Source organism: Hyalella azteca, unplaced genomic scaffold, assembly GCF_000764305.2.
Source record: "Hyalella azteca isolate HAZT.00-mixed unplaced genomic scaffold, Hazt_2.0.2 contig15162, whole genome shotgun sequence".
Classification (NCBI taxonomy): Eukaryota; Metazoa; Arthropoda; class Malacostraca; order Amphipoda; family Hyalellidae; genus Hyalella; species Hyalella azteca.
This window is the reverse complement of record NW_025945022.1, coordinates 123,593-195,681: the sequence shown is the minus strand read 5'-3', so window position 1 is coordinate 195,681 and position 72,089 is coordinate 123,593. Positions and strand designations below refer to the sequence as shown.

Sequence of the window (72,089 nt, the reverse complement as noted above, 5' to 3'; positions counted from 1 at the left end):
TCTAAATACCCTTGGATGGCAGAAAACTGAAATGGTATTATCTGTGATGCTATTTTTGTTTAGCTCACATTTGAGGTGGTTTGATTTCCTAATTGGAAAGTGACATCATAAGCGTTATAGTGTCCACATGATTTGATTCTATTTGACTTGATTTTATCAAAATATAATATATATAATACTCCTAAATGGATTTGGGACTGGTTTGCATTGTTCCCTAAATACACTTGCTGTAACCTTTAATTTGCTATAACATTGTTGAAAAGTACAAGTTTTGTTTAGACAAAAGTTATATTATATTGTTGTTAAAGATGAAACTGCAAGGCTACTTTGTATTTAAGTAATGTGTATGTGTTCTCTTTTAGCTGGTCTTTCCACCAGAGATGAAGGTACCTATCAAAAGTACTTCTTATGCTAATTAATTGAAAGCGTAGCTGTTTTTACAATAGTGGCATGCTGGTTATGTTTCTTTTATTTTTCTTGAATAATAATTATTGGAACTTGGTGCTTCAGGAAGTGCAGTTGAAATCTCCATCTTGTTTCTAATGATACAATTATATTAAATAAATTAAGTCTTCAGAAAAAGTTCTCATGACTTTCTTGGAAGAACGGAAGTAATTTTATTTCCTATCCATAAGATATCCTTTTGTAGTCAAAAAGGTAAATCTGAATTATCATGTCAAATGTTAATTTGTAGCAATTTGTGTATAGAACTATTTCCATGTGTCCTATTAAATATTTTAATTTGTCAAGTTTTGCCGATTTGGTCAACTTTTGATTTTATATCTTTATGATTGAATGAGGCATGAATCTACATTTGCGAATTAAATTTGTTCAGTGAATTGTTTGTGTACTAAATAAACTGCTAAAACAAGTGCTAATGGTTTTTAATTAGCTGTTTAATCTCTGCTTTGTTCATTTGCGTTAAATTGTACGCAGTCAGTGTTTGAATTTTTTCTATACTCCCTCTGCCATGCTACTCTATATTCCTGCTCTGCCATGTGTTGTATGCAAGTTGAAACAATGCACAATTTGATGAATGTATGTATAGACTATAGATAGTATCTTGGTCTCAAAAACACTAATTGAAGTGGTGTTGAGCAATTAAGAGAACCCTGCTATCACCAAGTGCTGAGCTAAGAGTTCATGTGATCTGCAGAATATGGGGCGTATGGTGGCTATGGTGGGGGCTACGGATCTGCTCCTCCTGCATCTACGGCAGTGGCTCCAATGCCTTCGTATCCACCTTCTGGTGGTGCTCATCAGCCAGCGTATGGAGGCTACTCAGCTCCACCACCTCACATGAGCTACTCAGCCACCACTGCTCCACCAGCATCCCAATATTCTTCTCCTCCTCCTTATGGCTCTGCAGCTCCAAGCGGACCTCCTCCTGCTCCGCAAGGTAGACTACCTTCCAAGAATCAAGGAACATGCAAGCCTTTTTTTGATGAACAATAATGAAGCTAATGTTGTTGACTTTTGGTTAAATCCAAGATTTCTGTACTGAATATTTTACAAAAAATAACAAATGGTCTCTTCACGTTCTTGGATCTATAAAAGAAAATGTTTTAAATCCACTTGGAGACTTGGATCAGGTTTTTGAAAAAGTTTGCCAAGTGTGAGAAACTGAAGAAAAAAAATACTATGTCCAGGTGGGAGCAGCAGCTATTCAGGCTATTCAAGTGGCAGCTACGACTCGAGCAGTGGTGCTTCTGCCTACAGCAGCGCTCCTCCCTCCTACCAGCAGCCTCCTTCTGCGCCTCCTCAGAGCAATGCCTACAGTGCACCTCCACCTAGTGCTGCCTATGGCAGCTCTCTACCTCCTAGCTATGGCTCAAGTGATGGAGGTGCCTCTGCTGGTGGTCCTCCACCAAGCTATTCCTCATCAGCCCCACCAAGTAGCTATGGTGGCCCACCCCCTGCTGCGCCGCAGGGTGGTGGTTATGGTGGGGCACCACCGCAGGATGGTGGTGGCTTCAACAGTGAGTGATGGATAATGAGTGCTCATCCTTCTTACTCACTTCAGCAGCTGTGGCAAAGAAGAGCCTCAACAGGGGGTACTGGAACTGCAGGTCATCCTCTTGACATGACAGAGAACCTTGACATGACTGTTGATGACTTTTCTGACTGCTCTGACTTTTCTAACTGGTGCACTGTTTGGTTAGCCAAATTGTCATCTTGCAACAATATATCTTGCCCTCTGAGTCTAATGCTTGTTTTCCAATGAAGGTTGGATGCATTGTTGCTTTCTTTTGGAAGTGGCTGCATGACCCCTGCGCTGTACCATGATTGCCGCATCTCGCTCCTGGTCGTCACGAGCAGCAGCCGAGGCTTGTAGCCAGCAGTCACAGTAGAGGTAAGTGCTTTGCACAACCTACTTACTGATGATCTGTTTGGCTTGCCAATTTTCTATTGGATGACTTTTTTGTATTAAAGTTCAATATTTTCTCTGCTATCACAAAGTATGAAGTTCTTACTGCTCACAAATATTGGAAGCTTAATCCCTTCAAGAAATTTCAATATCACCATATCTGTTATTCTAATGAATAAAGAAAGATTTTAATTTCTTGTTACTTGACTGTAAAAAGCTCACTGTTGTGGTACAGATTATAATAGTGCTTCTTGATAATGTCAAAGCATTTGGCTGATGTCTCATTATATCCACTAATTGGCATATAAAGTGTCTGTGTAAAGTGAAGTACTCTGCTCATGGGCTTCTTTTTATTCTTGACACCAAGCACAGACCATAAATACATTTTGAATCCTGAAAATAACCGAATACTTTGCTTATATGGTAATTATTACAAGATATGTTTGATTTCTGTTGATGATTTTAGATGTGTCAATAGCTTACGGCATCTCCATGCTATTGCTAAAATTTAGCATGAAATGATAATGCCATTTACATTATCTGTCATGTTATTTGTACTTGTTGCAAAAGAATATCTTTACAAGGTGCCTAGCTGAAAACACTTGGGAAGACATAGTATTGGATGGAGCATGCCTGAAAACTAGCAAGTTTATGGGTTTTGATGAAAATTATTTAGATTAGGTGCAGCTCCATTGGCATAATTGGTACTCTCTGCTTCCAAAATTTTTGTGCGAACCATCGCGGAGTATAATGATTAAGTTTTGTTAATTTTAAGTATTGACGTAATGGTTTATTTCCAAGTTTAATGGTATAACATATAATAACATGATTGATCCATGGTCATATGAGATTCTGGCCAGCTTTAGCCCATTCAGGAGGTTCATGCTTGTGTACTACAATGGTAAACAAAATTGAGCTGGTTTAATAAAACAAAATTATATTAAAACAATAGTGCAATACTAAATTTTGGTGCAAAATCATTTGGTGAAATTTCTTTGGTAATAATATAATAGATTATGTAAGGTGTTTTGCGGCAAGAGGTCTGGTGTTTAATTAAACTTTTTGCCTCTATGCGGCCATGTTACTGAAGGTTACGACACGCGTAGCATTGCGAATGCTGGGTTTCTGCAACTGCGTTGATTGGTTGCACCGCCACGCCTCTTCCCTGCATCGGCTCTTGACGGTTTTCTGAGTGACTCTGACTTTTGACGCCCGACTACCTGATGATGACTTCATATTACATTGTTTAATTTATGCTAAGCCAGAAGCATGAAAGGTCTGATAACTATGCCTGGCTTTTGTAAAACCATAAATATTCGGGGTTGGTGATAGTAAATTGGTGTTGAAATGTTAGAGAGAAAACTTTGAAACTTTGACATCTTTCATGTGGTAAACAAACTTTACAGCAAAATGCCTGTAGATCGTACTTACTTAATATATATTCAATATATTTTAACAAAAATTGTATAATGTGGTTGATTCACTATGAAGCAGATATATTTGACTTCAATTGCCATTTCTTGAATGTGTTGGGCCGAAAATCCGCCCAGTCATTGGTTTCTACTGTTATAATATGTCAACATACAAGGTATTATTATAAACATCCAAAGTGGATGTTATTATTAAACTAAAGTACAATTTGTTCTTGATTTATTCAATGGTATTATTTGGGTTAGGCTACGAGTTTTTGGTAACTGCGTGGTATTCTATAATTTTAATGGATCTATTCCCTCTGATGTATAGGTATAACAAGTGAAATAATATCCTGGGCTGTGCAATTAAACAATCACTTCTTTCAAACTGATATACTTGAATAATTTACAGTCTCTCACTTTAAAAAAAGCCGTACTTGGGTGAATAAATAGAAAAGCTGTACTTGAGTAAATTAAAGACTATTTGAGAATTTTTTGTGGCAAGTGGATTCTTTCCACTGGCTTGGTTGTTCATTAGGCTGGTCGAAACTGGTTGGTTTTATGGAAGAAGTGCATCTGCTACACATGATTTCATTCCGATTCTAATTACATCCGACTGTGTGCAGTCAAGTTTTTATTCAAGACTCGAGTCTGTGTGTGGTTTTTCAGAGCAAAGTCAATAGTTCCATGAGATTTTGAGATTCGAAGCTAGCTATTCATAATGAAATGAAGTTTCCTGCCTGGGTAATATGAGGTTTTTATTCTTTGCTATGAATTAAAATTCCTTTATGGAAAACCTTTTTTGTTTGTGTAGCAATATTTTTTGCTCAACTGAAATTAACGTAATGATATTTTTGTGAGAATTACAGAATCACTAGATATTTGTGTGAAAATTGTGAAGCATTTTCATCAAGTCAATTGGTAAGGACATGTATGTTTAAGTATCGAGAATCTACGATTCTTGATAAATAGTTGCGTAGAGGACTGGTTATGACTTGCGACGTGTGACAGAGACCGCGTCAGAGGCAATGAAAGGCCTGGGTATTGCTGCAATAGGTAGCACTGCAGCTTCAAGGTAAAAACTTCACCACAGCTCCACTTCCTGATATTTTTCATTTTCAATTTTATATACGCATTTAACTCCAAAGTATATACTTTGGAAATTCTCAAGATTTTATTCTGCTACTTGAGCCATCAATAACTTGCCTCCCAAAGCAGGATCATTTGTGTTGAGTACTCATTGAAAAGTAATATTCATAATTGGTAAACAATGAAAGAAGCGGAGCTGTTGTTGACCCACTCATGGAGTGATCCCTAGTATTATTGTCTTTATTGAAAGCATTTATTTTATTGGTTCTATTATATAGGAAATAAGGTATGGTTTTCTTACCTTATCCACAAAAAAGTCATCTTCCTTCGTGTTTGTGCAACCTAATATTGTCAATAATTTATTTTAGGCACTGTCAGAGCTTCGTTGTGTTTATATATATAACAAATTTTCAGTTTTCATTCATGAATGTGTAAATGTTAGTTGAGCCACTACTCAATGTATTGGTATATATATGTTGCGTATATTTGGTAACTCGATGTGCATACCATGAAGGAAAACCTGAGCTCTATTGGCTGGAGGCGTATCATGCCAAGCTCCACTAGGTTTCCGGTAATTTTGATTGCTGTCGCTGTTTCATTGTATATTAGGAACATTGTTGTTCGCTAATTGCTGAAGTAAGTACTCATTTGGTTAATTGCTGAAGTAAGTACTCAATATAAATATATAATCATTATCAGCTCATTGTGGATTGAAGTCGCCAGTCCACAAAGGCGCCTAAAGTCATCAAAGTTTGTCCTTGTCAAGAGAGTTACACTTCTATGCATAATGAAATTTAAACGCGTGTAATGTTGGTACACCTTACTGGTTTGAATGGCAATTGACCGTGTCTCTTCCGGGCGATGTTATACTTGAGTGTTTATCATTCGGATGCCGTAAAAAACTTCTGTGTGTGCCGCAGATAACGATATAGGGTTGTCGAATTTCGTACAATGATTGATTTATTCAATGACCGTCTTTTTGATAGGAGGAAAACTGGTATTTGAGGAGTCGGCTATATTCTGTCATCGTTTCCAAAATGGTAATCCTTGGAAGTTAAAATTTTACTAACAATAAGGAGGATCGGTGTAGTCGGAAGTATAATATGCGTTTTACATCACTCAGATGAATATTCTTTAACGGACAATAAGAAAAGGCCGGTTATATAAGCTAATCTGTATTGAAATCAAGACCGTGTTAATTTTTATGGTGTTGCGTATTGGTTTGGAAAATTGGAAGCCTCGTTTAAAGTTCTAAAACTCGAGAACAAGCGCACATACAACTGTGTAAGCAGTACTACAGCGCGTGTTGTGTAATTGGGTTCTAATTTTAATGTAACATGGTTCGTGTAAACGCCCTGGAAAGAATGTTTTAATTGCGAATGACTTTTTGCGTTGGTTGTACATTGGATAAACTTGGAAGGTAAAGCCTTCCAGCTGCTGGTGTTATTCGTGAAAGTTCGAAGATTATTTACGTTTAGGTAATAGTCTATGAGACAAGCTCAAATCTCAAAGTACGATTAGTACGTCGTTTGAGCAAATGCTCTGAATTGAATGCATAAATTTTTTAAATTTGAATTGAAAATAAATGAAATGGTACATATAGTGGGTGAGGTGGTAAGTTGGTCGTGGTGCAGCTCATCGTCGCGGTTAATAACTGGTGCAACAAAACTCAAAAATGGTATATCATTCACGTGCAACGGTTATTTACAATGTGATGTTGCACGCGACTGTGATTCCATGAATATGCAAGAAAGAGATGTTTATAGGTGGTAAATTTATGTTATTGTATTGCTCTTTATTTGTGTTGATATATGTTTTGTTTTTCTTCGGCAGCCAGAGGTGGTGGTGACAGCTATGGAGGAAGTGGATATGGAAGCGGTGGCGGTGGCTATGGTGGTGGGAGAGACGGTGGATACGGGGGTGGAGGTCGTGGTGGTAGCAGAGATGGCGGTTATGGCGGCAGAGATGGTGGTGGAGGCCGCGATGGCGGTGGATATGGTGGTGGCCGCGGCGGTGGTGGTCGTGATGGAGGCTATGGTGGACGTGATGGAGGATTCGGTGGAGGTGGAGGAGATAAAGTTCTTCAGGAAGACACAATCTTCGTGTCTGGCATGTCTGAAGATGCTTCAGAAGATGACGTCAAAATGCACTTCGGAGCAATCGGAGTTATTAAGGCAAGTTTACCGTGTTAATCTATTTAATTATTAAATGCATCATTAGTTAGAAGGATATATTTATAGCATTAATTTATCCTTGAATAATATCTTAATTTGTTCGTTTTTATGCTGATCTAATTTTTTTTTTGTTTGAAACTTGGATCGCTTTTACCTTATTGTTTCATAATTGGTACTTTGTATTTCAATGTTCTGAAATTACTGAGAAGCGTATTGTATCTCTCAGCTCACGTGCGGCACCCTGATGTGCTGACCAAGTGACCATACAGAACACAACCTTGAATATTCCTGACATGAAATCTTGTGTAGTTCTCATTTCACGTTTCAATGAGAAGTGTTCATTTTATTCATAAAAGAAGCTGAATTTTTTTTTCTATTCAACAGACAGACCGCAAAACACAGCGCCCTAAGATCTGGATGTACCGTGACAAAGCCTCCGGGCGGTCCAAAGGGGAATGTACCGTCACTTACGATGACACACACACCGCTAAGTCTGCTATTGACTGGTTCCACAACAAAGAGTTTATGGGGCGACCTATCAAAGTGAGTCGTGACTGCTTGACGCTCACCTAGTCTCAAGGTATCAGATGATTAAATGCTTATGAACATAACATTATTCAAAAGATAGTTTGTGATTATTCATTAGTTACGACTGTGTTATGAGGAAGTAAGTTTGAACTCGTGCGGTTTGTTAGCTGGTAAGTGGAACTTGCTTGGGTAACTCTGAAGTTTGAACTCATCGTGTTGGATTGGGAATTTGAGCTCGCGATGAAGAAATATACGTTAGAATAACATGGCTCACATCTCGCAGGGTTAGGTAAAAAGTTAGAATTCTTTGTCTAGTTGCAACCATTGTTTCGTGCATAATTTCGTTTTCACTGAAATTATGGGTAGGTAACGTTACGGACATCGATTATGTTCAGTCTTGTTTTAGTTAAATTGTCCCTCTTTTGAACTTACCTGCCCAAGAACGAGTATATGCGATTCTTCTTAGTGTTGTAAGTTATTCTAAATACTCGCACACGGTTTTCTCATGCACATATTGAGTTTGGCAGTCGAAGACCTAGTTTACAAGCAGCGGGTGTGGAATAGTTCTATGTTATTCGTATTCTCAATCCAATGATTCTCAATGTTTTTTTGTTTTGTTTACAGGTATCGATAGCGGAGCGGCCAAAGAGCGAGTTCGAACGAAGTGGTCGCGGTTTCGGCGACCGCGGACGAGGCCGCGGACGCGACCGCTTCCGTGACGATGACAGGGACGGCGGCGGCTTCGATCGTCGCGGTGGCGGGCGAGGAGGCCGAGACTTCGGTGGTGGTGACTCACGTGGCGGCGGTAAGGATCTTGCGGCTTTGAGATAAATTACTAATTTTTAGGGCCATGGATTATTTCAACTCCTTTGCACTGTTAGAACGACAGTTAATTTTTATTGTATAGCAGGTAGGAGGAGATTTGTCATTTGATACTTGGATGAATTTCGTCCATGGACAAATTTCTACCATTTCTATTTTATTCACTTAGATTAGTTTTAATCAATAGTAATACATGGGAGTGAGTAGTGGGAGACCCAAAGAAACCGGTAATTTAGGTTCACTAAGCTTTATTTGTATCAAACTAGGAAAATTATATCATTTCCTTATGTTAATGTTGGTGGACTACATGAAAATAATGTGCCAGGCGGTGGCGGTGGTGGTTTTGCAGGCCGCGCTGGAGACTGGAAGTGTCCCTCACCGTCATGCGGCAACAACAACTTTGCGTGGCGTAATAATTGTAATCGCTGCAATGCTGCCAAGCCTGAAGGTGGCGGCGGCGGTGGCGACAGTGAGAACGGAGGTCAGAAAATGGTTTAACCAATCTTTAACTGATTATTAATCAACATTATTATCATTGGCCTTTAATATTATTTATCGACTTTTGGCTGATTCCTTGTTGGCTTGATGGCGCATTTTTTGCCGACCTTGAATCGCATCTTTGGAGCTGATACAAGCACAAAGTCTGTAAAATCGGTTTTTGACTGCAAATTCATTTTGTGAGAGCAAAGCTACCATAACCCGAATAAGTCTTGATGTTGGTAATGTCTAAAAGAAGTTAGCCTCTTCCAGTTTTATATAATTAAATAATACAAGCTTTGGATTCGATAATTCACTACCTGATTAGTTGTGCGAGAATCTATTGAAGAAAGAAGCTAGGAAGTGTCTAGAAGTAATGTACGCCCATGGATCTGTTACGCTTGATTAATGCCTATTAAATTTCATTGTTTCAGTTAGTGATATATATCATTGAAATAAATTATTTCTTTAATGTATTAAACAACCAGTCTTCTATATTACCGAAACATAAAATTGATAATGAGCATAGAGCAATATCGGTGTAATTAAGGATTCTTACTATTGCAAATATAATTATGCATTAAACAGACGGTGGATATCGCGGCGGTGGTGGTGGTGGATTCCGAGGTGGACGTGGTGGTGGTGGTGGTGGAGGAGACTTCCGAGGAGGTCGTGGAGGTGGTGGAGGCGGTGGATTCAGAGGCGGCCGTGGTTATGGTGGCGACCGAGACAGGGACGGTGGTGGACCAATGAGAGGGTGAGCATCAGCAACTTATTCAGATTTTCAATCTAGCATTTGTGTTTTGTGTATTTTCAGTTAACACTTATTTTCAAATGAATTATGAATTTATTTTCCTACATATCGTCCTATGCCAATTTTTTCCTTACTCTTGTCATTCGATTATTATAGAAATCATTTAATACTCGTGTCCTTACATTTGTTTAATAACATAGTTGCTATTCAAATCGGTTGTTTATTATTTCTTCACTCGCGTTATTCGATCAATTGTTCTGATAATCAAATAACAATATTTTTTCACAGTCGTTATTTGATGTTAATATTAGAATCCCATCAAATTATTTACTTACATTTTATTAAGGGTAATGTTATATTTGCGGTCAGATTAATGAACTAATTTGTTCTTAGTGACCGCGGGCCCCGAGCTCGGCCCTACTAGAAACAAGGTTGTCATGATCTGCAGTCACCTGCTCTGCCCCTCTACCGCGACGTCTTCAGTGACCGTCTCATCTGTAATATCTTGTTTACTTTAATTTCTTGGCTAATAACCCTGACTTCGGTGACTTTTTCCAATTTCGGTATATGCAGCCTTACTATAAGCGTAAGGAATTTGGTCGATGTTACCAATAAGTTCATTTGATGGATTCGTATTACATTTTATCCTTAATAGCACCCCAATAGAAATAGATATTTTCGATTCTGGGGTTTTTTAATCTAAACTTACTATCGCAATATCGCAAAGGAATCCCTCTCCTTGGGAACCGGAAAGTCTTGTCGAAGTGTTCATTGTGGGCAGACGTATGGGCGGTGCAACACTATTTTTCAACCTCATTCTGATTCTGATGGCTCAAATGCTAGTTCGAAGTCGGATATTATTTCTTAAATTTTTCCTAAATTTTTTATGTCGTGTATAGCTTTGTCGGAGTAAGAATAAGCCATGCTAGACTGCGAATTTGAAACTATTCACGCTACCGGTGGAACTTGCTTATTGAAAATAGCCTTTTTTCGCCTTTTTTGTCTTCAAGAGTTTGGGCAGGATAAATTGAAGTATGTTCAGCTTTTCAAAGTAGCAGAATTTCGAATTATGAAGAGGAAATTTTTCATTTTTTTTATTTAGAATGAGGCGCTATGGTCATTTGAATGTTTCATACGTTATGGGTAGTTGCTACGTGATCGTAATTTTTTAATCAACGAGGAAGAATTTAGTGTATTTCATTGCAATCCTCTTGTGGCATGATTATCAGTACAAAATAGTTTCCGTAGGCTAGGAGTCGGAAATGGGTCCTGCGAAAATATATCGTACTTGGAGCCGGGGGTTTTGTTCGTGTACAAAGATTGATCAACTTGGTTTAAAGTATTATTGCGTCTACATGACATTTATCTCTATTCTTTACTGCACCTCTTTATACAGTTGGATGTGGAGAATTCGATAACATTTGAACTTGATAAAATGGGTTGGTTTCTTTTTATTATCCGTCAAGATTTTTTATGTGCTCTAGAAGCGATAATGATCGTTCCCATGGTATCTAATGTAGGTGTGCCTGTACTTATACGGTTGCCTCAAACATGCTCTTGTTTGTCACTGTGTTGGAATTTTCATCGCCACAGTATCGATGTTACTCGTCTGAAATCTCTACGTATTTTGTACATTTTCGATAGAGGTAAATTCTGACGTGTGTATGCTAAGAGATTATGGCAGTCTTGTATTTGATTTAGCTTAATAGTATAGAGACGATGAGAACAGATAGCTGAACGCGAGTTGCAAGGATGAAAGTACGCGCGGGACTGATCCGAAGTGCTGTAAATTTTCATCTGATACAAGTAAACGTTCAGCGTTTTTTAGTACCTTTACTGTAACAGTGATGGAACGAACTATGATTGTTGACTTATTCTTGTTCGCTGTTCGTCTTTGCTGAAGTAGAAGTTCCTGCTCATGTTGAGAAGACGTCAGCTGAACCCTGGTTTGACAAATACGAATTTGTCATTTTACCCCGATAGTGTGCTGTGGATGAGCCCAGTCCTCATAAGTTCCGACCGCGCGTGAAAGTTCATCTAACGCATCATAACTTCAAATGGAATATTGTGGAATTTCGATTTGTCACGAATTGTCACGACACTGGAGTTGCGTTTCGGTAATACACTTTATTTAATGTACTGGGTCTTTTCATTTTCCCCCTTGCCCATAGACTGGCCCGAAACACGTTAGGTGATCCTTTAGTTATTGTAACATATACTCGAAATAAACACTCACTCATTTCGTTTAGTTGGATTGTGCGGACTAATGGTTTGATAAATCTGTCTTTCACGTCTCGCTCCCAAGTTTTTTTTTTTACTCCTGCACTTCTGAAGCGATTGTAGGAGTATTTTCAGACCTCAATCCTCATTTCGCACCGGGGGTGTCCTCAGAATTCATTTTGTGTCGGAAACCTATCATAAATTGCCGTCATTCGCAGAGCTGGGCAGCGCTACTTTGAAATGTAGCGGCCGCTACCGCTACATGCTCTAAATGTAGCGGGTTCTACCGCTACAGTTGCTTAAATGTAGCGCCGCTACTGAAAATGTAGCGGCCGCTACTGAAAATGTAGCGGCCGCTACATTTAGCGCGCTACTGCCCACCGCTGGTCATTCGGAATGTTTGAAGTGGACCAACTACCGTGATTAATTCTACCTAGGTAGAGTAGATATTGCAGGGTGCGTACCCGGCGTACCGGTCATGGAATTTGATTTTTCATTTATCAGGCCTGGTTAGTCATTGGATTTCATTTCAGAACATGGAAAGCCATGGAATAAAAGGCGTTTTGATTTCCCTCGATAGGGTTGATGTTGGCTACATGGCCAGGACCGCGATAAAAAACAACTCGCAGACAAGAAGACAAGTGCACTGCAAGTTCTCACTCTCAAGACACGAGCGTTGGACTTAATGCAGGCTGTAGTCCAAAAGCTACTGGACAAGAGCCCGTTTAGGCATGGCCTTGGTAGGAGCCTGATATAATAATAGCGGTTTCAGCGTTATTAGGCCGTATAGCCTGTCGCCGATTCTTAACTTCGCAGAACATTCACAGCATTTTGCGGTCTCGAACTCGCAACTCACTGCTACAATTCTGCTTTTTGCTTAACCGCCCGGCCTTCTTGCCGATTCTGACCAGAAACTGGCGCACAGAGCTGCATGGGATCGAACCCGCGCCTCTCTGCGCCAATCTTGGTACTCTGAACTTTAACCACTGGGTCTTAATGAAGAAGGACTGAGAGGAAGACGAAAAGACAGTTGAAGAACTGTCTCAATTTGCTTGTTAATGCCAAGAGATTCCCCAACACAGATGTGGATGGTGTTGTGCGATGAGATGTGCAACTTAAGAGATGAATCACAGCGTTGCAATGAACTGAACGCGCAGTTCCAAGCATTTTCAACTTATGAACATTGGACACATTTTGGTATGCCATTCTGTCAAAGAGCACCTGCAGGAAGCTCTGGAATGTAGTGCAGATGCTCATGCTCGTGTCTCATGGCCAAGTCACGGTTGAAAGGTTTTCGTTCAACAATGAAATCATGACGCACTTCTGGAAGAGCGAACGATGGTTGCCCTGCGTGCTGTGGTTGATCATGTTGATGGCCTGGACAAGATGACCATCACCAGGAAGATGCTGCCTGCTGCTGGCAGTGCCAAAACAGCATACAATATTTATTTGGCAGAAGAGAAAGAGCAGAATGCGAAGGCTCAGAAAACCCAGAAGAGGAAAGCTCTGTTGAATGAGCTAGATGAACTGAAGAAGAAGAAAAGGTGTACGGAGGAGATCAAGGTGCTTGAGCAAGCAGCAGATGAATATGCAGAAGCAATGGAGAGAAAGGGGATATCAAAATTATCGCAAAGTTCAACGCCATGAGGCGATCTCTGGAAACGAAGCTAGACACTCATGAACGGAACATTAAAGAAAAAGTTGCTGAAATAGCTACCAGTTGAATGTTAGGGTAGTGATGTTGAAGAAATTAGAAGAATGTTCTGAACTGTATTGACGTTATTAATGTACAATCTTGTGTGCATTAACATAAAATAACATAGTGATGTCGGCGCTGAAGTGTAGGCCATGTGGCCTGTCGCCGATTCTTTTACTTCAAGTGCCTTGTTCACAGAAGATCTAAAATTGTGTCATTTGACCGGATCTTTTCATGACTGACGATAGTTTGAAATAACTACTAGACTTCCACTGGGTTCGATTGGTGCTAGGCATTTCAAATCTGAACATATATTTTTCCATAGCTTTATCTAGTCTGTTCTTGAACGCTCGGTTAGTCTTTCAGTCAAGCTAAACCTGTGTTATACGAGTCTTGGAAAATTATATTGATGGTCATGAAAAAGTCATGGATTTTTTTCTAAATACCAGTACACACCCTGATATATGAAAATAATTGACATTTGAATTCAGGAAATAGTGTCTACCCATTCGGATCAACTTTAATGTATTCAATACAAGCTCTAGAAGAAAGTTTTTAATGTGAAAGTTACCAATTGGTAACCTTCTCTTTGATGAAAGGTCGTAATTTAATTTCCATGGACTAGTAACATAAGTTTATGGGAGAGTTATGATGGAAATATTACGCATCCAACATGAGGTGATGGTGAAAACATAAATCATAAAAAAGCTTTATTCGCATTTCTATCAAAAACTGCGATTTTATAGCATGACGACGACGACGCACAATATTCATGATGGGGTGTATGACAGTCGAAATTTGACGCATTATGCAGCTGAAGAATGCCGTATTTTTTAACAAGACAGCTATAATTTTTCATTATTTTTCTGTGCAGAAAAAATCGATTTCCGTGTGAAAAAGTATATATCGTAAATTAAATTTATTACATTGTCCATTCGTATGTAGCGAAGATGGGTAGCAACTTAATACCGTGGCATTGAAGGCTCCTTCACTAAACTTGAGGCAAGTGTGTAGGGTGCACTGTTGAGCGTGGACTGTGTGGTCAGTACTCAGTTGCAATGGTGTGCTTACGGAGGAAGGTGTGTTGTGTGATCGTGACGATCGCTCTGGCGATAGACCTCTGTCACTCACAGGGTGCAGGTAATTTTCTATTAATTTACTTACATTTATTACTTCAATTTGAATATTAAGAAACCACAAGCCGTTCTCTCTGTTTTTTTTTTTCGATCTTTTCCTGCAATGATGTTGGAATGCGAAACCCAATTAGAGTGTACCGTTCAATTCACCTGTTGATCTATAGTTGAACTGACATTTTGTGCAAAGGGTTTTGCAAAGACATTTCATACTGACTACCGTTGGGTGTCAGTATAACGATTTAGCGGTTGGCTGTGTGTAACTACTATACGTGCGGTGGTGAGGTTCCTGTTGTGATGAGCGTGTCCTGAATCAAACCAAATGAATTTACATCCTGTTTGAAAAGTCACATTATACAAGAGAAGATGATTTTCTTACCAGCAGCCAGCATTGAACGAAACCAGGTATTGGTTACTTCACTCGTGTGTGACGTACGAAACTCCGGTTGCCAGTATATACATGTCTCAAGATAGTTTTATCTTCAGATCTGGTTACTGTATTTTTTATATTTACAATACAGTATTTGCTTCCGAAACATTGCATGGATGATACAAGATGTGCTGCTTTGAGTTTAGCCAAGGCAAACTCACTTTCTGCGATAGCCAGCCTCATTTCGTGAAAAGGCTTATAAATCGATTGAATCCGCATCTCGACATTGTTTGAACAATTGCTAATGGATTTTGCACACCTGTATTTCTTGATTATGCTCATCACTGAAGACGTAAGTTTGTTGCCGTTATAACGATTACCGCAATGCCATAACTACTTCTTCTTTTACTTCCATCGACTAACCATCTTTCGGAATGCAAACTAAACTTCAAACCACGAGAGTAACCTAGGTTTATTTCAAAAGAGGAACCTGCTATGACCTCGTGATAAACTGGCGGTCGTCATTATTTGCACTGATAACGAATGGCGGTTGAACTCGGCCGTTTGAAATAGAAGTATTATTTACCACATCGCGTCGACTCACGATTTTTAAAAGGAATGTTACGCAGCCGCTAAAGTCGTCACGTAATGAAAAGTATCCAATTTCTCATCTTTCAGCTCGCCGAAACTTCCGTGTCGCCGGTGTAGAACTAATAAAGTTCAAAATGCTTTTCAATGAAGTCGAAAGTAAGGTCCTGGGCCTAGAAAACCTGTGGGTTCAACGTGCCGTCATGATTAATGGTGCTGCCCGAGGGAGCGTTTTTGGCCCATTCACATGTCGGACGTGTCGAGGTGTTGGAAAGCTTTAACTAAAGCGCTTGCTCGAGGCGTCATATTTTTAAGCTCATGCGTGACATGAGCACGGGAGAAAAGCTCCCGTGAATAACCTCAGCTGTAAAAGGTGCTCTTACCAGGGGACAGTGGCTGATAGTACACCTTTCAAATGCTAACCGCCACTAATTATGAAGCTACTAGCCTCGTGTAAAGGGTTACTGGGTCCTTCCGTGGCCACTATAACCCTAAATAGCAGCAATTCGAATTTGAAAGTTTTACTGGTCAGTACTGTCCCCGTGCACCTAAAATTGTTCAGTTTGGATGGGCATAGGCATACTGTGTCTTATCACTGCTGATCGATATCTACACTAACGAAATCATTCGCCAGCTAATGTTGAATGCGATACAAGTTCTTCACGATCTATGAAAGGTTCGTTAACATGCTGTCATTCACTTACATGTGTGTGTTGAGAGTTTCAATGAGTTCGGTGAAGGATCTTAGATGTTCTGTTAATTTTGTGATGATACCTGGGTACTATATGTTCATGCATTACTATATGCTTAATGTTGATGGTTAAAACAAGCTTTTCGAACCAAGTTCTCGGTTGAGTATATTTCGAGTGTTCAATTCAGGCTGGGCAGGGTCGCAGTTGCTAAATCTTTCAAAAATATTGTTTTGTACGGAAATTTCTATTTTTCCATAGACATATTACTCTTTAATGTATTCGTAAAAACGTAAGCAATTTAGAATGAACTGAAAAACTTTTTCATTGTGTAAAGTCGAAAAAATATAGGGTACGTGAAATTGAGACGAGGACGCCAAATTTTTATGCCTTAATAGATTGATCATGTAGGTATACGTATTTGTTGATTTCATGAAAAAAATGCGAAAAGTTTCCCGAAGGAAATTAGTAAGAACTATTACACGGTGGACCGAACTATATATATGCTTCACGTGCACTGCATGAGGCTAACGGAGGTCACCGCGTGCATGTCGTTGCTGGCGTTTTTATGAGTGATAAGCCTCGCCCTGAACAGTGATCAGGTGACTGCATGGAGTCCAAGCGAAAGTAAACGTCTATTATTAGCGGGGCCGCAAAAACTTGCAAAAATAAACTGCTTCGTGAACTTTTTAACAGCGGTTGCTTGAAAAAAAATGTTAACTACGTGGCTTTTGACAACATTACACCGAAATATTTCGTACAGTTTTATTCTGTAATTTATATTTTGTATGTATCATGCTGGTTTTTAAATAATATTTAATACTATTAAGTAAAATCAAAAGGCTTTATCTATAAATGTAGCGGTAGCGCTGTAGCGGCAAAACCCCGTATCGCTACTTAAATATGTAGCGGGCGCTACCGCTACAATTGCTTAATTGTAGCGCCGCTACCGCTACCGCTACTGATAATGTAGCGGCCGCTAGGAGCGGCCGCTACATGTAGCGCGCTACTGCCCACCTCTGGAATCTAGGCATAGTGTGGTTGGATCTTGCGTTAGAGGACTGTGACTATAGATATGTATGCAGTGGCTATGGACCATCTCGATAAAAAATCTTCGTGTTTTTGGCTAGCTAGTCGATCTGACGGATTATAATTATCTGAACCTGAATTCTGTGCCTTTGATGCTGCATGTAGCCTGGCTTTGACGACATTCTTTATTAGTTCTCTAGATTGTAAGCATTCACGACTGAAGTCACTTGTCCCCTCGGAGGGAACTTCTGACGCGTGTCTGTACTCGTCAGAAGTCTTATGGGATTTCGCGCTTGTAGGGGAATTGTTCCTGAGCGCCCCACCGCTGAGCTCGCGGTGTCTGACTGCAGGACTCAGTTGTGGGGTTAAGTTATTATGTATGTAGGATTCCTTACATTTCCCTTCTCTCTCTCTCTCTCGTGCGGGCGGCCGACCTCCCGTGTAAGCGACCTCTTGTTTGAGTGTCTTCGTTTCTGTTGCTTATCACGGTTTCACCTGTCCCTCCTTGTCACTTTGACATGCTAACGCTGCTTCTTTAGAGCCAGCTTCCCCCGCCCCTTTTGAGTGATAAACAATTTTTGATTTGAGAATCTTTTGATAACTGAGATCTTCCACCTCTTTGGTGATGTTCATCTTGACTTTCGGTGCGAGATAGCTAAATAGCTGAAGCGCTAGTTAACGTTTGGCCATTAAACTAAACTGAAGTCACTTGTACGCAAGGAGCGAGTGGATGCTGTGTACCTCGATTTTGCTAAAGCATTTGACCGTGTTCCGCATGAGCGGCTTTTGAGTAAAGATAAAGTTTTGGGAATAGAGGGAAATAGAATAGAATAGAAGTGTCGGCGTTGAAGACATAGGCCCATGGCCTGTTGCCGATTCTTGAACTTTTCGTGACTTGATTCACAAGGGATCCGACCTTTGGAACCCGATCTTTCCATAACTGACGATTGATTGAGATAGCTGCTGGACTTATTGCCTGCTCCGTAATTTGCTAGGTATTTTAAGACTGAACATATGCTTTGTGCCTTTGATGCTGCATGTAGCCTGGCTTTGACGACACTCTTTATTAGTTCTCTAGATTGTAAGCATCCACGACTGAAGTCACTTGTCCCCTCAGAGGGAACATCTGACACGTGTCTGTACTCGTCAGAAGTCTTATGGGATTTCGCGCTCGTACTGGAATTGTTCCTGAGCGCCCCACTGCTGAGTTCGCGGTGTCTGACTGCAGAACTCAGTTGTCAAGTTATTATGTAGGTAGGATTCCTCACATTTACCTTCTCTCTCTCTCTCTCTCTCTCTCTCTCTCTCTCTCTCGTGCGGGCGGCCGACCTCCTGTGTAAGCGACCTCTTGTTCGAGTGTCTTCGTTTCTGTTGCTTATCACGGTTTCACCTGTCCCTCCTTGTCACTTTGTCACTTTGACATGCTAACGCTGCTCTTTTCGAGCCAGCTTCAGCGGGCTGGACAATTGAGACCTCCCGCCCCTTTTGGGTGGTAAACAATTTTTGATTTGAGAATCTTTTGATAGCTGAGACCATCTACCTCTTTGGTGATATTCATCTTGACTTTCGGTGCGAGATAGCTAAATAGCTGAAGCGCTAGTCAACGTTTGGTCATTAAACTAAACTGAAGTCACTTATACGCAAGGAGCGAGTGGATGCAATGTACCTCGATTTTGCTAAAGCCTTTGACCTTGTTCCGCATGAGCGGCTGTTGAGTAAAGTAAAGTTTTGAGAATAGAGGGAAATGCACTCCAATGGATCAGAGATTTTCTAGTAGATAGACGACAACTTATCAGTATCAACGGAACCGTATCAGACTAGGCAACAATGCGCAGCTAGTGGCGTGCCATGCACAAGGAAGCATTCTTGGGCTTGTTTTCTTCGTTCCTTCTATAAACGTTCTGCCTAAAGTAGTGTCAAGCGTATGCTTTATGTATACCGATGACACACACAAGTTTGTTATACAATTTAGAATATTTCAAGTAAAGTGCAATTGCAAGATGATGTTGATGGTTTAGTTCACTGGGCTGATACATAGCAGCTGCGGCAATCGCTGATATCCACGATGCGCAGTGTGCTGCTAGCGCCTGTATTAGTGTATTACTGGTATCCACGATACGCAGTGTGCTGCACGCGCCTGTATTACTGGTATCCACGATACGCAGTGTGCTGTTCGTTCCAGCATTACTGGTATCCACGATACGCAGTGTGCTGCTCGTGCAAGCATTACTGGTATCCATGATACATATTCTGTGTTGCAGATGAGATAGAAGCTCGTCTGTTCCTGGCGGGTCTGGAGCAGCGGTCGCAGCTCGAGTGCAACAAGCTGGTCGAGGCGTCCTGGAACTATGAGGCCGATCTCAGCGCGGTGAACAATCAGCTTCGGGTATGTTAGATATTTCATCAATTTTGTGATGAGTTGACAATTATCCACGAAATGCTTGATTAACTTCTGGATGACTCCATAGGTACAGTTGTGCTCAATAATTATTACCTAGTAAAATTATGCAGTTCGACAAGGGTCAAATTATCTAATCCGCTTGATTATAATTATTTATGCCTGTGACTATGGAATGAAAGTTACTGAATCGCTAAATTTAGTTGAGAGAGTGTAATATATTTTAGCTAATGCTGACAATTTGTCGCTTTTGACAAGGAAGTAAACGACTGTATTTTATTAATAGAGCGTATTGTTTGGTGGGTGCAGGCGCAGGCGCAGCTGGAGAAGGCTCGCTGGGACAAGGAGCAGTGGGAGCTCGTGACAGGCGAGTGGGGCCACCGCTGGCCAACGCTGCGCAACGAGTCCCTCAGGCGCCAGTTCCGGCACCTGTCCATCCTGGGCACCGCTGCCCTCCCTGAGGACAGGCTAGCTAAGGTGAGTCATTGGGGCGGGTTAGTGGTACGGGACAGGCTTGCCAAAGTGGGCAGTGGGGGACATGCTCGCCAAGGTGGGCAATTGGGGTGAGNTCTCTTATACACATCTAGATGTGTATAAGAGACACCTCTTACGTTGTTCCAGTATAACGACCTCTTACGTTGTTCCAGTATAACGACCACTTACGTTGTTCCAGCATAACGACCTCTTACGTTGTTCCAGTATAACGACCTCTTACGTTGTTCCAGAATAACGACCTCTTACGTTGTTCCAGTATAACGATCTCTTACGTTGTTCCAGTATAACGCCCTCTTACGTTGTTCCAGAATAACCTCTTACGTTGTTCCAGTATAACGACCTCTTACGTTGTTCCAGAATAACGACCTCTTACGTTGTTCCAGTATAACGACCTCGTGAGCGACATGAAGACCACGTACAGCACGGCTAAAATTTGTGACTACAACGACTTCACGAACTGCAACTTACGCCTGGAGCCTAGTGAGTAGTAGGGTTAGAATAGCGATGCTTGTAATCTTTGCACTCAAACAAATTAATAACAAAGTCTAAAAAACTATGCACTTCTGCACTTGTGTGGATCATTATGGGTCGGTTGGGCCCGAAAGAAGCACGTATCAGTACTACGGTATTAATGTTTGTAACTATTTGGACAGTATTACTACTCGATTTGTCTGCGTGTTGCTGCCACGTCATTCGTTCGCCATTTATTCGTGGGAAAATTTGCCCCCCAACCTGCCCCCTTAACCTGCCGGGCCGCTATACGCATGCAGGGCGCGACCGCGTAACTGGACTGCTAGTGCTGCTCTCGGAGAAGTGATCGGGAAATTGTCTAAATAGCACTTTTTCCATTGCGTGGGGCATTTTAACCCAGTTTGGCGCGGATCAGTAATACCTTCGATGTACTAAAAAGTGGGGATCTGCTGAAAATGTAAAAATTATATTTTATTATCCGATATGTCTTGTTGACATGATCCAAAATTCTACCCTGAAGAAAGGGTAACTATACGGGGCCCTTCGTCTTGAGAGGGTATGTATGAGGGTACTATGGAAGGCATTTTCCAAGAGAGGGTAACTCTATGGGAGCCTCCTCCTAGAAAGAGTAGCTCTCGCGAGGCCTCCCACCGAGAGGGTAACTCAGGGTAATTATGATAATTCTACGAGTAGGTGAAAGTTGCAGTAATTCATTTCAACATGAAAGTAAGATTCCTAAATGAAAGTAATGTGACGAAGATGCATACAAAGTAAAGTGAATGGGCATAATAAACTTGCCTTTCATCATATGCAAAATGCAAAGACAAACGCCTCCTATTTTCGAACTACTTCTTATGTAGCATATGATTCAGCTGAAAATTAGTTTAATGTCGATCATCTTAATTCTTAATGTCAGAATGAATCATAATTAATAATTGATCAGCGTACGTGTTTTAATTATATTCGTTCTCACTAGCTATTGCATGCAACAAGTTTTCGGTGGCGAAAAATGTCTCCTGCGATCGCTTATCCAGCTTGGCCGCGTGGTCGCACCTGTGCAAGAAAGACTTAATTGCGGCGACGCGTGCCCTTTGTGTTGATGCTGTACACGCCCCTTGTTCCGCTCTTTAATTTTCCTAACGCGGCTCATTTATTCCTTATTATGCGATGTACGCTGAGTGATACTGCCCGAGACTACTAATAGGATGATAATTATGATTTTGTAATCATAGCAATATATTGGTACCTTGATGTCAGCGTTAAATATAAAGCCATTTATTGGCATGTCACCGTTTCAAGCATGCAGAATTTTAACAGCTAGCTGCGGGTCTCGAACCGCAACTGGATGTTTTATTGCTCTAATCATGGTGATCTTAATCACTCCAAGCTCATGGTCATCATCAACTCGTATCTCACTTTTAGAATTTGAAAGATTAATCGTATAGGTGTTCGCTTATTTTCTACGATCGGGTCTAGAAATACTCTATTGAAATACTACGTTCTAAAATTTTAAAATCGTTTATTTAGAGATTATATGCGGCCTGTGCATGACACTAATACCATTGTATTCTCTGGGAATATATAAGCAAGATTTAGGTTATTCTTATCATGTTTGAAGCTTAGTTTCTATCAAATAAATGCACACAATGTGTCATTGTTCTCAGCTTTTCCTTAGATCGTCCTGAATGAATTAGTAACTTCAGCCTTTGTATGCTAGTAGTCACTTGGGTCTTACTAAATGTATGCAGGAATGGAGTCTGACACAAGGTTACGGTCAAATCCATGTAAGGTGTAAGAAATTCCTGTTACCAAATTGTGATAACCGTTGATATTGTAATGTGAAAACTATGGAATTCCGTTGGCATGGCGAACAATACGTTTTTTTTCGATTTTTAATGCCCCATGTAGAGAAGGTGCGGATAGTTTCGGTATATATGTAATGAAGTGTAAATGCAAGATCAGGAGCGATAATTGATTTATTTTTCTCTATGAATGAATTTTCTACTAAAGATCTCAAGTTTTTCTTCCTTGAAATTACTATGAGGACATATGTCACGCTGTCCAAAAAAATTATTTATTTGAAAACGCAGTCTTGAAATTGATGTTCCTCCGACTCTAACGTAATTGATGGCTATGATATATCCATCCAAGTGGACTGACTCATCGTGAATCCTTCTGGGTTGAGTACTTTCATTCGATTGTAAGGCTAAATGTTGACTTTACCCGCTCTCTGTGCATGTCATTGACATGTTACCTTCTTATTCTTTTAGACTTCAACTGGTTAAGGGATATCATTCAACGTGTAAATGAAAACGTGATTCATTTAACGTTTACATGAAAATGTACCCTATTCACGTGTAGAACAAATGTGCTCCATTCAACGTGTAGAACAATAAGGTGCTTTATTCAACGTGTAGATGTAGATAATAGATAATATAAAAAGACGTCCTATTTTAACGTTTAAATGAAAACCTGCCCCTTTCAACGTGTACAGGCTAAAACTTGCTTCATTCTAAGGGTAGATGAAAACATGCCCCATTCAACATTTGAAAAACATGTAAGCACGCATGTTTATGGTTTATCCTCGATTGGCCTCAGCAAGTTGCAGATTTTCCAGATTCCGCCTCCATTGTTCTATTCTGTCACGAACTTATCCGAATTCTGTTCAACACCGAAGCTGAACCGGCGTGCATGCAGAACAAATGCCATTGTTGCGCTCGGTACGTGACAGCGCTCCGAAGAAACTCGTTCATCTCCGGAATGTCGACATCGTAGTTTAACATACCAATTGCCGCGTGCATGTGTATTCAAATAATATGTCTTGAAGTTTTTCAAATGATTTAATGGTATTTGATCGTGTATAATTAGACAGTTGCTTTTTAAATGGTATAAATTGCATGGGAATTAGACACCGATAAGCTGCGATACTGAAGCTTAAAATTCGATTTCATTCTCATATCGATTGACAATTTGCCGAGTCACGAGCGTCGGTGCAACACAATTTTAGTTAACTTTAATAAAAATTTATAGTTAACAATTGTACAATTTTTAATTTTCAGCATCTTAGGTGGTACCGTACTATTAATATAATTAACAATTTGTTTTTAGTGTTATTTTTTTCTTAAACTTGGATTTGATTTGAGTATCTTGCTTATATTCTAATTAGTTAGCCGAGAAGGTACACTGCATGGATAACGTTCTCTTTGTCTGCCTCACTGAATTAATGAGTACCAAATTGTACTGTGTAGAATGTGCGTAGTTACACACTCATCTACATTACACCCTCATCTGCAATATAATAGATCTGCTTCCTTCACCTTACGTGCAGGATGTTGTATAAATGTTAATAGACCGTATTACTTCAGTCACCTTGGCAGCTTGCTTTTATGTGCTACAATAGGAGTTATAAGCTGGTACCGGTATAGCTAAAGACTTGACCGGGCTAATTAATAGCTGTAGGCATATCCTCGAGCCGCCCCCATTTCTGCAGTGTTGGCAAGTCCCAGTAATGACTACAGTGGTACTGGGGACTTGCCATCAAAAAAAGTTACGAGTTCTATCTCCTTTAGCCAATCACTGACTGCTTTTCAATCTATGCCTACAAATAACAGACAAGAAATTTGCCGCTATGTATACTTCGGCCGCTATGTATACTTCGGCCGCTATGCGCATGTGCCGAAAGGCCACTATATACTATATACCAGCACTTGGACGAGTTTTGAAAGCATGTTCAGAGTTCTCTGTTGCTGCCTACGGTGAAGACGCATTATTTGCTGTGTATAGCAAAATTAGGTATGAATTAATTACTAGCTTTTCTATAATTCTTTTCTATATGTAACTTGTCTGACAAACAGTTTCAAGTTCGTCATTTTTGTTATATTATAGTTACACAACTAAAATTGTTAACACAATTTGCAGCTCATTTCTTCCGATTTGCATAAAGTTAACAATCCTTCAACCTTTTTCAGAGCGAGGACAACTTCGTTATCTTATTCATGCACATACTTGTATCCAAATTATTATAAGATGGCAGAAATTTCTTGATTATATGCGTACAATTTATGACCAGAGAGTGCATTTTTGAATACTTGTATCCACGTCGGAATCGAATGGTCCTTATGCAATATGCATGGTTGCGTGTGTATATGTCTTGCCGCAACAAGCTTCACATTCGCGCCGAAATGCCTCCTTCTTTACATTGATCACAATGACGCTAATTGAGAGTCAAGGCCACAATGTGCTGCGTTCAGCTGTTTTCTCGTTAAAGTCGTTGTGCTGCAATCTTTCCTTGAGTTCTAACTTACGTCAACGTGATGATCATCGCATTCGGTCAAATTTTCTGTCGATGAAAAACACTTTCCATGTTTTTAGCGCATTTTCTCATTTATGGAAAAAAATGCCCTAATGTGCTCGTCATATCCGTCCGTCCGTCCGTCCGTCCGTCTGTCTGTCCGTCCGTGACTTCACGTTTTCGTTGACGAGAACATGCGCTATATCTGTCACTCACTGCAGTGAGTGCTGAGTTATATTTTTTCATGTTAACACCAAATGACACCACAATACACAAAGAGATTTGTGCACCAAGAGATTGACATCTCTTTATTTTGTTTGGGAAATTCAGCGAATGCCAATTAAACACTCGTGGCGCATTTGCGGATCCATAATACTGTTTGATGACATGAACGTTTGCCACGCTTGCCATGAGTATTGCTCAATTCAGATTTAAGTACTTAACGCTCACAACTGNTACTGTTCGATGACATGAACGTTTGCCACGCTTGCCATGAGTATTGCTCAATTCAGATTTAAGTACTTAACGCTCACAACTGACACTAGAGTGCTCAAGCGTACACAGTTCTTGCACTTTCTCTTCCTGTTGCTGTCGCTTTCAATTTGGCACCATAAAGTTTCCCTTTTCTCTTGTCCAAGCGGCAACGATGACCTGCGGTGCGGCGATCTTTTATAGAAGTGTTACGTTAATGGCTAAAAATTCATGTTGCAATTAAAGGGTATGTGTCTAAGTTGTTGTAAGAAGCTTATATTGCTAGAGTCATTCAGGAACGCGGGTAAATGAAGGATTTTGAGATTTTAACAATCCGAGTGAGTACTGGCGTATGAGAAAGATGATGGATGAGCATTGGAATTTTATTTGTAGAGTGTAATGTAGAAGCATGCTTCTTGCACTTCAAGTGAAGCGGTAATTTTATAGTTTTACATGATCAAATAATTTTATTGACAATTTCTGATAAACTGTTGTAAGGAAAGAAAATAAACAAATTAATGAACAAAAAGTTTCGAGTTCCGGAGGAAAAATAATAAATGATAATTTCTGAGCGGAGGCGGCGTAGCTAGGATATAACCTGCTATGCCCTGGCAACCGCGTAGCTTGCAGGGTTGACGGGGCATAGCAGGCATTCAACGAAACCGGTTTTGTAGCGTTTCTTTTTTTCGTACCTTCTCGGTTTCTGCATGATGCTCCCAGCTCTCTACATAACATCGCTCGCATCACTGCTCGTGTCCATGAACACCATATAATAATTCTCATGTTAGCCCGACCACGAAATGTTAATTACTTTTGATCTACTAAACCGATTCTTGTTGAAATTACAAGTTAGGAAATCGCGTCAAATGGTGCGCGATTAAAGATCTTCAGGGCAATTTACTTAATAAGATGCACCTAGTTGAGTTGATTGCCATTCTCAATTAATCTTCAGTAGAAAAAAAAGCTACAATGTGCGCTTTGCAGCCTCGCTGTATCCTTACAGGAATTTTCTTCTGCTGCGTCCTAAGAAAAATTTGCATGCATCTTCTGTAACTTAGAACTGTAAGAACTCCTCCTGATAAATATGCTACATTGTGTTATCATGGTTATGCCACACGTGATTGTGTCGAGTTCAATACACACAATTTGTGAAAGTGCGTAGACATCTGGCTTGAATTTTCGAGGTTCGAAGGATTATTCAGTTTGAGACATGAAAACTGGTTAGTTTGTGTGAATTCTTTAAAATTTTGGCCGTAAATGCGACCAGTCCTTCCGTGACGTACTCTTGTCTTTAAATTTTTTTGTAGCCTGATTCTTCCTCTAAATTAATAATTGGAGAGGACTGAATGGCAACGCTTAAAAAATATAAGATTTCGCCACGCTCTGGCTGAACTTGTACAACCAAGACGCTTCTTCCAACGAATATAATGCGGGTTGCATACAGAACGCAAAGCACGCTGAGAATTTTGCAGACAAGATTTGTTTTATAATTTTACTCTACATTAATTTTAGCTAGCTGAATCTTTCAAAGGTAGTGTTTATTCTCTCGTCTGTCATTCAATTTACCGTGGATACCATTTAAATTTTAAAACAACGTTGTTCCTATGCAAAGCTAAACTTTCAGCAACCTTGATTTTACTGTCGCAAGCTCCTGAAATTATGTTCGAGCTGAATTAACTTTACAAAAGTTTCTCATTAAGCTCTTTCTTGGATCATCATTCATTGTTCTTTCTTGAATCATCATCTGCTGTAATGCCTGTAAACAATAATGTCGTATTGTAATGTCTGAGAACCCTATGACTACCCTAGAACCATCATCGGTGATTGTAATTAAATCATTTGTTCCAGCCCTACTCTATGTACTGACTTGATTCAAACAGCCTTACGGAACTGTGATTCTGATTTGCTATTGTTTCAGAAAAAAACCTTTCAGTAGCCTTTATCTTCGTCTTTTTATTGGTTTGTCATCGTCGTAACAGAGTTTTACATCGTCTTTCCTTGATCAGCTGCAATCAACAGTGAGAGGAGCAAATACGTAACCTCAATGACTGTAATTTCCAGGTTTCGTATTGGCATGCAGGATGCTTATCTGCTAGCAAGTGTGGCATTCGATGCCAATCTCTCAATGAAAAACTTATTGGTCCAGCTTTGAAGAACTAAAATTTATTGTAATCTTCGAACAGATTTGACGCGTATTATGAAGAAGAGCCGCAACTACGATGAGCTTCGGCACGTTTGGGAGGAATGGCGGCTGTCGTCTGGTGCTCTCATGAGGAAAAAGTACGAACAATTCGTCGAGCTCGCCAACGAAGCTGCGCAGCGTAATCGTGAGTATCTGGAAAATTTAACGTTATAATCTTTTAATTTAACGATGTATTTGTCAAAGTTTGTGTTTTGAAGCCCGGCGCTGCAGAAATAAAAGCTGCTGGGGCGCCTATCCGGCTTGCTTATCGTGTTGGGATATTACCTGGACCTGAAAATGTATTCTTAGTAGGAGAACAGCAACGCATTGCAAAATCAGGAGAAAGCATCACAAATCAAATGTCAAAGATTTTCATTTTCAAAAAGAGTTTACTATTTCTTTTTAAAGGACCTGAAATATTTTTTATATTTTGAAATAAGTCAAATGATGCATCTACTAATCTAAGAGATTGAGTTTTTTGTCAACTAGATTTATTGAAGTAGTTTTTTTTAATTGCATATTTGTTTAAATTGCAGCGTTTTTTTAATTGCTATCCAATACTTTTTTTTATTCTAATTTTTTTAGTGATAGCACTTGTAATTTGGTTATATTTCTCTAAAAATGTTATTTTACGTTCATGAAAAATTGCTTTACTCAACTGTTTTATAATCTAAACGAGATGATGAACTGTAGTGAATACTGATATTGTCCTAAGTAATAACTCACTTGGTTGCTGAATTTGCATGCGTTGGATGAGAAGCTCAAATGAACGTGACCCGGTTAGTGTGCGGCTATGTATATGCGCGTTATCAAATTAAAGCATGTATTGATTACCACTTTGAACTGCTATTTTCCAGTATATCATCCGACTAAACTCCATTCGGTGTACCTTAGACTTTCCATCAAATTGCTGCAGGATTACGTAGATTATGTTACGTAGTATACATGATATGTAATTTCCTTTGAGATTAGTATTCTGAATTGGAACTATCAGTCATGTGTGGAACTAATTTCAATTTGTGGTTACTAATATAATTGCATGAGATTACTAAAAAATGTAATTAAAAGAGCCTATAGTCCGCTTACATTATTGCCTATATTAACCTAGCTTGTATTGTTACCTGAAGGTACAGTAGATTGTGCTACCTTTCATTTTTAACTAAATCTAGATTGTGTTACCTCGTATTGTTACCTGAAGGTAGATTGCATCACCTAGTTGCTACCTGAAGGTAGTATCTGAAGGTAGATTGTGTTACCTCTTATTGCTATCGGAAGGTGGAGTGTGTTATCTCTTATTGCGACATGAAGGTAGATTGTGTTACCTTTAAGTGTTCCTTTAAAATAATTGAGGTTGCACCAATAGGGTTTGACAACATGGGCGAGATGTGGCTTTATCCTTACGAGTCACTCACGTTCAAAAGCGACATGAAGAGGCTTTGGCTTCAATTGAAACCGCTATACGAACAACTGCACGCATACGTGCGACGTCGGCTGAGGGAGGTACGTGTCAGTGAAGCATACGTGCGACGTCGGCTGAAGGAGGTACGTGTCATTGATGCATACGTGCGACGTCGGCTGAAGGAGGTACGTGTTGATGAGGATTTCCAGTGAAGCAATCGTAAAAGTTCTCGTTACATTTGGACTGCGCCTCAAAATTTAGTTCTACAATAAAATTTTAGTCTCAATCTCGGCTTTGTTAAAAAATTTCTTTCATTAATCCTCGTGTAAACCATTTTATTTGTAGCATTTGAAAAATCTGGCAGCTGTTGAATGATCGTGCTTACAGTTTCGTATTCGACATCATTCAGAATTTCGACGATTTCCGTATTCGACACTGTACTGATGATTTGTATTGCTCTCTATTCCGCCAGGCACCTTTAGGAACAAATTGTAAAGACATTCACTATCTTTTTTCCTTGGAAAATCATTCAATTGTTTGGAAATTATCATCTGTTGTTACTATTATCAATTTATCAAACTCGTGGAAGTAAATTGATAAAATTTTACGGCACTCGGTTAAGATGAAGTTAACGGCTGTAATTTTACTGACCAAGATTTACGGCTAGACAAATTGAATCTAATGATACACCCATTAATTGTACCGGCACTATACGGTGAAGTTAATGGATGTAATTGTACCGGCTGCAGGTGTACGGGCAAGACAAATTGAATATAATGATATTGTACCGGTACTATACGGTGAAGTTAATGGATGTAATTGTACTGGCTGCATGTGTACGGGCAAGACAAATTTAATATAATGATATTGTACCGGTACTATACGGTGAATGGATGTAATTGATCTGGCTGCAGGTGTACGGGCAAGACAAATTGAATATAATGATATTGTACCGGTACTATACGGTGAAGTTAATGGATGTAATTGTACTGGCTGTAGGTGTACGGACAAGACAAAGTGAGCCGTAGAGGCGCTATACCCGCACACCTACTAGGCAACATGTGGGCCCAGAGCTGGAGCAACATATACGACATCGTGCAGCCGTACCCTAACAAGCCTTCGCTTGACGTCACCCAGTTCATGCAGGCGCAGGTGCGTCTCGTCTCTAGTAATTACAGATTATTTCGCAGAATTTAAAAGTGAAGTTGGTCATTTTTTTAATTGCTCTATAATTCATAACAGGTTAGCTGAAGTATTTGTATTCGTCTATTGAATTTATATCGCAGTTTTAAGCATTCTTAAAAACTGCGTTCATATATAGTTTTTTATCTGCCAAGAAGATATTTCATCTATTAACACTTTTCTGAAGCGTTGTAATTTTTTTTATAAAAAGTATAGTTCATATCATAGTCCAAATTACTCAATCTGTCTCATTTAAATGATGTATGCTCTTGTCTCATATCAATTCGAATTTTACTGCCCGTGTTCCTGAGCGTTCTTTCCGGTCCGCGCTGTGACTGTCTCTGAGCTGAGACTGACTCGTTGCTGTGACTGTCTCGGTCTCTGTGCTGTGATTGTTTCTCGGTGCTGCATTTTATTTAATAATGATGCGTTTCTGTCGTTCAGGGCTACACCCCGGAGCGGATGTTCCGCCTGGCTGACGACTTCTTCCAGTCTCTCAACCTGAGCGCCATGCCGCCCCAGTTCTGGGCGAGGAGCATCATAGAGAAGCCCTTGGGGCGGGAGATGGTGTGTCATGCCTCCGCCTGGGACTTCTGTAACGGCGTCGACTACAGGTAACAAAAAATATAACTCGGTACTCACTGCAGTGAGTGACAGAGAGCGCAATTTCTCAGAATCGACAAAAACGTGAAGTCAGGGACAGACGGTCGGACGGACGGACATGACGAGCACAATAGGGCATTTTTTTCCATAAATGAGAAAATGCGCTAAAAAGACATTTTATACACTGAAGTCTGCAACTGTCGGAAAATATTTTGGACATGTGTTTTTTTCAATACTGGGCAAGAGGCGAGTTCTGCAACGGCGTGGACTTCAGGTAATACTTTGTATGGTTCTTTTCTGAACTGAAGTCTGAAAATTTTCAAGACGAATTCAATTCGCTTAGTGAAGTAGATTGTAAGAAAGCTCCTCAAATTTTCGTTTATTCAGAAAATTGTAAATTCTTTACTGGGAGTGCCTACAATGGCGCTCGGGTTTAGTGGTTAACAATAAATAGTTAAAAATTTAGTAGTACTTTAAAAAATACTAAAGGGCTTCTGCCTAACTTCTTAAACATTGGACGAAACGATAGAGTACTAACTATTTTGGCTCGTACCTTTATTATTAACTACCGTGATACATCAATTTTTAATTCTAGGAATATTGTTACAAATTTAAAGTTATTGTCCATCTGATTTCAACTGGTTTCCAACAAAGAACTGAATTTGATAAAGTCATATCCCTGTCTCTTATACACATCTAGATGTGTATAAGAGACAGACGTACCGTTGTGATCATTAAACGACGTACCGTTGTGATCATTAAACAACGTGCCGTTGTGATCATTAAACAACGTGCCGTTGTGATCATTAAACAACGTGCCGTTGTGATCATTAAACAACGTGCCGTTGTGATCATTAAACGACGTACCGTTGTGATCATTAAACAACGTGCCGTTGTGATCATTAAACAACGTACCGTTGTGATCATTAAACAACGTACCGTTGTGATCATTAAACAACGTGCCGTTGTGATCAGGATCAAGCAGTGCACGGAGGTGAACATGGATTACCTGGTGACGACACATCACGAGATGGGCCACATCCAATACTTCATCCAGTACCGGCACCAGCCGCTCATCTTCAGGGAGGGGGCCAACCCTGGTGAGCTCGAATTTAACCGCCATCAATATTTATCAATCACTATATTACTGGTGTTATTAATATGTGGCAGGAAGTAAATCGCTGTTGAAGGTCATAATCATCACTATTATTTAAGATTTATTTTACAATTAGTTACATTCACTTGAATATGAGACTTGTTAAATTTGCTACTTTAATTGGATACTATACTACATTGATTATAGTCTTCGCATTCGTCTTCTGAATAAGTTTATCTTTATCCGAATATCACTCGATAAGATTGTGCAGTTAAAGAATTTTTTTTTTGTCGTAAGGTTTCCACGAGGCGGTCGGAGATGTGATGTCTCTGAGCGTGTCCACGCCACGTCACCTCAAAAACATCGGCCTGCTCGACGACATCGTCATTGACCGCGAGAGTGACATCAACTTTTTGATGTTGATGGCCCTGGACAAGGTGGTGTTCCTGCCCTTCGGTTACCTCATGGACAGATGGCGCTGGGATGTCTTCAACGGCAACACTTATCCTGATGATTAGAACTGTCACTGGTGGGACCTGAGGTGAGGCGGTAACACTTACCCCGATGATTAGAACTGTCACTGGTGGGACCTGAGGTGAGGCGGTAACACTTACCTGATGATTGGAACTGCCACATGTCCCGACACTTCAGGTCAGAAACTTTTAAATTGCAATACTGAAAAGATGGCGTATTTTTCAATACTTCCTCACAGTTCATAAATTGAGTGGCTTTTGGTTGTACGGTGTCCTTCGTTTTTGTGAGTTTGAAAATCATGTGTTATCAGTGTTATCATTAAATAATCCATTTGTAATTTGCTTTGCTTCAATAAATCGCGCGTTCGAACCTAATTTAACCATACGTCAAGCAGCGTTATTCATTGTGATACTTAACCGTATGAGGATAAATTACTTAACTTGGCAAAGGAACTGAACTACGATTTCTTTGGGATCTGAGGTACAATGATTTTCTGACCATTTTTATCATTGTAATCGATTGTTAATTTAATGTCATTCAGATACGAGATTCAAGGCGTTCGGCCGCCACGCAAGCGCTCGTCGGTCGACTTCGATCCTGGCGCTAAATTCCACGTTGCAGCAAATGTACCATACGTGAGGTGAGCTTGCTTACTAAGTTATTTATTGTTTTTTGAGTAGTCTATCTTTACTGTAGAAATTTATTTAAAATAGTGCGTTCGAAGTCTGGCATCACAAATAAATAGGGGCTGTTCGGTCTCGTAGCCACGATACCTCCTTGTCGCGATATTACACCTGCACGTTATTATCCCGAGCAAAGCCGGGTTCAACGTGTCTCTGTCGAAAAAAATATTAATTATGATGATTTTGTGGTTTAAATCTGCCTTGATTCAATGATCCGTGTTCTGAAATGGGAGCGACGCTCTGACACCTTACAGTTCATTCAGGTCTGCGGAGCTTGTAGGTGTGTCCAATGCCGATGAAATCTAAGAAAATCAAGCTGATGTCCCTAGATGATTTCAAATCCGTATAATCTAAACTCAAATTTAATTCCCCGTTTCATCCTTTAGGTACTTCGTGGCATTCGTACTTCAGTTTCAGTTCCACAAAGCGCTGTGTCAAAAGGCAGGTCAGTACAGCAAGTTTGACCCGGCGCTGCCACTCCACCACTGCAACATCTATCGGTCCGCTGCCGCCGGCAATGCGCTAGGGTCAGTACGAAACCCATACTCACAATTAGATTTCAAAAATAATTACTAATAATAATTATTAATAGAATGAATAATAATAAAAATAATAATTAATGATCATTATTGTTAATAAAAGATGATACTAATTCAATAATAGAGAGAATATCATTTGAAATTTCTGCCTTTCTTCCAATTCATGTTCTTTTTATATGAAGTTTAATCTTTTCTTGTGTGGTACAATGATAAAAAATTTTATTCCTGAAAATTAATGTTCTTTCTGTTTCTTTATGCCCACCCTGGCGTTGTTTGAGGTATGCTGGTTGATTTTTAATTTGTGTTTAACTATAATCTAGTGATAATGGTGGCATAGACAAACTTGCAAGTCAGCTCGATTATATATAGTCAGTTAAGGTAATGTCAGTGTCACGCAAGGCGCCGTCCGTCAATAGAAATGATATATTTTACTTGAAAATCTGAATCGCGTCGTACATGTCGACGTTGTTTCAACTTTGAAATCGCGTGAATACTATGACATTCATGATAGAACATGTTAACCTGATGAACCTTTTATAAATTTAACGTCAGAATTTAACGCGGTTTCAACGTCAAACCAACGTCGAAATGTACGACGTAGAAAAAAATACGTCGATTCCCTTTTCATTTTGGAATGATATTCGACGTTATTTCAACTACGTGAAGCTCTTTGTTTCAACCTGACATTGTCTGCTGGGAAGTTGTTAGTTAACGATGTATGTAAACCGGTATTTAATGATGGATGCAAGCCACTAGTTAATGATGGATGCAAGCCAATAGTGTATGATAGATATATGCTGGTAGTTATTGCTTGCTACAAAAAGTTGTACGGTTTGTCCCCCACAGCGACATGCTGAGGTTAGGAGCCTCGAAGCCGTGGCCGGAAGCACTGGAGGCTCTCACGGGCACGCGCGTCAGATGAATAGAAATTATTTAAAGTTAATCCAGCGTCCCGGTGAGTACATCGGCTGGCAGGCAGACAGTGAATTGTTTGGTCTGAGACGAACTCTTTAGTGTTAACATAAGTTGTTAATAGTGATTCACTAACATTTATGTAAATATATTATTGAAAGATGGTACATGACTTTGGTGCACAGCAAATTAAATGTGAGTCACCAGAGAAATGAAGTATATTGGTCGCGATATGTTCGTTAACTCCTAAATATTTTGCAGAGGACGAATTGTGCAGCAGTCACGCTGCAGGTTCCGTCTACCTGCACACAATCCTGCTCACGGCAGCCATCTTGGCATCGTTAGTGCACCTCACATCGTTTGTGCATCTGCGGTAGTGTTGTGACTGTCACTTACAGCAGCAGTTAGTGCCGTGACTGTCTTAGTTCATGAATATATTTCTAATTTCGAAACAAAGGAAACAAGTGTTATAAAGTATGCCCTAAATAAGTCTTTAATTAAGAGGAAGCTTGGAGCGAACTATTCGGATTCAAAATAGGTTTCAAACTGGAGATTTCAAGTATACGCTAGGCTATGCCATAGTTATTTTGAATCCTAGATTATTAAGTGGCGTACTTATATCTGTTCATAATTTAACTTAACGGGACATATGTTTAACGGGACTTTAGCTTCTCTGATAACATTTCAGTGTTATTTCCTTATCAATTTTGTATACAGATTTAATCAATGCTTTACACAGACATGTTGCCGTTTTCCTTCAAAAAAATTTTCTATAGAGAAAATGAAAATAACTGAAGTGCTTAAATGTTAAGGTAAATGAATATTTTGGTAAACGAGCTATCAAATGTTACAGTAAATACATTTTAGAATTGATTAACTAGTTGTTGAATCATTTAGTCTTCATTGATGTGATGGAAATGTCTTTATTGGCGCTAGCGTTCACCACAATAATCAATGCATCATTCTCTGCAAGATGTTTTGAACTTTTCGTCCTCCTAGAGAGTAAGTCATAGATTCAATTTGTAAACGATATTTAGTTCGTTTATTAGCGTAAAATGTCTGCATTTTTTCTCAGTCGGCCTTGCAATTATTGATGTATAAATAATGCAGTTGAACTTCCACTAGGCTTACTGCATCCATATGCTGTTAAAACTAAACATTCTTGTTTAAACTCGTGCGTGGCAAAGAGCCTATTTGGGCCTATAACGTCTGCTTCATAATACTTTAGGCTTTTGGCTCTCTTCTCTTATCCTTCATTCAGTACCAAGTAGTTACATTATCATGTTAGTTCATCAATTTTAAATAAAACTGAACATCGTTTGTCCTAATATTTTGATTTAATTTCCGTCTCCCGTTATGGGAAAAACATTTAATTTCCCGAGCCTTCTTCTTTCAAGGTATCGTATTCGTTTTCAAGCCATTATACACAATAAAAGTACTATATATAAGTGCCTGAACTAACAAAACCGTCAAAAATAGTTCGTTCAATTTACTTTTGTCGAAATATTATGAGTATGTATTAAACCAATTCTTATTTTGACAAGTTTAAATGAACTATTTCAGCTTCCTGTTCTTTGAAAATTCAAGTGGACGTTACGGCTACTATACCGTTATTAATTCCTCTGTACAATATCAATTGTTATCTATCATAACCAAGGCCATGCCATATATCTCTGATAATAATCGAATGATGAATCCCGTGCTAGTTAACAACGCTTGTTCTAATAATACGGAATGTTCATTATTCATGTATAAACTTGTAAGACAGTACAAAGTGAACGAATGGAAAATGTTCAACCTCAAATATTCTCAAATGTCCATTACATCTTAAGTCGCTTTTCACTGAGAATGGTGAGCCTAATTGCAATGTAGTGTATGCTATACCGTTATTAATTCCTCTGTACAATATCAATTGTTATCTATCATAACCAAGGCCATGCCATATACCTCTGATAATAAACGAATGATGAATCCCGTGCTAGTTAACAACGCTTGTTCTAATAATACGAAATATTCATTATTCATGTATAAACTTGTGAGACAGTACAAAGTGAACGAATGGAAAATGTAAAACCTCAAATATTCTCTCATGTCCATTACATCTTAAGTCGCTTTTCACGGAGAATGGAGAGTGTAATTGCAATGTAGTGTATGCTCATATAAATGCGCGAGACATTGTCCAAGTAGCGATGCACTGCAACATTGATACGCCCGCTTTTTGCTTGCGCTGTCCGTGGGTCACTATTTGTGACCCATTCGATTATTTGGTACTTCAGTAGAAGTGATCAATTGATGTGATGTGGCAAAAAGTGAATGAGGGACTTGAATATGACATTAAATGTCAGAAATTTCAAGGTTAAAATGAGAAGCCCGCAACACGCACTTTTTTACTAGCAAGATACAAATCAATGCAGAGAGAATGTAGCATGCGCTATGATGCTTAGTGTAACAAATCTATGTTGCCCAAAACTCCATCGTCGAGGCTTTTCTATCACGAGAACCGCACCATTTTTTGTAATGGTTCACAATACGTTATGAGTTTCATTGTCAGTCGAGGTAATGGCATGTATGACTTCGACTACAACCTTATGACAACCTTATCCTTGAGGTTAGTTCATTTTTAAACAAAATTATATTTGAGAATTAAACGTGAATTTCACTCCTCCAATTCACTGCATGTTGAAATGTAATTTTAAGCATCATAAGTGATGAGTTTAACTTACTGGATATTTCTTTAATTGCTGTATTCGTAGAAACGCGTCATGAAGAAATGTCTTGAATACATTCTTTATTATTGGACAAAATTATAAGATTTGAAAACACCGATCACCATCAGTCACTGTAGAAACGATTCACCGATTGTGTGAATGTAGTAGAGATAGCGAGAAGGAGAGGAGGTAATGCTAAACTTAATGATTTCATAAATAACTACGATTGTAGGAATAACTTAGCGACAACGCTTTCGTTAATAACATTTTAGCAGCTTACACTCAGATTATGTCCAAGACATATAATACTTGAAACGCACTGATGCAAATGTTAATAATTTCAACATACATTTGTAAAAGAATATTAACTTTAGTTTGAAGAATATTAATTTTGTTTTGATTTACTGAAGTGGTTCATCTGGGTTTATTGGCAGGGTAATGATCTTAAAAACTGATTTGACTTTCGTAAAAATAAAGCTCGTGCAACTATAAACGATTTTTTTCAAAGTAGTGGCCAAATCAATGCTGATACGAAAGCATATCAGAGAAACTGAGTTTTTCATGAATATATTAAATGCATTTTACAAACGTTTACAAATACGGATATTCAAGATAGCTGTAATATTCCATACGAGTATAAAAAGCCTATATAATAACGGCAAGAAACGGGCATCTTAACAATCTACCTAGGAACATAGACTATACGTAACGCAATAGAATACTTGAACATTCATTCTTCGAAACTCACATTGGCTCGGTAAAACCTTTCAGCAGAATAGCCATCATGCAAGCGTTTCAACAAATAAGAAAATTATTTAATCTTATTACAGCCGACACAAAATATAAAATCAACCGAAACTCCTCGGCTAACTGAATTTTTTCATAACTCGGACAGCAAAGAAATTCACGTTTTGTTGACATTTTTACAAAAAATCTCACGGTTGGAAATATATTCCCGAGATCAGAACCTTGAGCTCTCGAATGTGTCGGCTTCAACATCGAGATAACGGATGAGCTTGGCAAGATTGTATCGAGTTAGTAATGACAAAGCGAGTTTCATAATAACGTGGATGAATGTTATTTCAAAATGTGTACTTTTTTTAATTCATCCCATATTTCACGTATGATTCAGTTTACATGCCGAAGACTTATGCTAACAAAGCACATTGAGTTACGTGGGTGGAAGACGAGCTTATTCCTCATATACGACCAGTTATTGATGGAGAAATTACATGCTCCAGTTTCAAATCCGTACTGTACGTAAATATACGTACTGTACGTAAATATACGTAGGTACTGTACGTAAATATACGTACTGCATGTGCGTAAATGCATAGCGAACAGAAGTGCATTGCACTAATTTCTTGTTTCATTACCGAACGTTTAGGACAGAGCCTAAAATCTACACACAACGCAACTTAGGCAAACAAATAACTTTACGTCCAGAAATAAGTGAGACTTGGTCCAAATAGTGATGCACGCACACTCTCTGTGTAGGAGGTGTCACTATTTGAACAATATGACCCATACATTTTTCTGATTGTGGGTGCCAACAATAATCGCCTTCACTCACCCCTAGTATACCCAGAAAAATTTATGGGTCCGATTGTCCAAATAGTGAAACGGTTTCCTAGCTACAGCATGAGCAGAGAGAGTACGTAGCACTGATACGACGCCCTTTTGCAGTGATAAGTGTGGTCAAGGTGACCCACGCTAAAGTGCATCGCTATTTGGACAAAGCCTCACTCATTTCGCTGGGTGCATGCCCCGCAAAATAAGCCACGCAAAATAAATTATCGAGAAGACACACAACCACACCAAGCGAGCATTTCTAGATTGATATGTTGATACATAAATCAATGAAGTCAACTGAAATTTTATGATTTTTTTTTGTATTACAGCACATAAAAGATTTTTTTTATGAAATCCGCGAATGCAATTAAATAGTACATAGACATAAATTCTTTACTTTGATACCTTGTGTTCAGAAAATATAACGACAATACTGACATGGTACAATATTAATCGTCAATAATACGGTACGTAAAACTAAATTAGGTTTTATAATCTAAATTAACGAACAAGTAAAAAAAACTATAAGAATATACCATGACACCAGACGAGCAGAAAGCGTTAACATAAAACGATCATTTAATTAAATAGGAATAATAAATACTATTTTACTAATCACTAGCCACTACCTATCAACATTTGAGTAAGATTCATTCTCGCTGAGTAAATGATGAAACATGCAACTTTGTAAAGAAAGCAGATATTAGGGAATAAAGAATGTGGTTTAAATTAGTTGATTTAACGTTAAAATTTAAATCAAGTTGAGATTCCAATACACAGGTCAGGATTGAAATTTCGTCGCAATTTGCGAAAAACAAAACCTGGGCGGATGAGATTCCCTAAAAAAATTCCTCACTTATAGGCGCTATCAGAACCTTACAAAAACGACTTTATTATTGCAATTAAAATAGTTAAAAGTAACAAAGTAAACGACTATCAATTTAGGGAACAGAAAGAACCATGACGATTTCTAGCTGAAGTTTTCGAAAAGTCATAGAAACGTGAGGAGGAAATTAATAGAATTCTCTGCAGAAATATTTGCATTTGGTCGAGAGTTTGGAAATTCATGTCTTTTGAGCGACGTAAAAATAAACGAAGTTAAATATATCATATTATGAATGAAGTTATTTCTGGGACATAAACTGAGATCGATAATTATTGATGAAGTAGGTTATAGTGCGATACAAAATGGCACGGTGGCTCAACAATTATTGCAGAGGACGGAAGCCAGCGAAGAAAAAAATATTTATTATAGGATGAACGATCCAGTTATTTATGAATTGGGGAGAATATTGGATATATTGGGAATATATCTCCAATATATAAATATATATGTTGAAATAATGGATACATATCCGTAATCGGACAAAATCGTTAGTTTTGTACTGAAATATCGAAGAATATTTTTCAAAGTGAATAACTTAGAACCTATGAATAAAATCTGAGTGTATTTTAATCATTTACAAGGAACTTCGTTGCTTAGTAATGGTAATATGGCAACATTAACTTGAGTAGGACACATGAGCCTATGGAGGGAAAATTTCCCTCTGAACAGAAATACTCGTGATGTCTGGCGAAGAATGTGGGATGGAGTTCGTCTGCATTGAAATTAAACTGCATTTGTTGGAGTAGCTTCATCACATCAATAAATATACATTATTAGAAGATTTAGCCTCTGCAAATGAGTTTTAAACTTCGTTCAAAGCAAAGCTACTCGAGATAAAGCATCAAGGGATATTCGCGCTGCAAGATCTCATTTCTCGAGAGGATATAATGAACATGCAAGATGCAGCTAGACCTTGCAATATCCGCTAGAACAACTAGATTGTCTAATTTAAGCTAGAAACACCAAGACACAGGTGGTCGAGACCGCAAAGACTCTTTCTATTACATTGAAGCGAGATAAAGCGCAATACCAAACGAATTATTATAACATCAATCACTACCTATCGGTTATCTGGAAGCGCTTGGAGAATTGGTAGTTAAAATCCCCATCACTCAGATAAATATGTGAATTTATTGTCCAAATAGTGCAGACGCAACACTGATATGCTCTTTTGCCGGGCCAAACTGGGTCAGAATAACCCACAAATGGGAATACGTGCATCGTTATTTGGACATATTTTCACACATTTCTCTGAGTGATCTTGTGAAAGCACGGGCCCTGAGTATAAAAGCCAACATTGAGTTAATTTTCTCGTTTGGTTCTCACACAACAAAATTGTTAGCGCGAGAGTAAATTTCAAGTTAAAGCACGAACATTAGTTTTGCGATATGAGAGGATCTTAACTAGTCAGATCAATGTTAACTTAGTTTAAAGCCTACTAACATCCTTCTTCTCATTATCATTGAAAATAAACGTAACGTAAAATAGCATTAGACTCCTGAAAGTTCAGATCTTTACATTCATATGCGAATTATACAAGACAATTAAAAATTTTCCCTTACTTCTCAAGCGAATTCACAAGCTATAATCGAAATTCGAAAAAAAAATTCAAAATTCTAGCTCATGACCCCAGCCTCGGCAAAACTAATTCTATTTAAATCTACAGGAAGACTGGAGCAGCTCTGTACAGTTGGAAGAATAGTTAGGTGAGCAGAGAAAGCCATCCGATACCTTATCGTAAAGCTGAGCCTGAACAGAGCTATGTTATATACTAGCGAGATTGTTGACAATATTTCGTTAATAATTATATTTTTTTGTATTTTATATGTAAATATGGAGCAGAATACAGGAATTTGAGTGAAAAAATATTCTGGAAGCGGCAGCAAGCAAGCTTTGATGCAGAGTATAATTGCTATCGAGATTCGATCCAGAGAAACAAGAGTCATTTATTACTATGAAAACACAGGTATCATCTATTAACAGCAAGGAAACTTAGAACTACAATGCTATAAAATTCAGGCTTTTCGAAGAGTCTGACGTTTCAACATAGACATGGCTAAAGGACGTAAAAAAACTGGGAAATAAGAAATTATGCAGAAATTTACTAATATTTGAGACGCATAAGCTGACATCAGACGCACAACAAACGACCATTGAAACAATGATTACCGGAGACATGACTTTGGTGGGCGACCAAGGGGATGAAGTTAGACAATCTTGCCCCCCTACGGCCCTCTTCTTCCTTACCGCCCCCCAAAATCCTTCCATCGCCCCTAGGGGGGCGATATCGCCCACTTTGGGAACCACTGGTTTAAAGCCTGCTAACATCCTTCTTCTCATTATCATTGAAAATAAACGTAACGTAAAATAGCATTAGACTCCTGAAAGTTCAGATCTTTACATTCATATGCGAATTATACAAGACAATTAAAAATTTTCCCTTACTTCTCAAGCGAATTCACAAGCTATAATCGAAATTCGAAAAAAAAATTCAAAATTCTAGCTCATGACCCCAGCCTCGGCAAAACTAATTCTATTTAAATCTACAGGAAGACTGGAGCAGCTCTGTACAGTTGGAAGAATAGTTAGGTGAGCAGAGAAAGCCATCCGATACCTTATCGTAAAGCTGAGCCTGAACAGAGCTATGTTATATACTAGCGAGATTGTTGACAATATTTCGTTAATAATTATATTTTTTTGTATTTTATATGTAAATATGGAGCAGAATACAGGAATTTGAGTGAAAAAATATTCTAGAAGCGGCAGCAAGCAAGCTTTGATGCAGAGTATAATTGCTATCGAGATTCGATCCAGAGAAACAGAGTCATTTATTACTATGAAAACGCAGGTATCGTTATTAACAGCAAGGAAACTTAGCACTACAATGCTATATAATTCAGGCTTATTGAAGAGTCTGACGCTTTAACATAGACATGGCTAAAGCACGTAATAAAACTGGGAAATAACAAATTATGCAGAAATTTACTAATATTTGAGACGCATAAGCTGACATCAGACGTACAGCAAACGACCATTGAAACAATGATTATCGGAGACATGACTTGGGTGGGCTACCAAGAGAATGAAGTTAGACAATCACTTTAAAACATATAATACAGAGGACGAGCTAATTTAATGGTGAAACTTTGAAGTCAGAAAACTTAGGAGACGAACCAACAGCAACCGCTAGATTACGAACATCCAAAGAAGATAAATAACCTCTAACAACCAGAACGTTCGCATCCGATAAACAAAGAATAGTAACATGGCTTAATAACAACCTGAGGAATGTTGAGAACAGCGGAGATCAGTGTTGCTGATGAAGCAATGAGTGACATTCCATCGTATGCCTCTTAGGAAGGACGAAAAGTGCTTCCAATAATTGAGACAATCTCGCACAAATTTGTTTCTCACAAAATATTACTTTGTTTTTCCATGAATAAACGAAACGCGAATAAAGACGAGATCATCATTGCTCACATTGAGGTTCAGGAAAATTATGGAACTCTGAAAGAGTAGCACAGAATGAAGAAATTAATCCAGAGGAACTTTAAGCGACGATCAAGATATATTAGACACATTTTAATCTTAATGTGAATACCATTGGGGAACTTAACTGAGCAAAGAATCATGATTATAAATTGAACACGATAACATTGTTATTCTAACTACTATTAAATGCATGTATTAAAAAAATCAAGCTGAATGGACAATGAGAGTTAATTATGTAATCAAGATCAGTAGATAGTGAATACAGATAAAAAATATATATTCTGGAAAGTTTTCATTCTCCGGCTGAGGTAACGGGAGCTCGGAGGAAAATAGTGCTGAGAATTAAGCGTCTCGTTCCTATGGATGACAGACCACAAACAAATAATAAGTAATAATTACATTTTAAATAATGTCGTTGCTTTACTTCTACGAAACAAGAGAATATATGAATCAATTTCCTGGAAAGAACTAATTAATGTACATTTTATTATGGATGAGTATTAAATGAGTTTGAAAGTGTTACCAAATATTCATATATCATTTCATCAAATGATATCTGAAATAAGATTGATACAAGAACAAAAAATTCTTATTATCAAATAAACTTCTATCAGACAAACTTCCGCTCAAGCAAGATGGAAGGGCAAGCGTCGATGCAAGTTTCATCTTATTTTATGGCGCCCATTGCCCACAAAACTCGGACATCACTTCCCAAGCAAACAGACGAAAGTAAATTTGCGAGAAAGCCGAGCTTGCAGCAGAAGCTTTAACTAAGATGCAGCAGACCCTCACACACGCCCACACTGCGAACGTAATTCACTCTTCAGCGGACCGCAACTAGAGAACCACGACTCACTTTAGCGGACCGCAACTAGAGAACCACGACTCACTTCAGCGGACCGCAACTAGAGAACCACGACTCGCTTCAGTGGACCGCAACTAGAGAACCACTCCCGCCCGTGGATCATCATCGAGATTCATTCGTTACTCTTAAAATATATACCGGTACTAATTATTCGCAGTAGATTTACAACCAGCAGAGATCAAAGAGTCCGAAATTGCCGGACTACGCGGCTACAAAATTTCAGATCAAGATTAACAAGCAAACTTACTTAATTATTTTGGCCGCAAACTGCGCCAGGTTGAGATTCGACAAATATTCGTGAATAATGATGAACTCTTGACAACGAATTCACTCAGCATAGAGCAAATTTTACACGTTTAATTTGATAAACTCTTAAAATAATTATTCAAATGTCTACTGCCTAATAAGTATCAGAGATTGTCGCCAAACAGCAAATATTGCAAAATTAATCAACGTATTCACAATTATTCAACATTACGCACATACAAGCCACTCTCCCGTCGATATAGAACAATCCTAAATAATCGAATTCGTAGAAAAGGACATTCACTTTCTTTAAAGAGCTTACAATCGTCATATATACTAGTAACTCGCACATTTTCCTCACTATTTGTTAAAGTTATGCCATAAAATACCTAGAGTCACAAAGCTCTAAAAAATTAGCAACGCATCAGCTAGAAGCATCAGAAATCTTCAAGCAGATGCAGTAACAAATGTGAATGTAACCAGGTAATTAAATTTCGAATTAACGTCGATAGTTTCCCTATGCAAAACAACAATAACACTCAGATCATCTGACGTACATGAAGGTTGACTACAGTTTCTCCGTGAGATCTCACTCATTCCCCTGAAATTATTGAGTAAAAGTTGACTCACTTGTTATAGTTCTGTTCAATGTCAATTGATGCCACCGTATAGCAGAAATTTGGCATGAGAAAAAGCATGAGTACATCGTCTAAAACACAATAAATTGATGAGTCATCCCTAAACTGTAATTAAGAGTATTGGAAGCACATGAAGACTAACCTCTACAGGAATTACTCCTATGAACTACAGGACTGTTGTATACCTCAAAGATGCACTCAGCCAGGCTTAGACTGTTGTCTTTCCGCAGTTGAAATACTGAAGAAACCAACATAGTTCTGAACATAAATTATCGATGATAAAATTTTGGTGAATTTAATTTTATAATAATAGTTTGCATTATTTAAAACTTTCCTACAATTCAACTTTCTGATAATAGTTGCCATTATTCATAGTCTTGAGCAACCGAAATGACAGCGACTCGAGTTAATAGTTCATTAATTTTCAATGGGAATCTACTATGCCTTGGAAGCTATTTTACGCTCAGAGTTCAAAAAGGTAATCTCATAACTAAATTTCACATCAGCGCTGCTGGAAACATTCCAACAACGGCTCTTAGAAATAAAACGTGATTAAAAACGTCAGCCAAAAACTGTCAATACTAAAATACCACAACCACGCATTGTGGATAATATCAGGAACACACAGAAAAAAAAAAAAAACAAAGCGGCTTTTGTTCTTTTGGTTTGGGGCAAGCATACGACAAATATATGCTCAAAATTTGTCCAACCTGCGAAGAATAGAGCCTTCAGATACGATATTCATAATACACCTCCAATTTGTAGAATCAATAATGAATACTGGGTAGAAATTCAACCGTTGTGGGGAAAAAGACTTGGGGTAAATACCTACGTACCGTTGTTAAAGAAAAATCCACGGATTGCACGTGCGTTCACTTCTTCTAAATTACAGCACTGCATGAAAAGCGTTTCCAATAAATCCAACACCGAGGTATTCATTGTTTAAACGGATATATGTTTAAAAAATTCAAATCAATTTTTCAAGAATTTTATCACAAATACCGAAATTTCTCTCGTGGGATCAAGATGTCAGAGCTCCAGCACGATCTGAAAATAAGTCCGCAGCGCCCATTCAGTTGTGGGGCGCCCGCTTGCCGCTAAGTTAGTCCCGCCACTGACGGGTACCGCAGCGCCCGTTCAGTTGTGGGGCGCTCGCTTGCCGCTAAGCCGTCCCGCCACTGACGGGTACCGCAGCGCCCGTTCAGTTGTGGGGCGCCCGCTTGCCGCTAAGTTAGTCCCGCCACTGACGGGTACAGCAGCGCCCGTTCAGTTGTGGGGCGCCCGCTTGCCGCTAAGTTAGTCCCGCCACTGACGGGAACAGCAGCGCCCGTTCAGTTGTGGGGCGCCCGCTTGCCGTTAAGGTAGTCCCGCCACCGCGCCGCGACGGAGGCGATGATGGGGTCATCATCGAGTGAAGCGAGCAGCAGCAGCTGCGTGATGTGCGTCGTGTGGTAGTCCCATCGTGCAGGCTTGGGAGGCACGGGGCTGGTGAAGTGACGGAGGTCGTAGAAGCTCCCCCATCCCGTGTCGAAAAGTGGGAGCAGCTTCTTGAGTGACGTCATCCCTACGTTGTAGAGCTCAGCGGCGTCGGCTGTGCTCGGACCAGGCCTGAAATAAGCGAATGAATGAAATTGGACTCCTAGACATGATCGAAAAACCTCTTTCGACACTTGCATTAGTTTCAATTATATATATAGTGTCACCTTTACTCTTGAAATATTTAATAAAAAGTTTTTCCTTAGCAGAGATTTCTCAATTAATTTAACTGAAATTGAGTCAACACTTCGTTATGTGGTATAAATTAATTGAACTGAAATCTAAAAATCATGTTTTTGGACTGAATTTAACGATGGACGGATTTTTTAGTGAAAGCGCAGGAGCTGAAACAACTTTACTGTGAAGAGAAATTAAAAAGAATCCTGTTGCACCTTCGAGCAACATGCTCACCCGTAAATTTATATTAGACCATTTCTAATATACGTAAATCTCAAAAGTTGGTGAGGATTATTACACATTACCCATAAACTTATCAACTGTTTCATGATCTTTAAAAAATTGAAAGAGGAATATTTAATCCTACTACATTTACTACATACTAACCGTTTCATGACCCGTGAAAATTAACAGAAGAAAACAACATCTTCACCCACAATTTCTTCTAACCATTCCCCAAATGGGAAATGAATAATGGTCATAAAAAAGTTCCAATTTAGTGGCGACATCATGACCTACCGAGCCTCCATGAGGTCAAAATCTAATTAGTACAACATCACCTGCCGACTCCTTGAGGTCATAGAGTCTAATTAGCACCTCAGCACCTACCTACCGAGCCTCCTTGAGGTCATAGAGTCTAATTAGTACATCATAACTTACCGAGCCTCCTTGAGGTCAAAGAGTCCAATTAAACTGTAAATGAAGCCGTTGAGCACAAAAAGCGATGGCGTTGTGGGGTATTCCTCGTACCAGGCATAGCCTCCAGGAAAGTATGCACGAACGCCTCCTGAAATAGTGAGCCAAATGTAAGGTATAATAATGGGCCAAATGAGATGTACAGAGATCAGTCGATTAACAAAGTTGTTTTGTTTCTTGAGCGGTAAGATTACATACATATTCATAAAAAATGTCGCGTAGCCTTGAAATTTAAGAAGTTAAAATTGCAATACTTACATATCAAACTCATGAATTTCAACGGAGAAATGAAAACATAAATAAAAAGTTATAGATGATAAGTTACCAGGATGATTTCGGGAAAGAATCAATCCAATATCGGTGGGTTTGTCCCATAATATATCTTAAAATAAAATTTCCAACCAAGTTACATAAACAACAAAAAAGGGTCCCTTTCGAAGACTTGGCCACCGATAGGCAGGAGCAAACCGCGACATGCCCGTTTCTTTATTCATATATTACTTTACTTTCCATGATAATAATAAGTTCCAATAGCCAAGCCAGCGTTTGGTGTTGTTATGCAGCCTTGTATAGTAGATTTAGTCTGTGAGTAGGAGGCGCGGGAAGGCTTCAAAGGTCTGCTAACGTTGATTGTAATCAGGCGTGTGCGATGCGCGGGGCGCTTGGAGTTAATGCCATCTTGGGTTGGTGAGGAATGTGGTGGTGGAGTGGTGATGGGTCCTGTAACCGTGTTGTGTGGGTGAGATAGGAATGTGAGGAGTGGTTATAGAGAGTTTGAGACGCTCCATAAGTTTGGATGGTGTGCAGAGGAGTGTAATGGGCCTATAGGAGGCTGCTTCGGTGGGGGGTTTGTTCGGTTTCAGGAGGGTTATTATTTTGCCAGTTTTCCTGATTGATGGTATAATGTAGTGGGCGTATGAAAAGTTAGCTATATTTGCGACAGTGGTGATACCATGGGCTTTTAGTCTGGTCGTGGCCTTACCCAAAAACGCGTTGGCCTGGGGCAGTTGGGTGACTGCAACAAAGTCTGGACAAGTCTCAAACTTTATAATGACAGAGGGCCACGTTACGTTTGTAAGACGATTAAAATGTTTCCGTCACTTCTCAACGTAAATAAGGCTTTAATGTGACACTTCTTCTAATGAAGCATCTTTGTCACTTCTAATGCTTCATGACCGACAATTTAAAAACACAGAAACCAACCAATACGTGGCAGACATAGAAGCATAGCATAGACATGGTATAGCTGAGTTCTATGGAGCGCATTAACGTAAAAGGGTCTTGACACTTCTAGAAAAAGCTAATTTTTAATCATAAAATTCAATATTATGAAAGCAATATAGCGTACCACTGGAGATATTAAACATGATAGAGCTGCGTGGCTCTGAGATCTGCATTCAGGGTCTCGATGCGTCAGAAAGATGTTAGCTTTTTCATCATAAAATTACCAACAATTTCCACAAAGCCAAGACCAATACAAGTAATACGGCGCACCCATGGAAGCGTTGACATGGTAGAGCTGTGTAGCGCGGAGGGCGGCGTGCAGGAAGATCTGGTCGCCGGAGTGGTGGGCGGCCCTAACCAGCAGCGAGATCGCCTGCCCCTGCGCCATGGCAGAATACCAGCCGCTCTCCAGCGTCAGTACGTCCTTCACAACCTGGTCATAATGGACATAATCAACCACCTGCCGACTGTTTTAAAATTGAACCACCTGACAACAACAACAACGAGTCATAATGAACATAATCAACCACCTGCCGTCTGTATTAACATTGAACCAACTGACAACAACAACAATGATTTTCAACCACCTGATGATAGTCATAGTATTAAACCACCAGAAAACAGAAATTGTAATATTGAACTACCTGACAATAATAATATTCAACAACCTAAAAATAATGATGACATTCAAACACTGGGCAAACACTTCTGTCGCATAATCCTCAAAACACGATAACTAAATACGAAATAATGTAACTTGATGACAAAAGAATGTAAACTGACGAGCAAAAAATATAAAATGACAAGAAAAGAATGTAAACTGACGACAAAAGAATGAAAACTGACGACAAAATAATGCAAACTAACGAGCAAAAAATGTAAATTGACGAGAAAAGAATGTAAACTGACGACAAAAGAATGTAAACTAAGGACAAAAGCATGTAAACAGCTGATAAAATAATGTTTCTTTATAAGATAAAAGAATGTTTAGACATACAGAGCGCGGCACGTTGATAGGCCAGCCGCCCCTATGGTCCTGATGCTTGACCAGCCACTCGGCCCCGGCGTAGAAATGCTCGGCGTGCTCGGCGGACGACAGCGTCAGGTTGTCGATCTTGCCTTCGCCACAGAACTGGATGGCTGTCACCTGCACGCGGCTACGGCCTACCTGCAAATTAGTATTAATAAGTGAACATCTAAGCGAGAAATTGTAATAGTTATTGCTTTATGCAATGTGATACTTAATTTTTTTTGGTAAAATCCGTCACCTGCCAGACAACGGCCCACCAGAACGTTCGTCAAAATAAATGAATGCTATGAAATAGAATTGTGATATTTTATTAAAAACAAAATGGGTTACTTATTTTTGCTCAAAATCCGTGAATATCTTGAAATAAATTATGATACTTTATACGGATGAAAAAAGTTACTAATTTTTGGTCAAAGTCGTGAATATCTCAAAAAAATTGAAATAATTTCTTCAATATAGAATGAGAAACTGATTTTCGTTGTAGCACAGTAAGATTTACGAACGTAAGTAGGTATATTGATATAAAATAACAAAACTTAAACGTGAGTAAAATCATACTGCATAGGTAGCTTTCTCAGGGACTTGACATAAGCAGGTACAATAATATAAGAAGATAAAACTAATAAATAAATCAAATTACATTGCATACCTTCCTCAGGGACTTGGCAAGCTTAGGCAGGGCGGCAAGTCCTTTCTGCAAGTCCACCAACAGGTTCCTTGTGAACCGCCGCCACCCCGTCGACTGGCCCAGCCCGTAGTATATGGAGCGTGGCGACTGCACGCATGTTTTACTTTATTTACATAATGGAACTTTCTTAGCATGCATTTGGCGTATAGTAAGAGTTATTTCACTGAAGAATGAGTTTTCACTGAATTGTTTAATAAAATTTACTAGCATGTATTCATCGCATAGTAAAAAACTATTAAAATACGTTATCAACATTGCCACGACTGCCACATTACCTTGGTCCAGAGCAGGTCATCAGAGGGCAGGTATCTGACGTAGAAGGCAAGCTGCGTCTTTTCCCTGACGACGAAGGCGATCGTGAGGGAAGAGCCGCGCTGTACGAACCAGTCCAGGGAGAGCGTGAGCTGCTCAGAGCTCAGCGTCATGGGCAGGCTTAGACGCACTCCTCCTGAGGGCTTGCCGGAGTCCCCGCACTCTGAGGTATACATTTAAAGAAGTGATAAACTGATATAAAGCTTTAAATAAGTGTAACCTTGAATAAAACTTTAAGCAAGTGCTACTACAATCTGAAGTGCAACTTCAAGTGCCAAACTGAAACGCAACTTTCATTAAGCTCCAAAATTATAGATTCGGCAACTCATACGGACGCATTACCCCAGAGGGCTTGCCAAAGTCACCGCACTCTGAGGCAAATATTTAATCAAGTGCCAAACTGAGATTCAATTTTAATCAAGTGGCCACTACGTGTACTTGGGCCGCTACATGTACTTGGGCCGCTACGTGTACTTGGGCCGCTACGTGTACTTGGGTTGCTACGTGTACTTGGGCCGCTACGTGTACCTAAGCAAGTTTAGAATTTCTACAGCGTACACACCGTTCGCTCTGTAGCGCAGAACTTTGTTCTTCCTGACGGAGTCGGTGACGCGGCCGATGCGGCTCCCGGCACCAGCAACCTGCCACGCGGATATCGCGCTCTGTCCGTCCTCTAGCAACGTCCTGTCAAACAAAATAAAACGGAATAACGTATAAATATGCAGTGCAGTTTCAGCGTAATATAATATTTACTTAGATAAACTATTTGAACCGTCCGTTCACTTTCCAGTAACAATATTACTGAAATCGTAAGCCTAACTTGTAGGCGAAACGTGCAGCAACGTTGCTTTAACATGATGCACATATAACCATCATTTAATTTAAATTACGATATCTCTTACAAATTATAATAACAACTCCTTCAATTGCAATCCTAGCCATTTATGCATCATAAAGGGATCACAGTGGAAACCCATACAGTGTATATGCAGACCTCAAAGTAGGCAACGGCTAAGCGACATACAGTGGGTGCAAAAGTATCCGACACAAAGGAAAAAAATTTATTCAAGTAAAGCTTTAATTTTTACAAAATTGCAATTATCAAGTCAATATTCAATGATATTGTTGTTTTGATATAATATTTGTATTTCCCATGCAAATTTACATTAGAATAGTCTCTCTTCACGTTATTTTATTGGATAGGCTTTAATTAAATTAAGTTTTTCCTTTGTGTCGCATACTTTTTGCACCCACTGTAAGCCATGGTCTACGGACTTGGGATGTTCAAGGGGACATAACATGGAAAAATGTCAATAAATCGCTATGAGCACTGGAGTGAGTGATGAAAACTATAAACTCAGAAACTGTCTAAATATCGATGCACTTTTTGCCCTTTAGTAGGTCATCCTGACCCACATTTTCTCGGAAAAAGTTCGTATCAGTGCTTCGTCCTCTCTCTGCTCGCGCTGAGAGTAATATGGTGTGTCACTATTTGGATAACATGACCCATACATTTTTTAGAGTTTACAATTTTTATAGTATAATACTTTGAGCGTATAATATTTTAGAGTATAATATTTTTAGAGTATAATACTTTGAGCGTATATTATTTTATGGTACAATAAAGCGTAAGAATATCATGATGCAGAGCTGCCCACCGCTTAGGCTTGTCCCCCGCGAGGAGCTTGCAGTAATGGGAGAGGCCGAACTGCGCGATCTGGATGGGGTATGTGTGGCCGCTGCTCTGCCACTGCGTCGATATCGGCACTCCTAGAGGAAAAAATTAATTTCTAATTTTAATTAATTACCCAATGTTTAATTTATTTAGGTTAAAATGGATTTGTATCGGTAAAAATATTGATTAGTTTAGCTTTCAATATAGTCATACAAGTATGAAACCTTTCATTGAATCGACACATGTACAAAACTTCGAATATTTGACATTTTTAATGGCGTTGTACAGGTGATAAAATATTATAAAATCAGCGGTCGCGAGAAAAGTCATTGTTCTAACATTTAATTATGTAATGCAGGTATGAATACAATAAATAACCATGTTATCGGAATTATTATAAGCTTAATAGTTCGTAAGTAAAACAAACATTGTAAATGAATTAATTGTACATGATGCGACCTAACAAAGGGATCAATTATATTGCAATTTGATTGGCTCAAACATTATTAAAACTTGGGAAATTTCTCAAGGCAATATATTTTTGAACATCGGCGTAAATTTAAGAACTGGGTCACACATTACATTATTATGCATAGGGACTACTTTATACTCTATTATACTATACTCTTTTCTACAACAAAATAGAACAGCGATGGAACAAGATTGCAGACGTTCACAAATTTGTCGAGAAATATATAAATAAATTGTATTTTTTTAATTGTTAAAATTGTAATTCCATCACAAACGTTTAGCGTGAAATAACGAGGATTAAATTATAAGCTGAAATAATCCAAGTATATTAAGAATTTCCGTTACACTGAGAAAAACAAAGAGACTTTGTGAAAATAGCAATACGATTCTTGTCCATATGTGGGCAACCCTGACCCCAAAAGGGGCTTATCAGTGCTACTACGTGTAGAACACGTGTCTCAATTTGAACAGATGACCCAATGATTTATATTAGTGATAAGCCGAACGATGAAAATACTGACCATCTTTAGCGCTGACGCATTTAACAAACGGGGCTTATGATTACTACTACGTGTAGAAGATGCGTCACAATTTGAACAAATGACCCACTGATTTCTCTTATTGATAATCCGAATGACGAAAATACGCACCATCTTTAGCGCTGACGCATTTAACGCGGTCGCGGGACTCGACGTTGTAGAGCTGGAAGTTGAGGAAGGCGCCGTAGGGGGAGTACGGGAGTGCGGGCTCGAACACCTTGCTGGTTGAGTGCTGCCATACGAACACTTCACTTGGCGCTTCTTCTGTACCATCGCCGTCGGTGGTAGAAATGTTTCTGTTCAGGAGCTTGCTGCCTCTTGCCTCCAGTGATCCGTATACCTAAGGCAGAAACAACTAAACATTGCGGGAAAACATTGCATTGCGTTGCGATACTGTGAATATTTTACCTTAAAACCTTGGTAAATTAATCTTATATAATACAATAAATAATGCGGGAAAACTTGCATTGCGTTGCGATGCTGTGAGTTTACCTTAAAACCTTAAATGAATCTTATATAATATAAATATTAATGTGATACTGGAAGGAGTTCATCTTAGAAGACAGGGAAATAATGCCGCGCAAATAATACAATGATTGAGCCAAGAAGTAACAAAATAAAATTAATCATTACCAAGAGATTTTTCTAGGAATTGATGATATATTCACGTAGTAATGGTTAAGTCGTTGAATAATATTTGAGTATTTCACAATAGGGATTATAAAATGTATACTAATGGGCACGTTGTTTGGACAAGCTATTGCTATCCATGTGAATTACTAATAGTCGAGTGATTCCATGAAAATGGAATGAAATACGGAAAATTACTTGCACGATACGCCATTTAGTTCCTAATATCAAGATAAGATATTCAGGTTACATACAAAAACCTTGTTCTTATATATGAACATCTTCGACATCAAAATCTATTATTTTTGCAGTACTCCAGATAGCATTGTATCTAAAAAGTAAAAACTACTATTATATGCTCTATACAAGGCCTCGTACCTCAAAATATTGCTTCAGAAAGGAGAATGGTACGTAGACTTCGGTGTCATCGCGCCGGCAGTTGACTGTGGTGCGCTGGTTGATGATGCACGGCACTGGCACCACACCTGTCTGTTGGCCACATCTCTTAACTCAACAGCCTATACAACATCTTGAGGATATTTAGCCTACATCATTTCATTATTTAGAGAATATTCAGCCTACAACATATCGAGGATATTCAGCCTACATTATTTAGAGAATATTCTGCCTACAACATCTCGAGAATATTCAGCTTACAATATATATAGAATATTCAGCCAACAATATCTCGAGACTATTCCGCCTACAATATCTTGATGTTAATCAGCCTTTAATATTTAGTTGAGCGCCGGCCTGCAATATTTCGAAAATATTCAGCCTTCAATACCTCTCATGAAGTATCGTAAAAAACCCTCGATGCACGAGAATTTACAACAATCTGAAAACGTATTATCAAAGAACATAATACCCAAACTTGATCAGAATGTAAAAATGTCAGTAAAAATACAATTTCTTACAAGAGCAGCGCGAGGCTGCGCAGGTTCGGCGATCGTCTCGCTCTCGCTGTCGTCGTCGAGCTCGTCGGTGCCGTAGTCTTCGTCTTCTACAACGTCAACGATCCCAACTCCCGGGTACTGAAATGCGGGAGAAAGGAGCCGCGTTAGAGAAAACCCCCAAAAATTCAACAGGATTTGTCAGTATACTCGGAAAAATGAATGGGCAATGTTCACCAAATAATGACACGCATTCTATACCCATAGCGCAAGCGGAATGCACTGATACGCGGCGCTGTTGACGGTCCAAACTAAGTCATAATAATGACATACGAAAGAGCAAAAACTAAATTGCTTTTTATACGAGAATCTTTTCATTTCTCTGAGTGTAAGATATGCGCGGTAAAAAAAATGCGGTCTTACAATACTGAAAAAAATAAAATGAAAAATAATAGCATTTCAGGCAAAAGCGAGAATAATGTAGCAGCATGCACTGATTTGGTGACCGAATTTTTCTTTAGGTGGACTTAGAAACTGCAAAAGTAGATGAAGACTTTAAAAGCATACCTAAAACTGATTATCCTTATTTTTCATACGTGTCATTTGCATTGAAAATTTGCTTAAACCAACGCTACTATCAATTGGAAAATATATTCCTAATTGCCAACAATTTTTCCCTGTTTATCGTCTTTGTGATAAAAAATGAAGAGTTAATATGAAATGCAAAATTTACTAAAATTTTCAACTTAAAGTACTCTAAATAACCTATCAACAAAAGACGATTCATCATAAAGAGCAAGTTCATTTGCAGAGACAATTATGACGAATAATTATATATATCGACCTCACCGGCGGCATGAAACAGAGCCTGGTGACCGCGTTAAAATAAATGCCAGACAGTAACGCGCATGGCAACATACCATGACAAAACGACGTTAAAGTGGCAACTGCTTCAACTTACGGCAACAGTTAGCGTGGCACTAGAGTCTGCGTGATACCGTCGCAATTGTCGAATTTTAAAATTGTCACGAAGTGACTGGAGTGCACGAGAAATTGTTTGGTGACTTCGTGCCATCGTGCAAGCAAGCTCACATCACACTGAGACAAATGGGTGGGTCTGAATGACTCACTTAGATGAGTCAACCGTGTCCAAATAGCGCTGCACTTTTTCCACTCAAATGCCCATTAGTGGGTCACACTGACTTATGACTGGCATCATATCGCTTTTAACCCTTCAATATTAACTGAACTTTAAATGTTCATCAAGACCCACACATTTTTCTCAGTGCACTGCTCGCGAGTCACCGTCTAATTAACGAGTCGCTGCACTGCATTAAGGAGAGTGAGGCTCTGCACGAAGGCTCACCTGTAATTCTGGCCTGCCATATTCATTACATTAAAGGTTACCGGCCTACAATGCTTTTGCTTCGAGGCCTTCTGTTCATCATTCTACGTGACCAATAGGAATCGTATAAGGGGTTGCTACCTTACACTGTTCGAAAAAACGGTGAAATAAGGCAGAGTTCCTGGTTATCTTTTTGTTAACAGGATTTTACAAGGATCAATGGATTCTTGTAGAAAGAGACTTTATGTACAACATGAAATTAGTTACAGTAAAGAAATTATGAGTAAAAATCTATTAATCTAAACGTTTTGTTTAAAAAAAAATCAATGATTTATAAAAATATACTGTATACGCTATATAATGTTTGGCTAAACTGTTACAATAATTTCTGTACCCAGAATATTTTAAAGGAAAAATCCAACACTAAAAGATCAGGTAATAACTTATAAGCAAAGAAAACGCAAAGCAAATTCTCCATATTTTCACTGAAAACCTTTCCCATGCCAGCACCATCTATCATCAGTACAAAAAGAAAAAATAATAATACGTTTTTTTCAAGGAGTTTCCTTTGATTTAAATTTTTTGGATAATTTATGGATTGAGCAGATAAATAAAAGATACGGTTTGTAAGGCAGAATAATCTAGATGCATCTAGCAAAATAAATGGGTCATATTGTCCAAACAGTGACACATTTTCTGCACGTAGCACTGATGCACCATTTTGCCATGCAAAATTAGGTCAGGGTGACCTACACAAGTGCAAAAACTGCATGGCTATTTGGACAAAATCACCTTATATCTCTGAGTGCACAGACCTGTGGGAGAGCCGTGTGGTGCAGTCGTGTCTGCAGAGGTTGTCTGCGCTGCTGTTGTTGAGCTTCAGCGCTGCTGCTGCTGCTGTGGCGACTGTGCAGTGACGCAGAGTCTGCGTGGCACCGCAGCCACAGCAGTGCAGTGGTGAGCAGCACTGCCACACAGCAGCCCACCACAGCACCGCGGATTTTCAGCCTCATGGTAAGACACCGCTAGCAACTTCACAGAATTTTTCGATCACCAGAAATATTTTCTTCAGCCAGGGGAATTTTGGATATATCGTTGTAGGTTCCTTATCACCGAAGACATCTCTAATAGAGAAGATATTCGGGCATAATCACATGCCGTAAGTCGCCATCAATATTTTCATTGAATAAGAAACATATTGATGCCTTAGCATTTCTTCCCTACAGTAGTCGAAACTGGGCAAGTTAATTCTGTATAGCAGTTGAGTGATTCTAAGTGACAGCTGTCACAGACGGATAGGTAATGCATGCATAATACAGTTGCAAGGCGACATGGGATACATTTCTGTAATAAAATTATACACGAAATGTTATTACAAAATCTTGGGCTATTTGTTAAGCAAAAATAATTCTAATTAATTTAAAAATTATACACTTAGAATTCTAAAATTTATTTTAGCAAGGAGGGAATGTATGTACTTTATTTAATAACCAGAGAAAATAAGGAAAAGCCCAAACCTGGTACAAGCTTACTGTACAAATTACTGTACCTACTGACTTAACAGATTTTTGAAGACTTCGTTTAACGTCTGTCGGTTTCAAGACCGGTCGGCTAGGAGTCTGTCGGCTTAATTTGTCGGCAGGTTTCAGTTGTCCGAATGTCAGCCTAGAGTCTATCTGCAAACGGTCTATTTGCTAATGGCCTCTGGAGTCTGGACTAAGGGTCTACCTGCTAAGGGTCTGTGGGCCAAGAGTCTAGCAGTTTCTCAGCCACTCAGCGCCGGTTGGGTGAGTGTACTCGTGTGATGTGTACTCGTATGATGTGTACTCGTGTAATGTGTACTCGTGTGATGTGTACTCGTGTGATGTGTACTCGTGTGATGTGTACTCGTGTGATGTGTACTCGTGTGATGTGTGCTCGTGTGATGTGCACTCGTGTGATGTGCACTCGTGTGATGTGTGCTCGTGTGATGTGCACTCGTGTGATGTGCACTCGTGTGATGTGTACTCGTGTGATGTGTACTCCTATGATGTGTACTCGTATGATGCTCATTCGAATTTGTGACAAGTTAAGCGGTGCAAGAAACACATAACACACAAGAAACACAACACACACAATCTTCACAAATTTTTCATGCCCCACATGAAGTGAAGGCCATCAAGTTGAGGATCATTAAATCAATATTTCTGGATACAATTGTAGCTCAACAAATGTATCCATCAAATCAAATTGCACCTCATCAAAAGTACATATTATATCAAAGCTTACTCATTTCTGCGAGTCTTATAGAAATATTTTGAATGCTGATTTGCGCGCAATGAAAAATCGCGAAGATAATTTTAAAATACTTTGAGTTGCACCCGAGCAATCTACAGCTCACAGTCGAAGCGCTGCATCATCAGAAACTTGTATATAGAAACCCAAGTGAGTCACCGTACACCACGTGCAACCGAAAGTGAGTCACTATCCATGTGGGACCTAACGTGAGTCATCATCCGCAAAGCGGGACCTAAACTGTGTCACTATGTGGTATCAAAAGTGAGTCATCATTCACCATGTGGAACCGAAAGTGAGTCACTATTAATGGAAAACATCAAAGATTTGACGCACACCATCACCCGCAATTCATCTTTACTATTGAGAATGAATTAACAAATGACATAAACATACACACATACATGTTCTAATTACTTCTTAGAGTTTGTATATATTTGCAGTACAAACTACCATTGTCCGATATACATAAACAAAACATTTACTTCTAATACCTGGCGAGCCACGCGTTTTCTTCACATTTCCAAGCTTAGCACATTTACGACCATGCTACTTTACATAAAAACACTATTTTATAACACACGTCCAAATAGCGATGTACAATTGCCAATTTGTGAGTCATCCTGTAGTCCATGCAGTTTGACTCGGAAAAGGCGTATCAGTGCTACATGCATAAAGTGTGTCATGCATAAAGTGTGTCACTATTTGGAAACTATGACCCACTATATGAGCGCACACTCGCTACATGCCATCAAAGTACGAATAAAGAAAAGTTTTTATAACCGCACAAAAGCTTCACCAGCAGCGACACAAATAAAAATAACGTAAACACGCACCAAACAGCGCTTATACACTCAACAAAATTAGAGGGTCATTGTCCAAACAGCGATGCACGTCTTTGTCCTGGTATGAATCATCATGACTCAGCTTGGCTTAGCAAAAGAGCCTCTCATTGCTACGTCAGCTCATTGTATGCTGGTGATGTAAGTAAGTAAGTGTCACTAGTTGGCATTTGGACTATATGACACGTCTATTTTATTGAATGTAGAATGGATAAATTGAGCACAGTCGAGCCACACTTGCAACCAATTGTGCAAGCATAGCAGCGGGTCCTTCAATTGTGCCTTGATTGTCGCAATGTCTGTTCAATTGCCAAACAACAATATACTGATTAACATTATTTATTTTCCTTGCCAACTCAAGAACACACAATGATGTTTAAAAACTAACTTGCTTAGTTTATAAACAACACGCTTAGTCAGAGCAGACATTATTGGGCATGAATATATAGCAAATGCAGAAACAATGCAGATGTAAAGAAAGGAGCGAAGTTTCTAAACAACGATAATTTAATATTAAATCATGATAATATTAAACTAAATAAAAATGAAGGATTTTAGCCTCTTCAAGGTGTTCGTGATTTATAACTAACATTTAGTCATCCCAGTGATCATAATGAAGATAAACGCATTCAAACCCACGTGATGTTCTGATATTCAGTACATCCAACCGTATCCAATGATATACCTACCTATGTATATTATGCATAACTGGGAGCACGATCGTAAATGGCCTCTTTATTCAAGATCTATAATTATCAAAATATTATGCAGCGCAAAAACTGCTAAGACTTCAACATTCACTTATATATGAAAGGAGATACATATCTCATTTCTGGATAAGGGAACTCAAAGGCTTCTTTGTAGTACTCTGAAGAGATGCTATTCACAAGATTAGTTGAAACTACCCCATTACTTATAAGCATTTGAAAGCTCCTAGAGATCTCTTGAAACAAATGAATCACGTCTGCATATGAGCTCTGTAGTCTCCTATCAGCGTCGGCCGGCTCTCGGTTGGTGCTAAGGGCGGCTATGATTTGCAACAATGAGACGTGACCGCAGCATCGAGTAGTATTGATTGAAATGCCAGCCAAAGTGAAGACTAGAGTTGTTCTAAAATACATAGTAAAGTCGGTAAGAATCAGTAATAAGATTAATAGTTTATTTATTATTATTTTTAATCTATGTGGTACTTGTGCATGATTTTTTTGCACACACCCCTTGCAAAAAAAATCTTTGCATGGATTATATGCGTAACGAACCTGTCAGCAGATCACAGGGGTTTCCGCTCGCTCGGTCACGGCAAATATTCAGTAAAGCTTCGCTGCCGGAGTATCTTTCCTACCGCATTTGTTTATATTAGCACCGCGGAGCTCGGAAATATTTCACAGAAGCCTGAAGCTCTGAAAAACAAACTCTCAAAACTGGAAGTTCCGATGCGCTCATTAAGATGCATGAGGGGCCTGATACTATACGTGGCTTATGGCGGACAGGGAGACTCGGGGAGGCTCGCAATTCTTTCATATCTGCAATGCGAGCGCATGCCCTTTTCGATGTATGTTGCCTATACATACACAATTGCAACATGAAAATTTCATGCGGATTGATGACTAAAAATAATTTACTGCGGACTATTGATATGTTGTGAAATGATGAATTTGAATATACATCCTTCAGATGTATTACCTATTATGAATTTTTCAGACTGTAGAAGTGAGCCGTTTTACTAATTCTTTTCGACCAGCGTAATTGCTAAAATGGCCCGTTTTAGCCTGTTTATAAGCTAAAAGAGCGGTTAAATAATTATAATGAATATGATAAATTAAGATGATTACAATATTGCACCAGAGTTCACCACAGAACTTAAAAATAAAAAAATTATGAGAAATATGATTATAAAAATTATAGTATTTTAAGCCATCACTTTACAAATGGGGGAATATTTCCATCATGGATAGTGGGTAACGGTACGGCAAAACACTATAAGTATACAAGTGTTTAAATTCAGTAAAATAAAATTTGACAGCATTTCTGAAGAGGTAACATGCTCTTCGCCCATGATATATGCAGTAAATACTTACTTAAAAAAAAACTTTCGGAACCGGCGTTTTAACATAAATGGCAATGCAACTCTCTTCTATGTAGCACATCATAAATTGTTAAATATTGTGGCAGACATCAAATTACTCGTCATTAAATTACATCCAGCATAAAAACTCGGGCTGGCCGCTAGTAGACAAGCGTATTCCGTTACCGTCGAGTTAGATGCACGTTCGAAGTTTCGAAATTAAATACCCCTCTCGCGGTAGCCATAGGCACCCAGCATGTGAAACTGTGATCATACTAATAAAAACTGTAAAACGAGTTCGTTAGTCCATCAGTCAATGACTGACGGGTTTTACGACTAAACCCGCCCATCAGAGACGAGAAGTTGGCCGCTACGTGTACTTGAACTACGTGTATATACTTCAGCAAGTTTAGATAGTTACCATTACTTAACGTAGAGACACGTCAGCATCTTCTTTATTTGACTTATCCCCACAGAAAATAGAAGAAATTATTGAAACTAATAACACATAAAATGGAAAGGACAAAACCGCTTTTCAGTGGCTGATAGCGTGTCTGGGAATACGTTTTTATTAACGACCAAAGTGAGAGTTGATGCGTATTACGGCCGAGCTAGACGGCGTACGCACAAACAAGGCCCAAACATCGATAATGTCCATCAAGCGTATAGCGATCTGCAGGTCGATGAGCCTCCACGAAACCTGCATTACAAACTCCACAAGTTTGCCGCCTCAAAGGGTCACTTTTGTGATGGTTATGAATCCTGAAATATCATTAGATTCGCATTCAAATTCCCATTCCATTCGATTCGCATATGAATTTCTATGTGCATTGAGAAGAATACACACAAAACATCATAAAATCGTTTCCTGAAAAAATTGCTGTCATTTCCTGAAGCATCATGTTAGCATAGAATCTTTTAACAAATGATCTGGTAAATAATTTTCGTAGTCAAGTATGTTTACATAACATCGATGTATGGGACATGGTGTCTAGCACTGAACAGGTAGCATAAAGTCTAGCTCATGAAACTTTTTAAGCTCGCAATAAACAATCTCGTGAACCAAAAGCCAATATATCAATGCAAAGTTTGAAGCCGACCTCCCATTATCTATAGTACGCGTTAGGTATAGGGCAGCGAGCAGTTAACCCTCCTCGTGAGCAAGGCAATTTTTTCCAGGTCCCTGTTATTACGAAGCTTGAAACGAAGTAACTCTAAGGAAACTTCTACTGTACACAGCAAAGGCAGAGCTGTTTACTTGCAATAATGGGTACGCGTAATTAGAGTGAAGGTGCTGCTGCTGCTGCTATTTTCAGCCCCAAAACAATGGTGCAAGCCACGCAGTCGTGACGACCGGCGCGCAAACGACCATCGTTTGGACAACAACTACTCAAGTTAAAGTCAATAGATGCAAGACATAATAGCATAGTGTGGCCTCGAGTCACGATGTTGTACATCACTGAACAGTGCACCTCTATATACTTAAGGTGCTTAACAACCGTACACACGAAAATGCTTTTGAAATTGCATACAAAAAAAAAGGAACCTCGTCTCAATTACCACTAATGCGAGTAGGAAACGACCAACATGAACAATAAAACAATAGTATTGCACAGTATAATAACAACATTAGAGCATCAACAGCGCAGGCATCAGGTCACGTATAACAACAGCATAGCATCAAGAGCGCAGGCATCACGTCACGTATAACAACAGCATAGCATCAACAGCGCAGGCATCAGGTCACGTATAACAACAGCATAGCATCAACAGCGCAGGCATCAGGTCACGTATAAAAAAATACAATATCAACCACACAACTATAAATTATAAACAATCTCCTACATTTGAGGTACGTACCTATAACCAAATCAAAAATTAACTGCCTAAAAAGTCCACATTAAAGAAACGATAACATAAAATACAAAAAATAGCGTAACCAAGATAGTGGCCGTAGTATCCTACTACATATTCATAAAAAAATACGAGACAATAACATATCGGTAACACGCATGGTGGCTGACTATCCTAATCCACACTGATGACATGAAATGTGAATAAATCAACGAGAAATGAGTGTCATACGGAAATTGTGACCGTACAATCTTAATGCATATTCATGACATGAAGTGTGAGTAATCAACGAGGCATAAAATAAATGATACACGGATACGGTTCTCGTCAAGAATGCAACGCGCGTTCACTAACACGTCCGCATGGCCGCAGTGCATGCAGCAGGTGTATGTATATAATTATGTCATCCTCCCACAGAGTCCCACACTTCGTAGGAGTGTCACAAAAAAAAATCGGCATAAAAAAGCTCTCTGTCGCTCTTGGCTAGCCAACATATTGCATGACACTACAGGCTGGGAATGAGATAAATACCGCGTCTTTAAATATTGTTTTTCATATTTTATATCGTTATGAATATCAATTAGGCTAGTGCGGTCAGTCGGTCACCTTATCAGTACGTTGGTTTATGTTTATCCATGCTTCCTGACATGAATTACGATAGCACGATCACTCATCCGTTCGTCATTTTCTAGTTAATTTTGCTCATTCCAGACAGGCAAGCCCACTTGTCCCGTGGGCGCAGAGCTCTTCCAGGGAGTGTGACGTAGAATTCCAGGTAGAAGGATAGGGCAGCAGCACACATCAGCGTCAGATATATTGATGATAACAACAAATCAGCGTCCACGCCAGACTCGCCACAGCAACACAGAGTCGCCACAACATCATACAGTCTCCACGCCAGACTCGCCACAGCAACACAGAGTCGCCACAACATCATACAGTCTCCACGCCAGACTCGCCACAGCAACACAGAGTCGCCAAAACATCATACAGTCTCCACGCCAGACTCGCCACAGCAACACAGAGTTGCCACAACATCATACAGTCCCCACGCCAGACTCGCCACAGCAACACAGAGTCGCCACAACATCATACAGTCTCCACGCCAGACTCGCCACATCAAAATAAACAGAGTCGCCGCACCAGGCTCGCCACAGTTAAACAGATTGTAGTCTGCTAAACGAGATTGTAAAACCAGACTGTGGTCTGCTAAATTAGTTGTCAACTGTACGTCATTATTTAACGGTACAGTCAAAAGATAGCTCCCAAGCAATATAGACCAAAAAGCGCGGCTCTATATTCGTCAATAAAAAGAATAGTATTTTTAAAAATAACACACACAGGTTCATAACTAAAAACATATTCGGTTTGGGGCGACATAACAGCATTACGTACGTTGTAAAATGGCCAAAGAATCTAAGAAAAAACAAGCATCTCAGGCTTACGGAATTGGGAAAAAAATAGCTTTTCAGGCATACTCCGTTCGAAAAATGTTGGGTAAAAGAGAGTTGTTACAAACTAGCATATCAGGCCTATAGAATGAGAAAAATTATAGATTTTATTTGTTGAAAAAACTATCTCGGGACTACGGAGTTTGAAAACTAATTAATTGAAATTTTAAAAATGGCAATCAGGCCTACGACGTTCGAAAAATTATCTATATATTTTTTTATTTATATATATCATTTATAAGTAACACGAGTTAATTGTAGAGAATTAGCGTCCGAGGTTCCAAAAAATGATAGATAATACTTGCAAAAATATACCATCTAGATTATCATCTCTGGCCTAAGAAGATCGTAAGATGACTGATGGTGCATGTAAAAAAAAAAAACTAGTTTTATGTCCAAAGAATTCGAAAAATGATAGAGTTTGATAATATTGATAAAAAACGGGGCTCTGACACAGCAATGAACGAACTAATACGTCAAAACATGAGGAAATCGAGGTCAATTTTGTGGGCAGAAGGAAATCGAGAGCAACATTGAAGAAAGAAGAAAATCGAAGGCAATGTTAAGGGAAGAAGGTATATCAAGGGCAATATTGAGGAAAGGATATCGAGGGCAATATCGAGGGAAGAAGGATATCAAGGGCAATATTGAGGGAAAAAGGATATCGAGGGCAATATCGAGGGAAGAAGGGTATCGAGGGAAGAAGGATATCGAGGGCAATATTGAGGGAAGAAGGATATCGAGGGCAATATTGAGGGAAGAAAGGGGCACAGCGCGTATGATAGCGGAAGGCGCAGAGGGAAAGCTTTGCTTGACAACATTTTCATCACAATTTCAAAAACTACGAGAAAAGAGAAGTCAAAAAAGTTCCCCATATCGCTTTCTAAAAAACTCAACTGCCACCAATGCGTAACAAAACTTGGACGCTTGCCAAAGAAAATGTTTCCCTCACTTTTCAACACAATGGCAGCTGGAAGTGCGCATGGAGCAGCGATCAGACAACCTCTCTCCGTGAATGCCAGCGATCGACTGAGTTGGTCAGTGACCCAGGCTATGTACCGAAGAGGCGAAGACCAATTCTGACCATGCAAGCCAAATAACACGTTATATGTGTTGTTTACTGCCAGAAATATCACTATACCACATCGATTAAAATATCACGATACAACATCGATAAAAATATCACGATACAACATCGATAAAAATATCACTATACCACATTGATAAAAATATCACTATACCACATCGATAAAAATATCACTATACCACATCGATAAAAATATCACTATACCACATTGATAAAAATATCACTATACCACATCGATAAACATATCACTATACCGCATTGATAAAAATATAATGACATGAGAAGTGCATCAGCTGATAACACTGACGTACCAACACGGAGGACATTTTTAAGAGAAATAAGCTTTTAACGTAAGAAAAATAAAAAATCAGAAGTGATCACATAGCAGTAAAACATCCTAAATAAAATACTATAATGATCGGCTATAAAAAACTGTTCATAAACTCTCAAAATCCCGGGAGGGCAAAAACGCTTAAAATTCTTAGTTTATCTCACCTTTTTTCAGATTATTGGGACCGATAACTGAAAAATTAACGTAGATAACAAGATATTTCACCTCGATCAACAATCTCTCATAGGTACAAGAGAATATAATCAGAAGTCTCAATCACAAATGAATACCATTTCCTATTCATATGCAATACGTGAATAAATATACACATTAGAACGGTTCAATTGCGGCCTTAGATTGACTAACGAATGTGAGGCGATTTTCAATCAAGCGAATCCATTAAGTAACTTTGATGGAAAATAAACAGTTTGGGCTTGCAAGGTCAGTAATTTTAATATAGCTTGTAGTTCATCATAGCTAGAGTGTGTTCTTATTGACATGCTAAACAAACTCTGTACTCACTAGTGCTAGCAGCATAAATGGTTTCACTGTTCTTCTGTCAATGTTTTTTCTTTTTTTCAAGCGAAATTCTGATTTTTCATGGCCTTCAACTTTTACACATTTCTTCTACTAAACATAATTATTTTACCGTAGAAATTGTTCCACATTAAATTTGTCAAGGAACCAAAACAAAAAAACTGCGACAGCAGGATGATGCAATTAGTGATTGACATGGTCATGAAGTTAAGGCGCCGAAAATGATAAAAAAAATATAACTCAGTACTCACTGCAGTGAGTGACAGAGAGCTCATTTTCTCGTCGACGAAAATATGAAGTCACGGACGGACAGACAGACGGACGGACATGGCAAGCACAATAATGCATTTTTTCATAAATGAGAAAATGATAAAAAACACGTTCTTTATTAAAGTCAATTAGTGATGATGGCCGTAAAATTACAACGCCAAAACAGTTGTAAAAATTATGACAGGACAACAGCCGATATCACAGTCAATTATTTACGATGGTCATAAAATTATGACAGGACAACAGCTCTTCCAATTAAAGAAAAGTACAAGTTAAGCCAAGAACAGCATATATCAGAACTGAAAGGAAGGCCTCATTATCACAATTCACAATTTTTTGAACAGCAAAGGCGCTGAGGAGCAGCAAGTTGCTACATGCCTAATGACATCCTGCAAGATCAGCAGCTCTATGTTACTAATGAAGAAAAATAACATTAAATTGTTTTATTTTATTAGTTGTTTTTATTGACTATACTCGAGGTGATTAAAAATTGTACAATGACATTACATTAGTAATCAATAACCAGACGCTGAACAAGGCATGATTTTTCATCAGTTTTGACTACCTTGCAGCTGCTCATTGTTAGTGGAGAGTGATCATTAGCAGGCACAAATAAATAATCAAATCATAGATCAGGTTTGTTAATTTGAGATGGCTGTAACAAAAATTGTAATCATAGCAGCAAGTTATAGATAGGAATGCCCTGTATCATGGAAGTTCAATATATGACATTTTCATGAACAGCAAGTGCAAGGTAATCTTTAATAGTTTTACTAGAATCTGTATAGGGATTTTGTTGACTTCCAAAAATGTTTTATTTGTTTGCAGGCAATTTGGAGTTAAGGAAAATTTATAGAAAATTGCAAACTTCACAAAAACAACTAATATAAGAGGTCATGAGCGTGAAGTGTTCGGAATTTATATGGCCAAAGTACCTATATATACATTGCCTTGAATAAATTCATAAAGCATGAAAATATTGTCTCTAATAATCCCACTGTTGCTAAAGACAAAAAAAAAAAAAAAAACGGAAAACTTTTAAGATGAAAAATGTGACCCCCAAACAATGCCAGGAATATACCTTCCTATTTAGCTGCAATTAGAGTCCCAAATTTGGAATATCGGGTTGAAGTTTCCTAAAATTGTTGGTAAAAACAATTGTTTCATGGGAGATTTAAAAAATTGCATGCAAGAATAGGCTATTTTTTCTTATTTTTTACTCTAGTAATTGGGAAACGGCCACAGTAGTGGTAGTAGTATTAGTAGTAGTATAATGATTTGCCAGCACTTCAACTTTCAAGATATTTTGCACCAGAGGTCAAAATATAACATTGCCAGCAAGGTGCAAGGCCTCAATTATTCAAAATCTCAAATTAATCGTCACCCACAAGGGGTGGAAGGTCTCTGTTGTCCAGCCTGCTGAAGCTGGCTTGAAAGGGGCAGCGTTAGCATCTCAAATAGACAAAGTGACAAGGAGGGATAAGTGAAAAGCAACAGAAATGAAGACACTCACAAGAGGTTGCTTACACGGGACGTCGGCCTCCCGCACGAGAGAGACATAGAAGGGAAATGTAAGGAATCCTGCCTACATAATAACTTGACCTCACAACTGCAAGCTCAGCGGTGGGGCACTCAGGAACAATCCCCCTAGGAGCACAAAATATCATAGGACTTCTGACGAGCACAGACACGCAAAAAAGTCCCAAAGAATTGGGTAAAATTGGCCAGATTCATGGACATTTCTGACCAATTCATGGGTGGCTTCTGCCATATTTTCCCTTTTGGAGCTTTACCATCTTTTTGCAGCTGTTTCCTGAGAGATGAATTATATACCTCCTATCTAATTGCTAAGATAAGTGCAGGATAGGGTTGCAAGATCCAAACTTATTGAAAATATGCCACTTTGGATATATTCTAAATTTCATGTTGCTGCTTGACAGGTAGATATTTTCCACACCTGCCTGACCTCAGTACCTGCCTGCATGTGAATAAGATGTGATATATTTTGACAATTTAACTTACGATTTAAGCCATTTTATAGGCTCTTAACTTGATTTTTTCAGCAAAAAGGAGGAACAGGATATTTTTGCTAACTACTATTGAAAATCACCAGTGGAATAATAATTATTTCCTGCAATTCATGGAAAATGTTAACCCAATACCCAATAGGTATTCCATACCAATATACCCCAATACCCAATAGGTATTCCATATTGGCATTGAGGTTAATGAGGTTACTTGAGGTAGACTCTAAGACAGCTGTACTGCTGTAGAAATGAACTCTGGTCCTAAAAAATAAAAATGAGTGGTGTGGGTAATTAAAGTATTATTTTGAAAACTACACTAGTAAACAAAATATAGCAGCAAAATTAAACTACTTTAGAAAGTCACAAGGGTACTTCTTAGGTCTTGGTAAGTTGGTCCTACTAAGTTACTTAATTTACCTAATTACAGCAACACTCATCACTCAGCATTGCACCTGCAGCACTAAATAAATAATATTAAACAAATTAAAGAGTGATAACTTGGTTTCTGTTTAAAAATATAAAATGTACTAAATGTAGACACTAGTCTATTGTAGTGACTAGTGTCAGTGAGTAGTGTCTGACGTAGGTAGTGATTAAAACTTAGAGTTAGGTAGCTTAAAAATCCAATAAAATGAATAGTATGAGACAGGCACAAAGATAGAACCAAAAAGCCTGACATTTCTTTGCTTGCGAATTTACTGTTCAATCAATGTTGAGATGTCTGTTGAGACTTGAGAGTTGAGACTGTTGTGACAGTGACAGTGTAGTCGTGTTCTCGTCCGCTCAGTGCAGGAACACTGAACTTTCTGGTTGTTTTTTTACTGTTGTGGTCATCTCTCGTCTGATTTCATTTCACTTCAGCTTTACGGCTCGACATCAAGCCATTTAATAACTCTGTTATTCAACAAAACTTCAGTCATCTTCACGAAAAATACCCTGTACTTTTTAGCTGCCAGCAGCAAAATTAAACGAGTCAGCACACTGAGCACAGACTGCACAGTGAGCACACTCAGCTGTTCGCTAACCGATCAACATTCGGTTATATTTTCACTTCCATTGATTTGCTACCGGAGGTATGGTATGGATGCCGCTTTTTCTTTATTAGCATCCTAAAAAATAATATGTTAAGTGGCGACAGAAGAAACACCTATTTGTTTTGAGTTTTAGACACACACAGCAGCCGACCACCGTCCACCGAAACTAGGAAGCGTTAGGTACGTAGTGTTACAACTTACTGGACAGGTTTTGTCTTGGCGAGAATACCAGATTTCTTAGGTCAAAATACCAGAAATATACCAGAAATTATATTGTTAATAAAACAAACTTTCTCCAAATTTAATGAGACTATTCGTCAGAAACGTTGGTTAGAAAAAGAAAAAAAATTATCTTATGTACTGTGCAGTTATCTGGCTTGACGATAATTAGCCAAATTGAACACCCTCTGTTTGGAACATTTTGACACATTTCTTTTCCTGTGCTTGATTACATTGACACTTTTCCTTTTTTATCACAGTGGCAGAGTGGCACTTCTTCTTCGCTCAACATGAGCAAGCCACGGAAACAGCAGGTCATCGTCCCTTAGCTCATTTTCGTACATACTTGCATATTGCATTAACCTAACATTTCGGGTGTGATCACTTGTTGCGGTTGAGCAGATAGCTTTTGGTCCGAATAAGGGACTCCAGTACCTTAGTTAAAAATTTATTTCGTTGCTTGTTTTTCACATAGGTGACTTGTGAAAACACTAGCACCGCGAATGCATTGGAAACAGGTCAGAGTAGACAAGTGATGCAGTAGGCAGCCAGTTCCTTGAATGGATGATGATTTTCAAGATCAGTGAAATATTGAATGGCACCTTAAGGCCCGTTTACACTAGGGGCAACGACATGCGCTTTGAGTCGTTTGCTGCAGTGCCTTACCGCGCACAACCGTTTACACTACTTTTGTACTCGGTTGATTGAGACCGCGCGCTTTGAACACTAGTTGCCACCTAGACGTCAATGAGGATGGATGTAACCGAATTTGAGCTGTGGGTCATTGTTCTCGGGTGTGTTGCGGTCCGTCATTCTGCGCACTATGCCATTTGTAAACGAGAACTCAGCATAGGCATCATAATTAGAGAAGTAGCACATTCAAAAACATACAGTTTATAAAAAATATTAGGCGGAAGGTTTCAATTATTCAAAATCTCAAGTTAATCATCACCCACAAGGGGTGGAAGGTCTCAGATGTCCAGCCCGCTGAAGCTGGCTCGAAGGAAGCAGCGTTAGCATCTCAAAGAGATGAAGTGACAAGGAGGGACAGGTGAAAAGTAACAGAAACGAAGACACTCAAACTAGAGGTCGCTTACACGGGACGCGGCCACCCGCACGAGAGAGACAGAGAAGGGAAATGTAAGGAATCCTACCTACATAATAACTTAACCCCACAACTGAGACCAGCAGTCAGACACCGCGGGCTCAGCAGTGGGACGCTCAAAAACAATCCCCCTAGGAGCGCGAAATCCCATAGGACTTCTGACGAGCACAGACACGCGTCAGAAGTCCCCCTTGAGGCCAAAGTACTGTAAAATGGGGTAACTTAGACTCCTGGGGTAACTTAGACCACTTTAAGTTTTCTTAACAACAACCCCCAAATTTCAAAAACTATTTGACATAGAAAAATTTTATCAATAGGCATTAAAAGCCTAATACTGAGGCTACGTAACACAATAGAAAATAAAAAAATTACGCAGATCTAATTGGTAAAAAAATGAAAAATGTGACCCACGAAAAAGAGCTATTATTTGAAGCCTTTCATAGAACCCCCTCCAATTTTTTTTATTTTCTGGTAAAATAACTCCAGGTTTTGGTTCATTGTAGTAGAACTCTTCTAGTTACATATGCAAATAACAAATTTGAGGAAAGTGTCATAGTTTGCAAATGGGGGGCACTGCCCCCAAATGGGGGAACTTAGACCACCTAATGTCAGCCCTGACGGGGTAACATAGACCGGCTTGGAAATTAATTTAAAATTACCATATATAACATATTTCATGTTTGATACACCTATTAATGTTTTTTCTTTATGTTTCAGACTCTACACAGTCTTATATATGGTAATTTCAACTTAATTTACAAGCCGGTCAATATTACCCCTTCACGGCTGACATTAGGTGGTCTAAGTTTCCCCATTTGGGGGCAG

At 39.0% G+C, this 72,089-nt stretch overlaps 3 protein-coding genes across 4 annotated transcripts in view; 2 read left to right on the top strand and 1 right to left on the bottom strand.

Moving 5' to 3' along the window:
* The window catches only part of LOC108678718 (RNA-binding protein cabeza), a 14,596-nt gene extending 2,833 nt beyond the window's left edge, over positions 1 to 11,763 (top strand). The window contains exons 2-9 of one of the 2 annotated variants that reach the window (XM_047884319.1): positions 1,157 to 1,399; positions 1,650 to 1,979; positions 6,703 to 7,043; positions 7,428 to 7,586; positions 8,196 to 8,376; positions 8,743 to 8,874; positions 9,459 to 9,627; positions 10,018 to 11,763. In XM_047884319.1, the coding sequence (XP_047740275.1) occupies positions 1,157 to 1,399; positions 1,650 to 1,979; positions 6,703 to 7,043; positions 7,428 to 7,586; positions 8,196 to 8,376; positions 8,743 to 8,874; positions 9,459 to 9,627; positions 10,018 to 10,048 (1,586 nt within the window). In that variant the 3' untranslated portion in view covers positions 10,049 to 11,763. Of the gene's footprint in view, positions 1 to 1,156; positions 1,400 to 1,649; positions 1,980 to 6,702; positions 7,044 to 7,427; positions 7,587 to 8,195; positions 8,377 to 8,718; positions 8,875 to 9,458; positions 9,628 to 10,017 lie in introns of both variants that reach the window. The other variant, XM_018167179.2, reaches the window with a different exon arrangement.
* Positions 11,764 to 14,563: 2,800 nt separating this feature from the next.
* On the top strand, positions 14,564 to 34,541 carry LOC108678723 (angiotensin-converting enzyme). Its single transcript, XM_018167188.2, has 13 exons — positions 14,564 to 14,680; positions 19,611 to 19,735; positions 20,057 to 20,224; positions 20,626 to 20,722; positions 27,659 to 27,802; positions 29,021 to 29,157; positions 30,056 to 30,208; positions 30,683 to 30,852; positions 31,817 to 31,941; positions 32,235 to 32,478; positions 32,953 to 33,051; positions 33,481 to 33,621; positions 34,480 to 34,541. The coding sequence occupies exons 1-10, from the start codon at positions 14,599 to 14,601 to the stop codon at positions 32,453 to 32,455; spliced, it is 1,422 nt and encodes a 473-aa protein (XP_018022677.1). The 5' UTR covers positions 14,564 to 14,598; the 3' UTR covers positions 32,456 to 32,478; positions 32,953 to 33,051; positions 33,481 to 33,621; positions 34,480 to 34,541.
* Positions 34,542 to 46,130: 11,589 nt separating this feature from the next.
* On the bottom strand, positions 46,131 to 57,512 carry LOC108678715 (D-glucuronyl C5-epimerase B). Its single transcript, XM_047884320.1, has 12 exons — positions 56,984 to 57,512; positions 54,848 to 54,964; positions 54,309 to 54,419; positions 53,412 to 53,640; positions 52,274 to 52,385; positions 51,178 to 51,299; positions 50,579 to 50,778; positions 50,265 to 50,390; positions 49,583 to 49,753; positions 48,856 to 49,018; positions 47,326 to 47,452; positions 46,131 to 46,560 (listed from the first exon to the last, which is right to left on the bottom strand). Exons 1-12 carry the CDS (start codon positions 57,179 to 57,181, stop codon positions 46,284 to 46,286), a joined length of 1,953 nt encoding a protein of 650 aa, XP_047740276.1. The 5' UTR covers positions 57,182 to 57,512; the 3' UTR covers positions 46,131 to 46,283.
* Between the last annotated feature and the right edge of the window lie 14,577 nt (positions 57,513 to 72,089).

What these genes read in the sequence shown, in the direction of transcription:
- LOC108678723 (XM_018167188.2), top strand. Translation starts at nt 14,599, where the DNA reads ATGGTGTGCTTACGGAGGAAGGTGTGTTGTGTGATCGTGACGATCGCT. An exon ending in CGAAGCTGCGCAGCGTAATC is followed by an intron (nt 27,803 to 29,020) that starts GTGAGTATCTGG and finishes TTGCACCAATAG; the next exon opens with GGTTTGACAACATGGGCGAG. An exon ending in TGCGACGTCGGCTGAGGGAG is followed by an intron (nt 29,158 to 30,055) that starts GTACGTGTCAGT and finishes TACTGGCTGTAG; the next exon opens with GTGTACGGACAAGACAAAGT.
- LOC108678715 (XM_047884320.1), bottom strand. Translation starts at nt 57,181, where the DNA reads ATGAGGCTGAAAATCCGCGGTGCTGTGGTGGGCTGCTGTGTGGCAGTG. An exon ending in TCTGCGCTACAGAGCGAACG is followed by an intron (nt 50,779 to 51,177) that starts GTGTGTACGCTG and finishes TGTATACCTCAG; the next exon opens with AGTGCGGGGACTCCGGCAAG. An exon ending in ATGACCTGCTCTGGACCAAG is followed by an intron (nt 50,391 to 50,578) that starts GTAATGTGGCAG and finishes ACATGCGTGCAG; the next exon opens with TCGCCACGCTCCATATACTA.